At 32.3% G+C, this 72,089-nt stretch overlaps 1 protein-coding gene and 1 long non-coding RNA gene across 4 annotated transcripts; both read right to left on the bottom strand.

Moving 5' to 3' along the window:
* Positions 1–16,152: 16,152 nt before the first annotated feature.
* Positions 16,153–20,708, bottom strand: LOC134713941 (uncharacterized). Its single transcript, XR_010106436.1, has 3 exons — positions 20,581–20,708; positions 19,501–19,592; positions 16,153–16,959 (listed from the first exon to the last, which is right to left on the bottom strand). It is a non-coding gene; the product is annotated as an uncharacterized LOC134713941 (long non-coding RNA).
* Positions 20,709–47,139: 26,431 nt separating this feature from the next.
* LOC134715319 (uncharacterized) lies at positions 47,140–53,204 on the bottom strand. 3 transcript variants are annotated; one of them, XM_063577427.1, is made up of 6 exons: positions 52,986–53,204; positions 52,254–52,527; positions 51,293–51,471; positions 49,761–49,889; positions 48,050–48,183; positions 47,140–47,255 (listed from the first exon to the last, which is right to left on the bottom strand). In XM_063577427.1, exons 3-6 carry the CDS (start codon positions 51,395–51,397, stop codon positions 47,216–47,218), a joined length of 408 nt encoding a protein of 135 aa, XP_063433497.1. In that variant the 5' UTR covers positions 51,398–51,471; positions 52,254–52,527; positions 52,986–53,204; the 3' UTR covers positions 47,140–47,215. The 3 variants fall into 3 exon arrangements, with proteins under 3 accessions (XP_063433497.1, XP_063433498.1, XP_063433499.1); XM_063577428.1 differs by having other exon boundaries at positions 52,376–52,527; XM_063577429.1 differs by lacking the exon at positions 52,986–53,204 and having other exon boundaries at positions 52,254–52,782.
* Positions 53,205–72,089: the final 18,885 nt, after the last annotated feature.

Here is a 72,089-nt window from a genome sequence, read left to right as displayed (position 1 = left end):
TATTTTTGGGGGCATTTCAGAGACTTGTTTCATCGCCATTTGCTGACGTACAGATGTGGTTAATGGCTCAAATTAATCCTCAGATAATCAGCAATGTGATTTACTGTGCATCAAACTTCTATCATTATCGGTTTAGAGTCTAATGACATGTATTTTTTCTGTTAAAACCATTTATTTTTCTTGGAATTTTGAAGAATATTTTCAAAAAGAAGGGCGTAGAAAACTGTGCTTTTTAGGGGAATAATGACTTTTTTCAATAATTGTGCATTGAGATTTTGAAGAATAGTATCAAATTAATAGGTAAAACATGTACACTAGTTAAAAATATAATTTTTTAGTGTACCAGCGCAATCGCAACCTTGAAATGCGCTAAAACTCCGAAGTCATTTCTTAAAGATGTAGTATGGTAAAAGAGACAAAAAGTCACTAAAATATCCTGAATATTTTTTTGACAAAGTTGAAATAGATGTAACAAAACATGATTTCGTCAGTGTTGGGGTATAAATAATACAGTTCAGTCAGTTGAAAACACTTTGTTTGTTCAGATAAAGGAACATGTATGACCATGTATATTTCACTGAATTGGAAAATGACAGACTAAGTTGATTCCTCCTATATTTGCGAAAAAATCATGCATTTAGCAACAAAAATATATCATCTGAACACATTTTTCTTAAAGAAATCAAACTGGAATGGAATCTTCTTAATTTTTTTTTTTCGATTTTGAGTTGTAGACTTAAGTACTTAAATTTCGAAGTTTTCGAGTCGGTGCCAGTGGTACAGGGGTATGCTGAACTATCCCAAGGAAAAGGGTTGCGGGTTCGAATCTCGCTGCTGGGGTTGCAAAAATCATCTCCTATAGTAAATGTAACTTTTCTTTCGGAGATATCCATTATCACTCAACTATAGTACACAGTTCTTCAGAAAATAACCAATGAAGCAAATTTTAAGATATTTTTGGGGGCATTTCAGAGACTTGTTTCATCGCCATTTGCTGACGTACAGATGTGGTTAATGGCTCAAATTAATCCTCAGATAATCAGCAATGTGATTTACTGTGCATCAAACTTCTATCATTATCGGTTTAGAGTCTAATGACATGTATTTTTTCTGTTAAAACCATTTATTTTTCTTGGAATTTTGAAGAATATTTTCAAAAAGAAGGGCGTAGAAAACTGTGCTTTATAGGGGAATAATGACTTTTTTCAATAATTGTGCATTGAGATTTTGAAGAATAGTATCAAATTAATAGGTAAAACATGTACACTAGTTAAAAATATAATTTTTTAGTGTACCAGCGCAATCGCAACCTTGAAATGCGCTAAAACTCCGAAGTCATTTCTTAAAGATGTAGTATGGTAAAAGAGACAAAAAGTCACTAAAATATCCTGAATATTTTTTTGGCAAAGTTGAAATAGATGTAACAAAACATGATTTCGTCAGTGTTGGGGTATAAATAATACAGTTCAGTCAGTTGAAAACACTTTGTTTGTTCAGATAAAGGAACATGTATGACCATGTATATTTCACTGAATTGGAAAATGACAGACTAAGTTGATTCCTCCTATATTTGCGAAAAAATCATGCATTTAGCAACAAAAATATATCATCTGAACACATAATTTCTTAAAGAAATCAAACTGGAATGGGATCTTCTTAATTTTTTTTTTTCGATTTTGAGTTGTAGACTTAAGTACTTAAATTTCGAAGTTTTCGAGTCGGTGCCAGTGGTACAGGGGTATGCTGAACTATCCCAAGGAAAAAGGTTGCGGGTTCGAATCTCGCTGCTGGGGTTGCAAAAATCATCTCCTATAGTAAATGTAACTTTTCTTTCGGAGATATCCATTATCACTCAACTATAGTACACAGTTCTTCAGAAAATAACCAATGAAGCAAATTTTAAGATATTTTTGGGGGCATTTCAGAGACTTGTTTCATCGCCATTTGCTGACGTACAGATGTGGTTAATGGCTCAAATTAATCCTCAGATAATCAGCAATGTGATTTACTGTGCATCAAACTTCTATCATTATCGGTTTAGAGTCTAATGACATGTATTTTTTCTGTTAAAACCATTTATTTTTCTTGGAATTTTGAAGAATATTTTCAAAAAGAAGGGCGTAGAAAACTGTGCTTTTTAGGGGAATAATGACTTTTTTCAATAATTGTGCATTGAGATTTTGAAGAATAGTATCAAATTAATAGGTAAAACATGTACACTAGTTAAAAATATAATTTTTTAGTGTACCAGCGCAATCGCAACCTTGAAATGCGCTAAAACTCCGAAGTCATTTCTTAAAGATGTAGTATGGTAAAAGAGACAAAAAGTCACTAAAATATCCTGAATATTTTTTTGGCAAAGTTGAAATAGATGTAACAAAACATGATTTCGTCAGTGTTGGGGTATAAATAATACAGTTCAGTCAGTTGAAAACACTTTGTTTGTTCAGATAAAGGAACATGTATGACCATGTATATTTCACTGAATTGGAAAATGACAGACTAAGTTGATTCCTCCTATATTTGCGAAAAAATCATGCATTTAGCAACAAAAATATATCATCTGAACACATAATTTCTTAAAGAAATCAAACTGGAATGGGATCTTCTTAATTTTTTTTTTTCGATTTTGAGTTGTAGACTTAAGTACTTAAATTTCGAAGTTTTCGAGTCGGTGCCAGTGGTACAGGGGTATGCTGAACTATCCCAAGGAAAAAGGTTGCGGGTTCGAATCTCGCTGCTGGGGTTGCAAAAATCATCTCCTATAGTAAATGTAACTTTTCTTTCGGAGATATCCATTATCACTCAACTATAGTACACAGTTCTTCAGAAAATAACCAATGAAGCAAATTTTAAGATATTTTTGGGGGCATTTCAGAGACTTGTTTCATCGCCATTTGCTGACGTACAGATGTGGTTAATGGCTCAAATTAATCCTCAGATAATCAGCAATGTGATTTACTGTGCATCAAACTTCTATCATTATCGGTTTAGAGTCTAATGACATGTATTTTTTCTGTTAAAACCATTTATTTTTCTTGGAATTTTGAAGAATATTTTCAAAAAGAAGGGCGTAGAAAACTGTGCTTTTTAGGGGAATAATGACTTTTTTCAATAATTGTGCATTGAGATTTTGAAGAATAGTATCAAATTAATAGGTAAAACATGTACACTAGTTAAAAATATAATTTTTTAGTGTACCAGCGCAATCGCAACCTTGAAATGCGCTAAAACTCCGAAGTCATTTCTTAAAGATGTAGTATGGTAAAAGAGACAAAAAGTCACTAAAATATCCTGAATATTTTTTTGGCAAAGTTGAAATAGATGTAACAAAACATGATTTCGTCAGTGTTGGGGTATAAATAATACAGTTCAGTCAGTTGAAAACACTTTGTTTGTTCAGATAAAGGAACATGTATGACCATGTATATTTCACTGAATTGGAAAATGACAGACTAAGTTGATTCTTCCTATATTTGCGTAAAAATAATGCACTTAGCAAAAAAAATATATCATCTGAACACATAATTTCTTAAAGAAATCAAACTGGGATGGGATCTTCTTAATTTTTTTTTTTCGATTTTGAGTTGTAGACTTAAGTACTTAAATTTCGAAGTTTTCGAGTCGGTGCCAGTGGTACAGGGGTATGCTGAACTATCACAAGGAAAAAAGGTTGCGTGTTCGAAGCTCGCTGCCGGGGTTGCAAAAATCATCTCCTATAGTAAATGTAACTTTTCTTTCGGAGATATCCATTATCACTCAACTATAGTACACAGTTCTTCAGAAAATAACCAATGAAGCAAATTTTAAGATATTTTTGGGGGCATTTCAGAGACTTGTTTCATCGCCATTTGCTGACGTACAGATGTGGTTAAGGGCTGAAATTAATCCTCAGATAACCAGCAATGTGATTTACTGTGCATCAAACTTCTATCATTATCGGTTTAGAGTCAAGTGTACTCTAATGACATGTATTTTTTCTGTTAAAACCATTTATTTTTCTATATACTTGAAAATTTTATAGTTTTTTTATTTTACTATATGACTTTAAATTATTTGTGTTAATCATAGGAAACACTCTTTGATAACACATATTTACTGTTGAAAAAAGATGTATTAACTGTTATCAAGAAACAATCATTGTATATTATCTATGTGTTTGTGTGCCACTGCAAAGTATTTGTAAAGTTATTGATCAAGTTAAATATAGAGTTATCTCCCATATGAAAAACAGTTTTTCCATAATCACATAGAAAAATCAAAGTAATCATTGGAGTCAAAGTGAAAATGTATTAGTTCAAAGACTCAGTAGGTTAATCTCAAGCCATAGACCATGAGTTTACATGCTAACAATGTTCCCTGAATGAAAACAGGTCAAATAGATCCTTAATAAGGAGACTAGAGGGTACCAAAATGATAGCAACATTTTAAACATTTCTTTTTTTCATTTCAAATTTTAATTATTACACTATAAGTTGTTTCTTTATGTTATTGTACAAAAATCAACCAATAAAACCGATTAGTTTTGGCCCAGATGACTATATGTTTATATCATTGAAAAAGTTCCAAATTATCTCCCTTGTTATTTTTTTTTCAAATAAGCTGTACTTAACAAATCAATTAACTAAACAACTGTAAAATGTAAGCAATTTCTGTAATAATATTTTATTTTGATATTACTCTTTTTTTCTCCTATTATAATAGTTGAACAGAAAAAAGTATCTGAACAAAAATGCAAGCTTCGTTCAAGGCAGATTGTGAGCTTAAATGAATGGTAACCCCATTTTTTTATTTTAATTTTCTATTAAGTAAATGATAAAGTTTATTTATAGAAAAAAAAGCGAAATCTTATATTTAAAAGTTATACCTGTGAGCCCACTTCAAAAGGATGTTCAATGTCACAGTAGATGGAATTGCTACAGGCCTGTGTTTTTGTGTATTTAGCTCTTTTGATTATTCATTGTACTGGTTTACATATTGTCTGTCAGTTTTATTGTCATAATTCATGATACCTAGTTTCACATTAAAGCTATCAAAAGAATTTCTATATTTTATCGTATAAGAATTCAAAATACAGTCAGGCTAAATTTAGCATCAAACTTGAAAGTTCTTATTTGCCTAATTTGGTATATATCAATATCTATTTTATTGAGTAGAGCCAACAATATCTTATCCTTCTATCAGCTTTTCTCTCCCAATATTTCAATATTCAGTTAGTTTTTCCATTATTTTACATATTTCTTCTTTAATGCTAAGATCATTTTACAGATTAGTGACATGATCAAATAATCAATATATTTATATGCATTGTTATATAGATTCATGAATGTTAATTATTTAAATCATCATACTAATATTGCATTGTATTGTTTATTGTATTATACATTATATATGCACTTGCAATAAAGACAGTTTTAATTTCTAATTGTTTGTATTTTCCAGTCAACCAACCATAGGTTATCTGTATTCAAATACAATGATTCAAAGTTGCAAGTCAAACATTGAACCATCATTCCCCCAACCCATCAAACACTACACTCAATAAAAAAAGTGTGTATTATTTGATGTTCCAATACATTTCCATGTGTCAAAAATTATTGGTGGCCAAGCTTGGTCAAACTGATAGATTTAATTTTTTGTGTTATGGTTTGGTTTCCAAATACTATAAATAGCAATATGTAACCTATAGAAAAGAAGATTTGGTATGATTGCCAATGAGACAACTCTCCATAAGAGACCAAATGACACAGAAATTAAAATCAATTGGTCAACATATGGTCTTCAACGATGAACAAAGCCCATACCGCATAGTCCGCTGTAAAAGGTCCTGAAATGATAAATGGAAAACAATTCAAAAGAGAAAACTAATGGCATAATTTATAGGTACAAAAATAGAAAGTAATCTGATGGGAGAGACATTTCAGCATGAGCACTCTTGTTAAGTTTGTTTTTAGCTTGGAACATTGCCAAAGAAGTCCAGTTATGGATATTCAGTAGAAACTACAGGAAACCCTGTGTAAAAAAGGGGGGCAGTTGTATACCACTACATGACTGTGGCATATAAAAGACAGAACTGGTGTACAGGCAAATTTGACAGAAAAAAAGTGATATCAGATGCTGAAAGGGAAGCATTGACTGGTTTTGCCATGTCTGCTATATGGACAAGCGGCCAATGACATATTTAGTTATAAAGGTGGCAAAATATATTATTGTTAAAGCTGAGAACTTAGTGCATGACACACAACTTACAACTGTAGGTCACTGTATGGCCTTCAACAATGAGCCAATCCCATAACGCATAATCGGCTATAAAAGTCCACGAAATGACAATGTTAAAAAAATCAAACAATAAAACTAGTCTAGAACTATTGACTATGATTATTTGTGACAGACTCAACCGTTAAAATTCCATTGACTTTCTGTTTAGACAGTCTTAACATGGCGAAGCTACATGGAGGCACGACAGCACGTGCATCCACGTCGTTTTCACAAAAAAAACAAAAAAAACAAAAAAAAATGAAGAGAGAGAGAGAGAGAGAAATGAGTTGTCAATCGGAATCGGACAGCGACGCGTGATGCATGTATTATCTAAGACTATTATGATTATAATATTTGTTTAACGTTGGAGACTGTTGGTGTCCCGGGTATTAGTTTGACAACCTATAGTTACAAGTGTTGATGAAGCTGTTCGAGTCATGCAGAAAAAGAACGGGCTCCATATACACTTACACGCAGTTGCGTGTACATTGATTCGGCATGCAAAAAAGAAATGGCAAAATCAAAATTTATAAATTGAATGTTAAAGGAAACAACTATGTTGTCACCTTTTTAATTAATGAAATATCATTAAATAACGATATTTGGTTTCAAAATAAAAAAAATATGACAAGATCAGGAGGTAACTTGTATATTTTACAAGATTTGAATTTATATTCAGTCTAAGACATGTAGTTGTAAAATGATCGAGTAATCAATCAACTATTAAAACATCTGCCTTCATCCACAAATTTTGCCAGTACTACATGTACTGTGGATGTCGGAACAGAAAAGTAAATTCATGCATATCATTTGAAAGAGATAAATACGAAAGAGATGCGGGCTTACACAACTAAGTTATCATCACTACATTTCCATGTGCCTGTCTCAAGCCAAAAACATCTTATTGAAGTTTTGTCCGCTATATGGAATGATGCTTTTGGAAGAAATTGAGAAATTTGTTAACTTTTTGGTGTCCGGGATAATTTAAGGTTTACTGACATATTCTACATCAATAATTTTTCATTCCTTCATTGTTGGATTGTTGTCTCATCTATGTTATACAAAATATATTTTTATTTACAGCTAAATGCTTACAATGTCAAATTGGCATTGAATGATTCAGTCACATGTATTATGTTATATTTAAATGCTTTTATCATTTGTGGGTCTGGAGTTTTCCCAGAAGTAATTAATACATTCCCAATTTCCATTCTCAAATTTAAGTACAAGTAAAAACGATTATTTTTCATTTTCATGTTTGATAGTTGACTTACAAGAATATGAAGTAGGGGATATAAAGAGCATGTGTTGATCACCTTGGTCTATGTGCATATTCAACAAAGGACACGTTCTAGCATTGTAAACAAGAACATAAATCGTCAACAAAAATCTCTGTTTTGTTTATCTTGTATTGCTTATTATTTAGTCAGTTCAGTTTCATTCTATGTTGAAGTTCTTTAGTTTTTGCTCAAGCCACAAAAGACGGTAAACAATCCTCATTCCAGTGGCTAGGTAATCTCTCATATAAAGAGTGACAGCCTACTATCAAAGGTTACTAATCAATGTAACTTATAAAATATGAACAAAATAAGAACAAATAATAATATTTACATATTTTATTTTGCTCATAGTAGGTACAATTGAAGTATCATATAATATTAAATGAAGTCTTTTAAAAAAAAAAATTTTGTTTTAGTCAGTACTGCGAGTACTCTCAGATCTGTACTTAGTGTCTTTATTGTGGTGATGTCCCAACCCAGGAGCCTGTCAGTCAGTGGTTGTCGTTTGTTGCCGTGTAACATATTTGTTTTTCGTTCATTATTTTGTACATGATTATGCCATTAGTTTTCTCGTTTTACATTAGTCGTTTTGGGGCCTTTTGAAGCTATGTGGTATGGGATTTGCTCATTGCTGAAGGCCGTATGGTGACCTATAGTTGTTAATTGCTGTGTCATTTGGTCTCTTTGGGAGAGTTGTCTCATTGACAATCATACCACATCTTCTTATTTCTTATGGAAGTTTGGCTCTTCTTTATAATTGGTGAAGAGTCCTGTTGACTGCAAAAACAATGGGAAAATTGGAAAAACAACCTTTAATAGTGATTCTTGGAAAGGCTGATCTGGAAAAATTCTAGACAGCAGCAAAGGAGTAGGTCCGGTAAGGACCATTTTTGGCCTCAAATTTCAGTTTCATCTGACGAAAGATTTTGACCACTTTTTAAACACTTAAGTGTCTATTTCATATGATTCAATTAATTTATGTGCAAGATTTTAACTTATTAAGTCATTAAAAACGATCCGATTCAAGCTCAAATATGAAAAATCTACCAAATATCCGAAAAAATGTCACTTTTCAGATGGTTTTTGTAAAAAACGAAAGTGGCCGCATCCTCAATCTTTACATATGTTATGTATTATCATCAAATACAACTTCCATTTCAATATTTTGGATGAACACGAATGCGGCCACTTTCGTTTTACCCGGAAACCGTCTAAAATTTAACTAAAATGCTGGAATTGTGAAGATTTCAGTAATTTAGCACGACTTCATGGTGCTAGTACCCAATATATGTGCATTGTATTGTCAAAAACAGCCCATATTTATGTAGCAGAACCATTCTACTATCCAATAACTAAGTAAAAGTTTACATTTTAACAATTTTGTAAAACCGCTATATTTTGGGGCCAAAAAGAGGTCTTACCGGACCTACTCCTTTAGAGAAAGTAGATGGGGGTACAAGAAATGGTTTTACCAGAAGCATGTGCATCCCATATACAAAAAAAATCTTTAAAAAAATTATAACAAAGAGGTTGAAATAATTAGATTTGTGTTCTAAAAAAAAGAGAAAATTCCAAAATTGACAAATTGTCAGAATGGTCAATTTGACACAAAAAAGCAATAAAATTTTATAAAACTTTCTTAAATTAACACCTACTTCTAGTGTTTTTTTTAAAGTTAGATCTATTCAGATTGGTCCACTCTATCTTTATTGAAAGTATGAACAAAAGTAAAGTTTAATTGTGAAACTGTGATTTTTTTTCATGATAATAGCCCAAAAATGGATAACATTTGATGAAAACTGAGAAATTTTTCAGAATTGGGTACTTTCAAATGGCTGTAGCAAAAATAAGTGCACCACCATCTCATTTTCGTCACCAATTATTTTTCTAGAGTCATATATAAACCCCAAATCAGGTTCAGAAAAAAGTTTAATTCAAGACCTTAAAAGATCTTTTTCATCAATCAGAAATATCATATTTTTTTAATCAAAAGTGTATCAATCTAATGATTTAAAAAACATTTATTTTTATACTTTTATAAAATTAATGTTAAATGTGCAATAATTAATTCTTGTTTATTTAGCAAAACAAACAACAGTTACCTTGTTTATCGAAAAACATTTTACTACATAAAATAATGTGGGACAATCAGAACTTTTCATGTGGGACAATCAGAACTCTAAAATTTTAAAAAGTGGGACAATCGGGAATAAACCTATTTTTCACCATGGCTGCAATGTTTGTTGACAGGCCAGGTTGTCGGACTCACTTTTAATCTAGATACCCTAATTATGAATGTAGCCAAGTTTACTGATATTGATTTCTTGATTGACAACAAACCTGATACGTTTGGAGGACGTGTTTTTCAACAGACAGTCGGCATATCCATGGGAACCAATTGTGCCCCTCTTCTTGCCGATTTGTTTTTAATTATCATGAAACTGACTTCATACAGGAACTTCTTAGGAAGAAAGATATGAAGTTAGCAATATCCTTTAACTTTACTTTTCGATAAATAGAGAATGTTCTCTCACTAAAAGATTCAAATTTGGTGACTATTTTGAACGCATCTATCTCATCGATCGCGAACTAGAGATAAAGGATACAACAGATACAGTGAAGTAGGCCTTATATCTTGACTTACATCTATAAATTGACAATGAGGGTCAGTGGAAACAAAACTTTACAACAAAAGAGATGAGTTTCAGCTTTCCAATTGTGACTGACTTTCCATTTCTAAGTAGAAACATTTGGTATCTCTCGCCCCTCTTTTAGTTAAAGTTGGTCCGATAGTTTCAGAGGAGATGATTTTTTTAAAAAGTTAATGAAAGAAAAAGTTGGTCCATTGGACCCGGTGAGCTAAAAATGTCAATCATAAACCATGTCGATGAAAGGAACCATTTATACCGGAAGAAAAAGAAGTACAGTTCACAAACACTACACAGGATTGGGAAACAAATACCAGAACAATAACCTGGGTTAAACTTTGGTGCTTCAGACGGATAACCATGTCCTGATCCACTATAGTTACCTATCATAGCAAGCAAAACTTGTGTGATTTTTATTCCATATGGAAGGACTCACTAATACTTTGAGATGTAGAACAGCAAAAAAAGTTATGTTCCTTTTCTGTTTGTGTGTTTGCTGTGCATGTACTGATGTCGTGTAATGAATGGATATCCCACATTCTTTGGTTTTCTATTATAAACTACATGCAGGAATGTCGTAAACAAGGATTGGATAACGAGACCCCCCTAAACCTAGGACAGATGTATAACAGTACAACATAAGAACGAAAAACAAAAAACAGGGGTCCTACTAAAAAGCGCCCGGGAGCGCCCGGGTGAAGAAAAAGCGCCCGGGGAAGAGAAAAAGCGCCCGGAGAAGAAAATTTAGCGCCCGGGGAACATAAAAAGCGCCCGGGGAAAATATATAGATATTTTATTGGTATAAGACAACTTTGTTAAGTTATGAACATTATTTTTTTTTATTATTTTAGACAAGTAATTTGCAAATTCAGATAATAGACATTTGTAATAAAGCACAATAACAAGTATGAATATTTCAATTTTAACAATAATATATATATGAATTATACTATTCAAAATACATGTTTTTCAAAAACGATATGAAAATGAAAAATGTATAAGACAACTCAAATTTCACAGATAAATATTAATTTAATCAAAATTAAAAAGAGGTACACATAATAAATCAGCAAAAAAGCAGTACTATACATGTACCGTAGTTAAAACAAGGGGGTAAAAAGCAGGTGTTTGGTTTAAATTTAAATCTAAGCATTAAAACACTGATAACCATAGCCATTGAAACAGTTTTAGTTTTATAAAAAGATATAATAAATATATCTCAGCATCTGTATAAAAAAGTGTTCACATGCATGCAGTTGCGAAAATATTAGACCTCAGGCACCGATTATTTCTAAATAACAAAATATACATTTTGATCGAGGACAATGTCTTTCAAGATTTTTCTATATACTCTTATTTATATTTATTTACTTACTTATATACAATTTTGAAATCTAAAATGTAAAAGTGCAACAACACTTTAGATGTAGCATCGTACATATCCCCATTTATATTAAGGACAAAATAATATTGATTAGCTATTTTTAAAGGAAAAAAAATATTGTTATCAAATTTAATATTTTCTTCTCCCGGGCGCTAACTTTCTTCTCCGGGCGCTAATTTTCCTTCTCCGGGCGCTTTTTCTTTTCCCCGGGCGCTTTTTCTCTTCCCGGGCGCTCCCGGGCGCTTTTTAGTAGGACCGAAAAACAGTTGCAACTGAAAAAGTCTGAACTCATTAAATGGGCAAACATTGAAGTGGACATGTACTTGCATTTTCATCCGTATTATGCTTGAAATATTTGCCAGTGAACCTTCAGAGTGTACAAATTAGTTTTTTAATATGTGCAATATATACAAAAGAACGTAATTGCTGGGCCTTTTATCATAGCTGACTACGTGGTATGGTTTTTTGGTCATTGTTGAAGTCCGTACAGTGACCTTTTATAATAGTTGTTATCTTTTAGGTAAATTGATCTCTGGAGTGAGAGTTGCCTCATAAAGAATGATACTATGAACGATCTTCCTATTTTTCTATAATCATTACATCTTTCTAACCTTTGTAGAGGAAATTTACTTTGATAGCGTTTGCCAAAGACAAATTGAAAATATTAATTTCATGGTGTAAAGTTTCGTTTGAGGGACATGAACACAGTTGTAATTTATCAACAGCGATAGCAGTGAAAAAAAATATTGAAATAAGTTTTCTTTAAAAAATATAATGCTAATACAAGCAAACAGTGTCAACTATCAGGACTTGTTCCAGTACCAGGATAGTCTAGATCCCACTTTTATAAAGTTGTTACAACATATTTCCTAGATACATCTGCATGTTTGGCAGTCACAGCTTTCACCACATATTTTGTGTTAACAAGAGTGCACAAGCTGAAATATCTCGCCTGCTTCACCATTCATGATTGATTTAAAGTTAAGGTTTAAGTTTTACTACAATGACCAGAAAACAAGAGTGCACACGCTGAAATGTCTTGCATTCTTTACTAATCATTGATATTATGTTGATAGACCTAAATATAAAGCTTTATTACAACTGTCACATAAACTCATTGACAACATTAACCAAAGAAAAGAAACATTGATCAATGAACCATGAAAATGAGGTCAAGGTCAGATGAACCATGCCAGGCAGACATGTACAGCTAACAATTCTTCAATACAACAAATATAGTTGACTTATTGCTTACAAATTAAGAAAAACAGACCAAAACACAAACACTTAACGATTAGCAATGAACCGTGAAAATGAGGTCAAGGTCAAATCAAACCTGTGTAACAGACATATAGATAATAAAATATTTCCATACACCAAATATAGTTGACCAATGCATAAAGTATTAGAAAAATAGACCAAAACTCAAAAATTTAACTTTGACCACTGAAACTTGAAAATGAGGTCAAGGTCGGATGACACCTGTCAGCTAGACATGTACACCTTACAATCATTCCATACACCAAATATAGTAGGCCTATTGCATATAGTATAAAAAAAAGATAGACCAAAACACAAAAACTTAACTATAACCACTGAACCATGAAAATGAGGTCAAGATCAGATGACACCTGCCAGTTGGACATGTACACCTTACCGTCCTTCCTTACACCAAATATACTAGACCTATTGCTTATTGTATCTGAGATATGGACTTGACCACCAAAACTTAACCTTGTTCACTGATCCACTGGTGGAGGTCAAGTGAAAAATCTCTGACGGGCATCAAGACCTTGCAAGGTATGCACATACCAAATATAGTTATCCAATTACTTATAATAAGAGAGAATTTAACATTACAAAAAAATCTTAACTTTTTTGTCAAGTAGTCACTGAAACATGAGAATGAGGTCAAGGACATTGGACATGTGACTGATAGAAAGTTCGTAACATGAGGCATATATATACAAAGTATGAAGCATCCAAGTCTTCTTCCTTCTAAAATATAAAGCTTTTAAGAAGTTAGCTAACCCTGCTGCCGCCGGATCACTATCCCTATGTCAAGCTTTCTGCAACAAAAGTTGCAGGCTCGACAAAAACCATTACATATCAGAAAAAAAAACATTAAATGAGGCCAAAGTCAGATAAATCAATCGGAGCCAGCCTCAAGTACACTGGCGGAACCAGAAATATTCATAAAAGGAGGGTTGTCACGGACTGCCAAAGAGAGGCCGGCTCAAGCTATTCCATATACATGTATAACCAACCAATGAGCCCTCACCCTAAATCCGACTGTTATAATCATCCCATCAACCAAATATTTTTAAACATATTTAGTATTCAAGAAAAAGATAGAACCATGAAAATGAGGTTAAGTTCAGATAAACCCTACAAGACAGGCATATTTGTTTTTCATTCATTATTTTGTACATAAATCATGGCATTAGTTTTTTTACTTGAATTGTTTTAAATTGTTCATTTGTCATTTCAAGGCCTTTTATATCCAACTATGCAGAATAGGTTTTAATCATTGTTGAAGGTCGTATGGTGACCTAAAGTTATTTCTGTGTAATTTGGTCCCAATCATGTCACATTTTCTTATTTAATATTTCAATTTATACATTTAATAATCATTCCATACACCAAATATAGTTCGACATGTTGAATACACATTATAGCATATAAAAAGAGGACTTACTATTGAACAATGGACCATGCAAATGAGGTCAATGACAACTGCCAGACAGACTTGTACTCTTTAAATTTGTAAATCATTGCATTCATATAGTTTATCTACTACACGTACATGTTCTTCTAGTATTTGAAAATCTTTTAAGACTTGACATTGACAAATGACCTATTGCTAATTAAAGTTAAACAACCAAAATCAGGTAACTTTAACATTGATCACTTAATATCTATAAATTTGAAAAAAAGGTTGAGATCTGTGTTGCAATCTGTAGCAATTTCAGTGCATATCTAATTTTACAAAACAATATTTATCTGATTTCATGATAAGTCATCTGAATCATTATCATGATTATGATACTGTAAATTCAGAAATTATTGTGATGTTTTAATGCAACAGGGTGCAATAATAAGAACTCACATTCTGATAACTGAATTAATAAACATCTTAATTTAATGCAAAAAATTTTGTCATCCCAAAAAATGTAGTCCACTCTTGATAAATTGCAATAATAAATGCACGCAATAATTTAAGAATTTACCATTGAGACAAGTTTTTCCAGACAATACATGTGCATAATTCTTTTGTTTGTTCTGTTTGGTTGCTGTCTCATTGAACAAAACTATATTTTATTTCTCCTTATATATCCAGAAAGTATAACTTTTGAAATAGAAACTGAATAGCATATAGATGGACAACAAATGTCAAATGATGTAAATTATGGCCATTTAGGTCAGAGATAATAGATGATGCAAAGGCATGTGTTTATACCAGAACTGCCACTTGGTATTGTGATTTCCAAAATGTACAAATCTCATTTTCTACCTTCTGTATTAAAGACAACTGCATATATTGCAGTTTGCATATATCTTGAATCATGTTGAATCACTACAGGCAGCAAAATAATTAAATTAAAACAGTTCATTAAAAATTATTTGAAACATTCTTTATTTTTATTCCTCATACCTCTATAAGATCAAATTTATAAGACATTTATTAATATAACAATTTTAATTTACTAGTAACTGTTGACATGTATACATTATGTAGTTAAGGTGGTACCTAACACTACAGGGAGATAACTCTGTAGAATCAACTGAACGTTTTAATGACATTGTGTTCTTAAGGGAATATTAAGCTTCTCAATGATCAAAATAAGTGTTTGTCAAACTGCTATACATGTATAACCAGTGTAATTTTTCTGATTAGACGGCTGGATCAAATCTTTTGAAATTTTTATATTTTTGTCAAAGGGTCAAAGTAAATACTTTGTCAAAATTTTAAGAAAATTAAACGAACCAAATTAATTTTAGTTAAAGTGTTATGTACCACCTTAATTTCAATATATGTCCAGTCAAACTAAGATTTAACCCTAAACTAATTGCAACAGAACATGTTTTAGTTCTAATCTATATCATTGAGCTCTAAACATACACAGTAAAAAGTCCCATAAAATCTAACTTGAGAAAAACTCAAAATCAGAACTTTTAATTTCTTAATTTCGGAAATTAACATTGAAAGGGGAGATAACACTGCAAAAAATGAGTCTTTTTTTTGGTTGATTTTCTTCAAATTTATTAAAATTTTGATACTTTGATGGGGTTATAAGTTTGTATTTTACTAAATTATTTAATCTTCTGCTCATGAAATATACAAAACTAAAGTTTTACGGGCATTTTTCATAAAAGAAATTGCAAATTTGTTGCTTTGTAACCATTTTAAAAATATAATTTGAAAATTTGATATTGTTTTTATCTGTATATTATATTTTTTACAGCATCTTGCTTATTTAAAAAAAAACACAAAAAGAAGAATACATGCAGAATTATTTTTTATCAAATTTGAGATTCTTACAATTGACATCTTGAAAAATTCAATAAATGGTCAACGAATGAATTTCGAAATCTAGATTGTAGCTTGATAAAACATATGAAAACACCTTTAGAATGGTTTATTATACTCTAAAGACAGCTAAGATATCAAGAATCAATACATTCTGATGAATAGAAGAATAGCATTTTCTTGTTTATATGAATTCATTTTCTTTTAATGTTAAATACATTATTTGGGTCTTCTTTCTGTGAATATTTAGGGTATAATTCTAAAGATTAAAACTTAAAAATCTTCTGTTGCATTTACTTCAAGGTTAGGGTCAACTAGTAATTGTTTACATGTATACATCATGTACATGTACAATCCTTATTTTTCATTATTTTTATATCAATATTCTTCTTCACTGTTTTTTTTCTTCACAAGAACCAATAATCTGTATCATCATCGGGACAGGTAGATAAAGTAGGTCCTTTAGTGATCTTTGATTTTTTTATGAATTTTGCCAGCACTTATGCATACAGTTCTAAATTATAGTTGATCCTTTGCTTCTTAAGTGGCTGGATTCTGTCAACACATTACATATACATAAAGACACCATGTGTAGATTGATTCTCATATGGAGTCTGACAGTACATGTACTCTGATTATACATGATGATGAAGTTGTCAAGTATTGTTGATCTTGGCTTTTAATGTTGTTCTCAAGTTTCAGCAGTTTACATATAGTTTCCAATTGCAAAACAAGATGATAATTAACTGGCTTCTGGTGTAAATTATGTCCATTCTCATCCAATAGTTTCCAAATAAAGTTGAACATTCCAGGATCTTTCACAATATATAAATCCTTCCTCTTACATATAATTGGAGCCTGAAATTAAATATCAGAATACCGGTAATTCTGTCAGAAAAAGGACATAATATAAATGCTTATTTAAGGTTGTACTTAGGTGATTTAAGGTAAAATTAAATAAATAAAGAAATCAATAGTGATACTTTAAGCTGGAAGAGTATTAGTTAGTTAAGGGTCAAAATAAGCTAAAGATATTGATAGGTCATGGAGCTCCCTTTCAAGATATTTCATTTATAAACATGGCGGGAAAAGGCTGACTCAGACTTTTACCTTATATGTGGATTGGCATGCTTAAATTTTGTCAAATTACCTTTTATGAGCTATCAGTCTTATGTTAAAAGATAAATAGGTGTTATGGGGCAAAATATTATATCTTGTATCGTATGGAAAAACACCAATGAGTCCATACATTTGACACTTATTCGAAAACCTGACCTAACTACATATATATATGCAACCTTAAGTAACAAATGATTGGTCAAGATTATTGAATGCAATTAACTCTAGATCTGTCAAGCAATATTTAGTATAAATTAAGGTAGATCAGAGGAATATATATTTCCTGAGATAATTTTTTTAAATACTTTGCCAAAATAAAGAATTTCTATGTTTTTTCCAAAAAATATAATAAAATTATGAATCACAGTGCTATTTTTCAAGCTACCAGTCATACGAAATAGCCCAGCTTTGCTTAGATTGTTCATGAAAAAACACATGATTTTTGTGCATAACAGAAATTTTTAAGATATAATTTTGAAATAGAATATGAGAAGATTGATTTTATAATATGCTTTGAGAAATCCCAATATGCTTCCAAAGGAGTGGGGGCAATAAGGCCCTTATTTGGCCTAAAAATTACTGCAAATTTAAAAGATATCATACATATTTTTAAATTACTGTACAATATCTAAGGTACAAGGTATTCAGAAAAACAAAACAATATTAGACATTGAACAAGTTACCATGACAACAAATCATGACTTAATTTGCATTTGATGTTGTAATTTTCTTTGTTTTTTATAAAAATTTTAAGTATATTTTAGATTGAAAAAGTATGTGCGCACCCAAGAAACAACTTTATATTTAGTGACACTATGTCAATAGTTATGATCATACCTGTCAACTAACCCGTTTTCTGCGGGTGTGACCCGAGATTTTCACAATTCTAAGAGATCACCTGGGACACCCGCCGGGTCATTGAAATCACCCGGGAATTCCGAAAATGACCCGATTTCACCCGTATTTCTTAGTCTTGAGATTGAATTCTTTTGAAATACCGGCAAATTCGTAATTCTTCCATGAACAGGAACTTCATTTAGCTATGTAAACTGTCAAATTAAGTGACCCATTAAGTGCATGGCTTTACTTGACAGCTTTGGTGTCAAACACACTGTTAATTAACACCAATTACCTTAGCTTTAGGTCGTAAATAAATTGCTCTATTTGTTTACAAACATATTTCAAATAGAGTTAGAGTTACTTCCCCTAATTTGTCACCATTCAAAATTATTCCTTATATTTATGTTTTATGGGTGAAAAAGATAAAATGATAAAAATATAGAATTCAAATACATTTTGAAAAATAACTTTTCATTATTTTAATACCTTTATACAATTTTTTAAAAAAAGTTGAAAATTATTTTTTACATTTATACTGCCTTTAACTGTATTACTATATTTTATCTTAGTTTAATTTTCTACTACGTTGAGAGTTTCTATGTTTAGGAAGACTACAGAGCCAAATGTCTCAGACATTTTAAATTACATATGAAAAAAAATTCTAATATCTAATCATCACAAAAAGTAAAGAACATAAGACTGTATTACACAAATTTATTAAAATCTTTAAAAGTGCAATGAAATAATAATTAATAAGAATAAAATGACTTAACCAAGTGAACATGCATTGATGTTTTGGTATCTTCCATATACATAATAAGAAAATGTACCATAAATACTGAAATTCAGCTTGAAAAAGTTCGTACGCGTTATGACCTGAGATTTGATTCTTCAATGCAGGTCATGACCTGCATTTTCATCGTCACAGGTTGACAGGTATGTATGATAAAGATTCTGTTAAATCCTTTTGTTGTTTCTTGGCTGTGCATGATGTTTCCACAACAGAATTAAAGATAGAAAACTGCATAAATTCTGTATTTTTCATTATTTTTGTAAAAACAGTACATATTATGACGTCATCAAATAAAAATCTTAATGTTTTTCATAGATATTTCTTGACCCTATGCATTTCTTAACATTATGTGCCAATTTTGAGAAAGTTATCAAACATTTTATTTTCTTAGGCCAAAACCAGGCCTTAATGCCCCTAATCTTTTGCAGATTTTTGCAAAGATCTAGACCAATTGTGTACAATCTTAGATGGCGGTAAACCATTAATCTTCCTTAAATCATATCACTATTACCAATTAAGTTAAGTTATAATGGTTCTGTATAATGACATGTTAACAGCTTTTATCAATTTTTTTATAAGTCTGTCACAAAATGATTAAATGATATTTTTTTCATGTCATTTTTTTGGAAAAAAAGTATTTTTATTACCTCTGGGCCAACGGTCTGCTAGCATAAACCAAAGTTGAACTACTTCCGGCTCATATTCAGCCCCTTTTCCCTAAAAATGGAGCAAGCTGAAACTGACAAACAAAGCATATCATGATTATAAATTGCAAAAAAAAAAACACAAGAAAATATGTCCACAGTACACTGATGACCCACTACCATTCAAAATAACCTTAACCTTAAATTTAAACTGAGATTGACTGCTTTAATTTATCTATCACATTTTTTATAGTCTATGTTCAGTGAAAGGAGAGTAACTTATCATAAGAACCGGCAACATATCACTTTTGTAAATGATTTTAAAACAACATTTGTGTTCTACAATAAGAAGGCTTTTTGTTGTTAATATAATGAGTAATTTGAAAAAATGGTAAAACTTAATACTTATAAATAGTATAGTAGATAAATTGTAAAGTTCCATGCGGTCAAGAAACATTTTTTCAAACTGGTACCGAAGACCTTGACAAAAATTAATTTGGCTCGTTCAATTTTCATAAAATTTTGACAAAATATTTACTTTGAGCCTTCAATAAAAATATTTAAATCTCAAAAAACTTTTTCCAATCACTTTCTCCAAAAAAAAATCATAGGATATGTAGCAGTTTGACAAACATCAATTTTGACCATTGAGATGGGTAATATTTCTTTAATAATACAAGCTGATTAAAATGTTTAGATGATTTTACAGAGTTATCTCCCTGTTGTGTTAGTTACCACCTTAAATAAACATTAATGTAATTTTGTCAATGCTATTTGACGGACCTCGGTGGCCAAGTGGTTAAAGTTGTTCTACTATTGTAATCACAAGCCACCAGTCAACACATGAGTTGAAAACTTTTATGTGCTAGTGCACTTGACCTTAATTGAGTAGAATTGTCAGTTTCCCAATCGAAGTTTAATGCTTTTTTTTCAGGCACTCTGGTTTCCTTCAACATTAAAGGCTGGCCACCACACTATAGTCCAAAAGTGGCCCTAAAAAGTGGTGTAAAACACCGACAATCAATCAATCAATATAATCTTTTGATTGTAAATTATTTAATTTTTATAAAAAGATTTACTTACAAAAGCTTTAAAATCCTTCCCTTGACTAGATCTATGGTAGCGGATAAAAGAACTTCCACATTTGTGATGAAAACCATTCCACTCAGCACTATTGATGGCTAGTTGTATGTTTTCCTGTTATGACATGCAAATTATTAGAACAAGATAATATAGACATATTCCATGAAATTCTAAATACATGTACACTAAAAGACTTACTAAGACTTTCAACACTATGTATCATTATAAAAGTAGGGAGATTATTTTTCCAAATTAAAAATTCATAATCAAGAACATAATGCTGCTTCTCGGTACATGTAAAATGAAATTTGACATAATGCTCTTAGTTCATGTTGCTTAGTCTAAATAAGAGAAATAAGACAATAAAACATATTTATTAAGGGCTTCAATTTTCTTAAATTATACACAAGTCTTTCACAAAATACTATAAATATAAATCTATTATACTTTGTCCTGCTTTCTTTTTAGTTGTATTCTTTCTCTTTTAAAACTCAAAACTCTTGTCCTGATTTTTTTTTAATTTCATCATAGCCTAGCTCCACCCCACCTCAAACTAAATCAAAATTAGTATCAAACGCTACAATTGTTTGGACATAAAAAGTTAAGTCTTTAAATCAAATATTAAATTATTACTAGTATATTAAATAACTTCTGTAAAACTGTGGAGTAACTGAGCATGGAGGATAGCAAGTTCGAAATATCACCCAAATATCGGCAGTGCAGTAAATCTGATGGTAGATCCCTTTCAAATAAAAACAAAGGAAGGCATAATTAATTTTTTTGATAAGCTGATTTAATTTAATTCCAAAAAAAATGTTTTATATCTTATGTTTCATTGTTATATTGGTTTAATACATATACAAAACAAGAATGTGTCCACAATACACGGATGCCCCACTCACACTATCATTTTCTATGTTTAGTGGACTGTGAAATTGGAATAAATTCTCTAATTTGGCATTAAAATTAGAATGATCTTATAAAAGGGAACATGTATCATAAGTTTGAAGTTGATTGGACTTCAACTTCATCAAAAACTACTTTGACCAAAAACTTTAACCTGAAGCGGGACAGACGGACGAACGAACGAATGGACAGAAGAATGAACGAATGGACGGATGGACGGACGGACAGACAGACGAACGAACAGATAGACAAACGGACGCACAGACCAGAAAACATAATGCCCCTCTACTATTGCTTCACATTATTTATAGTGTATAATGTTTTTCAATCCTTTTCATACTCATACCATTACTGAGGAAATGCAAAATATTGCAAGGCATGCTGGTTATTACAACTTTTGTGAATACAAGTAATGTATAAAAAATAAACCAACTTTTAAAACCAGATGCTCTGCAGGGCGTAGCTTTATACGACCGCAGAGGTTGAACCCTGAACGGTTGGGGCAAGTATGGACACAACATTCAATCTGGATTCCGCTCTAAATTTGGATTGTGATTAAATAGTTGACACAGCATAGGTTTCTGACACAGAATGAATGTATTCAAATGAACTTAAAAATTTTTGTTTTCTCTTAGAGCAATTCACTATGCTGTTGAATATTAATCCTCTCAAAAAAAATGTTTGAAGAAATTTTCTTTTTATATATGAAATTTCAAATGAGAAAAATTGAACCCAATTTTTTAATCACATCCCTGTTTCCCTTATTCCAAAACTAATTTCAATTAAAATATTCTGATGGAGTTTGCAACAATAACTACTCATTTAAATACATCATAAAATATTAAGATGTAAAAAAACTGCTTGTTATCACTGAATGGTAAAGATTATTTAAATTTATCAGTTGGTAGTAAAAAGTGAATATACATTGTATATTGTATATAACAAAGATTTAAGTTGATTCTGGACAAAGAAAGATAACTCCAATTAAAAAAAATTCTTGCAGATATTTTTTGCTTACTATACTGGACAAAGAAAGATAACTCTTAATTAAAAAAAAATTTGCTATTTCACAATATTGTGAAATTAGATATTTCTTGCCATTGCACAATACTGTGCAATTGAAAAGACTTGCTATTGCACAATACTTAATTTAATAATTTTAGATCCTGATTTGGACCAACTTGAAAACTGGGCCCATAATCAAAAATCTAAGTACATGTTTAGATTGAGCATATCAAAGAGGCCCAAGAATTTAATTTTTGTTAAAATCAAACTTAGTTTAATTTTGGACCCTTTGCACTTTAATTTAGACCAATTTTAAAACTGGACCAAAAATTAAGAATCTACATACACAGTTAGATTTGGCATATCAAAGAACCCCAATTATTCAATTTTTGATGAAATCAAACAATGTTGAATTTTGGACCTCGATTTGGGCCAACTTGAAAACTGGGCCAATAATCAAAAATCTAAGTACATTTTTAGATTCAGCATATCAAAGAACTCCAAGGATTAAATTTTTGTTAAAATCAAACTAAGTTTAATTTTGGACCCTTTGGACCTTAATGTAGACCAATTTGAAAACGGGACCAAAAATTAAGAATCTACATACACAGTTAGATTCGAAATATTCAAGAACCCCAATTATTCAATTTTGATGAAATCAAACAAAGTTTAATTTTGGACCCTTTGGGCCCCTTTTTCCTTAACTGTTGGGACCTCAACTCCCAAAATCAATACCAACCTTCCTTTTATAGTCATAAACCTTGTGTTTAAATTTCATAAATTTCTATTTACTTATACTAACGCTATGGTGCGAAAACCAAGAAAAATGCTTATTTGGGTCCCTTTTTGGCCCCTAATTCCTAAACTGTTGGGACCGAAACTCCCAAAATCAATACCAACCTTCCTTTTGTGGTCATAAACATTGTGTTTAAATTTCATTGATTTCTATTTACTTTAACTAAAGTTATTGTGCGAAAACCAAGAATAATGCTTATTTGGGCCCTTTTTTGGCCCTTAATTCCTAAACTGTTGAAACCAAAACTCCCAAAATCAATCCCAACTTTTCTTTTGTGGTCATAAACCTTGTGTCAAAATTTCATAGATTACTATTAACTTAAACTAAAGTTATAGTGCGAAAACCAAGAAAATGCTTATTTGGGCCCTTTTTGGCCCCTAATTCCTAAAATGTTGGGACCAAAACTCCCAAAATCAATACCAACCTTCCTTTTGTGGTCATAAACCTTGTGTTAAAATTTCATAGATTTCTATTCACTTTTACTAAAGTTAGAGTGCGAAAACTAAAAGTATTCGGACGACGACGACGATGACGATGACGACGACGACGACGACGACGACGCCAACGTGATAGCAATATACGACGAAAATTTTTTCAAAATTTGCGGTCGTATAAAAACTCATCAACTTTCAAACTTTCACCATTGACTCCATTGTGCACATGGTAACCAACAAATAATCTTTGTCTTTTGGTTTGTTGGCCATAAGAGACTTGATGTCTTTTCCCCGCTTTATCCCTTTGTTCTGGTGTGATATGAAATTTGATTCTTTAGGATACCTGTATCAGAAACGTTAAAGCAAAAGAGATTATTTTTAAAAATTGTGGGGGTGGGGAGGGGGAGAGAAGGATCACTGCTACACGGTAAACAAAATTAAAAGAATTTGTCAGAGAACACAAATATTCATTGCTTTTGCAAGTTATAAAGGGACTTAAACAGTTAATAATAATTATTCCATGATTGTGTACTGCAACTGTAAAAAGTTTGATCAATTTCATTCAAGCCATTAAAGAGGTTTGTCACATAATGATCTTTCATTAAGACCTGTTGCAACATTTCAGTTAATTCAATTATCTCCCTTGAAATATTTTAAACCACAATTATTTTCCATTGTGTACATTCTCAATGGCTAATTGTAACATTATAAGTAATGTTTCATCCATAACGATCATGCAATTTATGAGGAGTTGTGTTTACAAGTCCAGTGTTGACACATATTGCAATATTAAACTTAGAATAGTTCAATTATCTCCATTAAAATATTTTGGACTATCCTCCTTTATGCCCTTACAAGACATATGGAGGGTTTGACAGACAGATAAAAATATATCATTGCATTTGTTCAGCAATTTTAACTTTTGATAGCTGCAAATTGATTATATCAGATGGCCTTATATAAAAGATATCTTCATCCTCAATTGTAATCTGAGTATATACCAATGTGTAAATTTAACTAAAGCAAAAGCAACTTACTTCAGTGATCATGTAATTAACCTGTACAGAAACTGTAAACATGCACATGTGAATACCATGCAGGTATATAAGATACAAATTGCTACAAATTGCTATAATTTTTTTAAATATGATTTTAGTGTATTCTAGAAATAAGTAAATCATATAACATGAAAACACAACATTTCAAAACGTTGGTCAACAAACAATTATCACAAAAATTGAGTTATCTCCCATATATCAAAGCTTGTAGAAATAAACTTGTTTCATAATTTTATTGTATGAATGATATTTTATATAAGTCTTTGCTCATTGTTGAAGGTTGTTAGGTGACCTATAGTGGTTAATGTTTGTGTCATTTTGGTCTTTTTGTGGGTAGTTGTCTCATTGGCAATCATACCACATCTTCTTTTTTATATTTACAGTTTACAAGTATTTCTATTAAATATTTCAAAAACCAAGCAGGATATAATAATAATAAAGACTGACTATCTTGTAATGCACAGTTTCTACTGTACTGAGAATGACTATCTTGACATGTAATGCACAGTTTCTACTGTACTGAGAATGACTATCTTGACATGTAATGCACAGTTTCTACTGTACTGAGAATGACTATCTTGACATAAAATGCACAGTTTCTACTATACTGAGACTGACTATCTTGTAAGGCACTGTTTCTACTGTACTGAGACTGACTATCTTGTAAGGCACAGTTTCTACTGTACTGAGACTGACTATCTTGTAAGGCACAGTTTCTACTGTACTGAGAATGACTATCTTGTAAGGCACTGTTTCTACTGTACTGAGACTGACTATCTTGTAAGGCACAGTTTCTACTGTACTGAGACTGACTATCTTGTAAGGCACAGTTTCTACTGTACTGAGACTGACTATCTTGTAAGGTTCAGTTTCTACTGTACTGAGAATGACTATCTTGTAAGGCACTGTTTCTACTGTACTTAGACTGACTTTCTTGTAAGGCACTGTTTCTACTGTACTGAGAATGACCAGCTTGACATGTAATGCACAGTTTCTACTGTACTGAGAATGACTATCTTGAAAGGCACTGTTTCTACTGTACTGAGACTGACTATCTTGACATGTAAGGCACTGTTTCTACTGTACTGAGACTGACTATCTTGTAAGGCACTGTTTCTACTGTACTGAGACTGACTATCTTGTAAAGCACTGTTTCTACTGTACTGAGACTGACTATCTTGTAAAGCACTGTTTCTACTGTACTGAGACTAACTATCTTGTAAAGCACTGTTTCTACTGTACTGAGACTGACTATCTTGTAAGGCACTGTTTCTACTGCACTGAGACTGACTATCTTGACATGTAAGGCACTGTTTCTACTGTACTGAGACTGACTATCTTGACATGTAAGGCACTGTTTCTACTGTACTAAGACTGACTATCTTGACATGTGAAGCACTGTTTCTACTGTATTGAGACTGACTATCTTATAAGGCACAGTTTCTACTGTACTGAGACTGACTATCTTGTAAGGCACTGTTTCTACTGTTCTGAGACTGACTATCTTGTAAGGCACAGTTTCTACTGTACTGAGACTGACTATCTTGTAAGACACTGCTTCTACTGTACTGAGACTGACTATCTTGTAAGGCACAGTTTCTACTGTACTGAGACTGACTATCTTGACATGTAATGCACTGTTTCTACTGTACTAAGACTGACTATCTTATAAGGCACAGTTTCTACTGTACTGTGACTGACTATCTTGTAAAGCACTGTTTCTACTGTACTGAGACTGACTATCTTGTAAAGCACTGTTTCTACTGTACTGAGATTAACTATCTTGTAAAGCACTGTTTCTACTGTACTTAGACTGACTATCTTGTAAGGCACAGTTTCTACTGTACTGAGACTGACTATCTTTTAAGGCACTGTTTCTACTGTACTGAGACTGACTATCTTGTAAAGCACTGTTTCTACTGTACTGAGAATGACTATCTTGAAAGGCACTGTTTCTACTGTACTGAGACTGACTATCTTGACATGTAAGGCACTGTTTCTACTGTACTGAGACTGACTATCTTGTAAGGCACTGTTTCTACTGTACTGAGACTGACTATCTTGTAAAGCACTGTTTCTACTGTACTGAGACTGACTATCTTGTAAAGCACTGTTTCTACTGTACTGAGACTAACTATCTTGTAAAGCACTGTTTCTACTGTACTGAGACTGACTATCTTGTAAGGCACTGTTTCTACTGCACTGAGACTGACTATCTTGACATGTAAGGCACTGTTTCTACTGTACTGAGACTGACTATCTTATAAGGCACAGTTTCTACTGTACTGAGACTGACTATCTTGTAAGGCACTGTTTCTACTGTTCTGAGACTGACTATCTTGTAAGGCACAGTTTCTACTGTACTGAGACTGACTATCTTGTAAGACACTGCTTCTACTGTACTGAGACTGACTATCTTGTAAGGCACAGTTTCTACTGTACAGAGACTGACTATCTTGACTGTAGTATCTTGACATGTAAGGCACTGTTTCTACTGTACTAAGACTGACTATCTTGACATGTGAAGCACTGTTTCTACTGTATTGAGACTGACTATCTTATAAGGCACAGTTTCTACTGTACTGAGACTGACTATCTTGTAAGGCACTGTTTCTACTGTTCTGAGACTGACTATCTTGTAAGGCACAGTTTCTACTGTACTGAGACTGACTATCTTGTAAGACACTGCTTCTACTGTACTGAGACTGACTATCTTGTAAGGCACAGTTTCTACTGTACTGAGACTGACTATCTTGACATGTAATGCACTGTTTCTACTGTACTAAGACTGACTATCTTATAAGGCACAGTTTCTACTGTACTGAGACTGACTATCTTGTAAAGCACTGTTTTTACTGTACTGAGACTAGCTATCTTGACATGTAATGCACAGTTTATACTGTACTGAGACTGACTATCTTGACATGTAATGCACTGTTTCTACTGTACTAAGACTGACTATCTTGACATGTAAAGCACTGTTTCTACTGTATTGAGACTGACTATCTTATAAGGCACAGTTTCTACTGTACTGAGACTGACTCTCTTGTAAGACACTGTTTCTACTGTACTGAGACTGACTATATTGTAAGGCACTGTTTCTACTGTACTGAGACTGACTCTCTTGTAAGACACTGTTTCTACTGTACTGAGACTGACTATATTGTAAGGCACTGTTTCTACTGTACTTAGACTGACTATATTATAAGGCACTGTTTCTACTGTACTGAGACTGACTATCTTTTAAAGCACTGTTTCTACTGTACTGAGACTGACTATCTTGTAAGGCATTGTTTCTACTGTACTGAGACTGACTATCTTGTAAGGCACAGTTTCTACTGTACTGAGACTGACTATCTTGTAAGGCACTGTTTCTACTGTACTGAGACAGACTATCTTGTAAGGCACTGTTTCTACTGTACTGAGACTGAATTTCTTGTAAGGCATTGTTTCTACTGTACTGAGACTGACTATCTTGTAAAGCACTGTTTCTACTGTACTGAGACTGACTATCTTGTAAAGCACTGTTTCTACTGTACTGAGACTGACTATCTTGTAAAGCACTGTTTCTACTGTACTGAGACTAACTATCTTGTAAAGCACTGTTTCTACTGTACTGAGACTGACTATCTTGTAAGGCACTGTTTCTACTGCACTGAGACTGACTATCTTGACATGTAAGGCACTGTTTCTACTGTACTGAGACTGACTATCTTGACATGTAAGGCACTGCTTCTACTGTACTGAGACTGACTAACTTGACATGTAATGCACAGTTTCTACTGTACTGAGACTGACTAACTTGACATGTAATGCACAGTTTCTACTGTACTGAGACTGACTAACTTGACATGTAATGCACAATTTCTACTGCACTGAGACTGACTATCTTGACATGTAAGGCACTGCTTCTACTGTACTGAGACTGACTAACTTGACATGTAATACACAGTTTCTACTGTACTGAGACTGACTATCTTGTAAGGCTATGTTTCTACTGTACTGAGACTGACTAACTTGACATGTAATGCACAGTTTATACTGTACTGAGACTGACTATCTTGTAAAGCACTGTTTCTACTGTACTTAGACTGACTGTCTGGTAAGGCACTGTTTCTACTGCACTGACTATTTTGTAAATAAGGAGATAGACCAGTCTGTTTATACAAATATTCTGCCCACAGCGGTAACAGGTCATTTATGGTCAATCCTTGATCTCCTTGCCAAGTTTCAAATTAGAAATCTGTAAGGAATTGAAAAGGTAAGTGGTAAAAAAAATATGTCCACTTTTACTGTAACAATCTGAAGCTGTTATTAGCTAGTGGAAGTTGAAGTTAAATAATACTGATTTGAATAACACTTTATACTGTGGATCCATTTATTTTCACAGGTATCAATTTTTGTGGATTGCTAAAAACTTGCTTTTCCTTGGATATTTGATTTTTTGGTTAAGCCAATCTCTGTATACAGACCTTATTGAAAATACTTTATTTGTTGAACAATTGAATTGGTGGTTCACCTGTATCCACAAAACACACGAAAATTGGTATCCAACGAATAATAATGAACTAGTACTTCATGTAAACAATTTACCCAATATTTCCTAGGATCATAAGAAACGTTGATTTGAAAGAAATATTTGGCATGTGGACCTTTTAATAATCTTAACCAATTATTAATGTTTTGATACCTTAGTCTGAAAACTTAACTTACTAAATGGAATATGGTAGTCCGTTTTCCATTCACACAGATCTTTAGGTAAAAACTTGTATTGTCAAACACTGTAGTGACCATATAACACGGCTGTCCATCCTCATAACAGTACGATATATGCATACTGACCAAGTACATACTCTCTCCTGGTATATCTTCTAATACATATAGCTGGAAATATGAAATGAGATGTCAAGAATAAAATTGAGAAAAGAAATGGGGAATGTGTCAAAGAGACAACAACCCAACCATAATAGAATAGACAACAGCAGAAGGTCACCAAAAGGTTTTTAGTAAAAATTTTGCACCCGGGGGCTTCCTTCAGCTGGCTTCAAAAGAAATATATATACTAGTTCAGAGATAATGAAAGTCATACAAAACTCCAATTTATACACAAGAAACTAAAATTAAAATCAAACAGGACTAACAAAGTTCAGAGGCTCCTGACTTGAGACAGGTGCAAAAATGCAATGGGTTTAAACATGTTTATGAGATCTCAACCCTCCCCTATACCTCTAGCCAATGTAGAAAAGTAAATGCATAACCATTAGCACATTAAAATTCAGTTCAAGGGAAGTTCGAGTCTGACGTCAGAAGATGTAACAAAAGAAAATAAACAAAACGACAATAATACATAAATTACAACAGACTACTAGCAGTTAACTGACATGCCAGCTCCAGACATGTATGCTAACGATAAAGCACAATTTAAGGCAAAGGTTACTTTGGATGATTTCTGAAGGTCACTTTTGATTTTTCTATAATATGAATCCCGAAAAAATTAAATTGTTTAAGATTCACTAAAGAAAAAGAAGAAAGTATTTAGATACAATTAAGATATGGATGCTTTAACTACAACAGTGAAATATAAAAAAAAATGTTTTAAAGTAGTGAAAACCAATAATTGTTATAATTTAGAGCAATACTCACTTAATCATAACTAATCCAACCAGTGCAAACTGTTGTTTGGAGCTGTCAGTTGTTGCAATGTTACATATTGTTTTTCACTTATTTTTTACATTACTTTGGCCTTTAGTTTTCTTGTTTACATTGTGTTGAATGTTGTACTTTGACATATGTATAATTGGTTTCTTTTTACAAATTGTGACTTGGATGGAAGAGGTGTCTCATTGGCACTACTACCACATCTTCTTATATATATGACGCCCATCAAGCAAAAACCACCCTTATCGCATTTGACGTCGTTATCGGTAGTCAACGCTAGAATGTAACGTAGAACAAACCGATAAATTGCACGTTGAAATTGAGATATTTTTTCTAAACATAGCGTTATCCATGTGAACTGAACAGTATATTCTTATATTAATACATTTAAATACTTCTGTAAAATAATGCCGCATTTACGATTTGAAATTTAATTTTGTGATAAATGCTTGTTTTGACACGCTGTAAAGTCTTACTGTCTTGAGAGGAATGATTTATAAACAATATGATAAAATCCCACACATCAGAAAGTCTCATTATGACATAGTACCACGATATATGATTTACGTATTAACCTTCTACAATATATAAACAATATCAATGTTGTCTGAAAAAAAATTCACTTGAATATTTTCTAAAAAACACTAAACGTTTTTTTTTTCCGCAGCTAGATTTCTTTCATACTTTTAATACGGCAAGTTATTGTATGAAGAACCCAAGAAAATAATCTAATATTTGGCACAACATCATTATGCATGCCAAATGCGGAAAACCGTATTTGGTTAATCAAACGAGAGAGTATGCTTACAAGAAATTTAGTACGACAGAGAAGAAAGTCTGTCTGAAATTTTTCGTCTTTTATTTTGCCACGCTTTAATCCGCAATATTAACTACTGTACATAAAACAATAAACCATTTGTTCAAATGAAAACATTCTATGAGTATTTTATCAGAAAATATACCAAACAAGAATGTGTCCCAAGGTAACACGGATGCCCCACTCGCACAATAATTTTCGATGTTCAGTGGACCGTGAAAATGGGCTAAAAACTCTAATTTGGCATTGAAATTAGAAAGATCATATCATAGGGAACATGACTGTGTACTAAGTTTCAAGTTGACAGGACTTCCAACTTCATCAAAACCTACCTTGACCAAAAACTTTAACCTGAACTGGGACGAACGAACGGTACGACGAACGAAACGAACGACGGACTCACAGACCAGACAACATAATGACCCTCTACTATTGTAAGTGAGGCATAAAAAAATTGCAATGCGTTTAAACTGTAAGTATGAAACAAATATCAGTTCATAATTATATCACTCACTTTTAAAAAAAAAGTTGGGGTATACTGTTTTACCTCTGTCTGTCCTTTAGTCAATTCCTCCTTCAGTCCGTCCGTTTGTCCCATGAATATTTCTATAATTTGGTTTCAGGGTTTATATAATTCAGTTATATCGTGCGATGCGTTTTCAGATTCATCACCCAACAACTTCCTGTTTACCGAAATCTCTCGGCGGGGGTATCATCCGTAAGTAGTAACTCAAAAGTTTCACTTGTTTTAAATGCTTTAAAGTTTACTTAAATCTCCTACTAGAATCGCCAAAATCGGCTTTAGAGGTCCCAGCCACTCATCTTCTAAGTGGAAAGGGGATGGAATTAGCTCGGCTCATATGGCACAAACACTATAATAAACGTACAATTCGATTCTTTGGCTAGGATGTTGTCTTTTTGACAGATTACGCATTAATTTTCCTTTCTCAATTTTATTCAGTTTTATCGTAATAATTGTTTTACATTTTCTAAAAGTGGACAAAATATAGGTGCCCTGCTTCCATTAAAAAAAAAATGTTTTTAATCTTTTATTCTTAAATGGTCTGTGTGATAGGCCATGAAGAAACAAAACAACAAACAAAGGAAGAAAAAACAACGAAAATAAAAGATGCTAGAGGCTTGAGCTTATTCGAAAAATGATTAACAATGTTGAATGCATACACGAGATTGCTTAAGCTGGTTAATCATTGTTACACTATTGTCAAATATATGTATATTATTTAATGGTCGCAGTTCAATTTCATGTGTCTTAATTTTCTTTGATTGTGAATAAAACGAGATGCGGGATATTGTTTGACTTAAACTGAGTTGTTAACTTTGTTGAAATAAATATGCAACTCCAGTACGAAAGGTTATACAACGACGAGAAGACTATTTTTAAATTGATGCTTTTGACTTAATGATCAGAAGTCACTGACTGTATCACCCGTCGTGTAAATCTCTAAATTCACGGATAGATAAGGTTAACAATCCGATAATAAACTTTCAATGGAATTTTTAAACGCCATGTAAAAATCAGAAACAGTAACAGAAACAAATGCAATTTTGCAATGTTGCATTAATTTACAAAAAGATGATGCTGGACATATTTTTTCAAAATGTTGAAATGTCATACTTTAGATGTTAAAAAACGATCTATTTTACTTTTGCATAATATAGAAATTTTCAAGTTCACTCCGAATCGATATCCAGCGAAACTTATTATAATTATAGTAATACATAAAAATAGTTAATATTTATTACGAAGACGGACAGATTGAAATTTCGCACTCGAGATATATTTAAGTTTTTAAATGTTATCTTTCGTTTAAATCACTTTTAGTTTAACGTGCGTTATAGTTTGTTTTGTAAACATTTACATGCGTATATATTTGTTGCAATAAATATATCTGAAACGGACGAAATTGCACACGCAGCTGCAGTTCTCATTTAACGATAACATTGAAGATAATACATGTAGAAATGAACTATCCAAAGAAGGCAAAGATACGTATTGGGTAAATTAAAATAAAAAGGCGTAGATAAATCCCGTTCTAGATACGGAGAGCGAAAGCGAACAAAATTTTACATAAACTTTTGATAACAGGTAAGTTTGTCGAGATGTATTGCTGTTACCTATAGTATTCGAGAGTCCCATTTAAAATCTTTGATTAAACACATCAACAGTAATAGAAATACAAAGAAAATATTAAAATTTTAATAGACGTTTGAGGGAATTTTCAAATATGGTACAATATTTGAAAAAATAGGCTAGTCTGCATGGTTTACCTCATAACAGACATGACTCTGAACCTCAGATTGTGTTATCTTCTTTTGAATCAAAACAGTCGGTTTTTGACACTTGTGTACCAGCATTTCAGACAAATGGAACTGGGTGTAGATATAAGAAGATGAGTATGAGTGTCAATGAAACAACTCACCATTCATGTCAAAATTTAAAAAGGTAAACCCTTATAGGTCAAAGTACGGTCTTCAACACGGAGCATTTATTGACAAGATATGTCCACTGAACAGATTGGACAAATGTCTGGTCGCCTTGCTGTCCGCACATAATATTTGCATCTATATATTCTAATGTCGTAGGTGGAACTCTTATACTAGTATAATAGTCCCATGTCGTACGTATATGCCTTCAACATTGAGATAAAACATACCGTATTGTCCGAATTTGTCGGCTATAAAAGACCCCGATATGAAAAATCTGAAACAATTAATTTAATTACAGCCGATTCCATTGAGTGTTTAGGCAAGGGTAATAACTTTGGTTAACTAAGGTATACGACAATCCTTTCGGAGTAGCCTGGTCTTATAACAGACAGATAGATTGGTTATCTGTCGAATGAGTTTACATTTAAAGGAGTGTAGTTCACCTGAACTAAAAATGACTTCATGCACGGTTAAGCTATTCGCGAATCAAGCTAACTAAAGATATTACCTTTGCCTTCACACTGAATAGAATCGGCTGTAAATAAATACCAGTATTAAACGCCCTACATGTATTTGCAAAATACATTCCATTCCTTTATATTAAATGTTCAAAACACTGACCTTCCACATTGAGCTCCTTTAATCTATATTTCATTTCTAATTTATTGTCAATTTGATTTTGAATGGCCAAAGTGTTTTAACTGGCAATATGAATTGATTCAATCTGAACCTGAGAACGTTTAAATAAGAGTAAAAATGAGTCAAGTTGATCCTTAAAAATAAACAAACACCACTCGTGCAATCATAAATCATAAACAGAAAACTCAGATGACCATGTCTTAAAATCAAACGAGTGATACAAAAATAACACAGAAATTTAAGGTTTGAGCAACACGAACCCCATGAAAAACAGATAGTGCCCTGTAAGAATCAGGAGTTCACACTTCAGTGTTGTTGTTTTTTTTATTACATTTTAGACAACACTGACATTTCTACCAAAATAAAAAGAATTCTTTATATTTGAAATCCAACAAATGAAAGTCTTTATTGTTCTGTTATTGTAGGAGAAAAAAATCGGTATATGACTGACTATCTTGCTTTGTGTGTGCTACAAGTAACTGGACAATATTAGAAAAAATAAGCCTTTGGTCATACTTAACCTTTGGTAGATTTTGTCAAGCTAAAAACAATATTGACGATCAAACTGTGATACTCTATCGCATGTGACAGAATTCTTCCAAAAATCATCATCAATAAGTTAAAGTCGGTTAACATTGTAAGCAAGAAAACGATGATACTACTTAGAAAATGGATAGATTAGAAACCAATTTTATCTGTTTAGATTGACCTATTCTATGGTATCAGAAAGTACCATTATTTCATCGATGCTCAACGATAAATCAGAAATTAATTTTGCAAAAAAAAAAAATGCACAAAATAAAAGAAATAGATACTCTGCATCGTCCTTGATAATAGTTCGATAAGTTGGCTCGTCCTGTAGATATTCATGCAGCCAGAACTGCACGTGTTAGGTAGGAACATCTATACATGTATTAAAGAAATCGTCCATATGCTAGGAAGGGATATCAGGTTACATTTTGTGAAGCACCAGGAGAAGAGTAAAGTACTAGTAAATTGCAGCAAACTTAAATCGACGTCAAAGTGTATAATTTCAACGTTACGTTGAATTTTACATTAGAACACATTTCATGTGTTATTAAAATTGAAATTTCTAAACTAAATTTTCACCGATCGTTTTCAAATTTTTTACATTGTGTTGGCATAAGTCTTTTCTGTTTAATTAATTAAAAATCTGATAATTCATAATTTTTGCCATAAGGGTCGTTTTTGCTTGTCGGGCGTCATATACATAAATTTGTGAATTGGGACCTTTTATAGCTAACTATGTCGGTGAGAATTGCTCATTGTTAAAGGCCTTACTGTGACCCATAGCTGTTAATTTCTGTGTTATTTGGTCTCTTGTATAGAACAACATATTTTTTTAAACTTATATTCATATTGTTGCTTAAGTGGGTTTGCGGGTCTAAATCATTTATATAGGATTTCCTCTATATTTTTCTATAAATGAATTTTATCTTATAGTTAATATGGAAATTAAAAAAAGAGATTTATTACAGAAATCGCTCAAATTTTACAATAATTTAGTTTAAGTACAGCTTATATGGAAATTATATTAAAAAATATAGGTCACCGATGAGTTGAAAAAGATATTTCATTTTTTAAAGCCAAAAAATGGCATTTTTCCACCAAAGGGAGATAATTTGGATTTTTTTTCAATGATGTATACATTTTAAAAGTCATCTGGGGCCAACACAAACTGATTATTTTGAATGCTTTTTGTACCATATGATAAAGTAACAACTACAAAAGATAACAAATAAAATTTGTAATGAAAAACAAATGTTTAAATTTTCTGAAATTGTTATACCCTCGAGCCTCCTTAAGAATGTGGACTGACATGCAAATACCACATATACATTACCTTGATTTAGGTGCCTTTACAGATACAAGCTTGTTAAAGCTTTCATTTGACTGTGTTCGTAGATCCAAGATCATTTAAAGAATTACTCATACCCATCATTTTTTGCACTAAATTATTCAATTCAACCTTTAATCCTTCAGACTTGATCGGTTTCCCATTTGATAAACTTTCATACCTGAAATGGAAATTAATAAAATGAAAATAAAGGTTACATTTCAAATTTTCATTTGCACAAAATCTTAGCCTGAAACTTTAGTGTTAGTATATATGCTTAATATTTCTGTAAATGGGCGGATCAAGAAAATTTAAAATAGGGACAGGAGGTGTTAAGAAAAAAGGGGAGTTCTTAGAAAAAAAGAGCTTGATACTACCGCAGAGGTCTGACCTTAAATCAAAAATTTAAATACATGGTTAAATTCAGCATATCAAGGAACCCCATATATTCAATTTTTGTTGAAGTTAAACAAAGTTTAATTTTGAACCAACTTAAAAACTATGGGCCCATAATCAAAAATTTAAAAACATGCTTAGATTTGGCATATCAAAGAACCCCAAGATTTCAATTTTTGTTAAAAACAGACAAAGTTTAGTTTTTGCCCCTTTGGACCTTAATGTAGATCAATTTAAAAACAGGACCTAAAATTAGGAATCTTAATACCCAGTTAGTTTCAGCATATCAAATAATCCCTATAATTCAATTTTCAATGAAATCAAATAAAGTTAAATGTTTGACCTGCTGACCGAGATCTATACCAGTGCCAATACAGAAACAGTCAGTTCATAACACTTTTATTAAGTGATTATAAGAAAATTAAAAACTGTTATTAACCAACTTACTACAATATGTATAGAAATGCCCATGCTTTATGAAAGGAAAATTTCGGCATCTGGTCATTATGAAAGGAGAAATTGCTACAGCCAGTCATTATGAGATCTCAGTCATGCATTACGAAATCTCAGTCATGCATTACGAAATCACACCCGTGCATTACGAAATCACAGTCATGCATTATGAACAGATGAAACGGGACATCGATTAAATCAAAATGTCGTTTATTTCTTTAAATAAGTGTGACATTTTTTTTATTCTTTTTTAAACTTAATATCGTAAAAACAAGTTTGAATGATGTTCATTGACATCGTTTTGTAACGACTTGAAACGGAAATATTTCACAGCCTTTTTTCGAGTACGACTTTCGATTATTATCACTGTTTCATTTCCGTTGTTCATTCCTCAGAATGCAGACTTTAGAATAGTTAAACTGTCTGATTTATTCTTCCCAGCTACTTTTTATTTGCTAGATGAAATAAATTTTAATAGCATAAAATTAAGTACTTGGATGAGAAATCAGAAATTACATCTGACAGTCACAATGTTGACTAAAATTCCATGCGAAATCGAAATTATGCGAAAAGACAAGTTGAAGTTCAGCTATGAAATTCCTGTATCTTCTTCACGGTAAGTTTCTTACTCTTTGTTTAATCGAAGAATTAAAACCATTAAATAAAAATGTTATGCAACGGGCTTTTCTGTATTGGTCCTATTGTAGTAACTGTTTGTGGATAGCTGTATAATTTTGGATCCGAGACTCGAAGACTGTTCTTGAATGAAGTTGCCTTTATAGTTGGTTAATAAAAGTATCAATATATGGACTTTTTCATATTGGCCCTGTAACATGCCCTTGATATAAATAATGGCCTCGGACAGTTGTAATAGCCCTCGGCGTTGCCTCAGGGCCATTACAACCATCCTTGGCCATTATTAACACCTCGGGCATGTTACAGGGCCAATATGAAAAAGTCCATACATTAATACTATATTATTAACCAACTTACTACAATATGTATAGAAATGCCCATGCTTTAAAAAAGGAAAATTTCGACATCTCGTCATTATGAACGGAGAAATTGCTACAGCCAGTCATTACGAGATCTCAGTCATGCATTACGAAATCACACCCGTGCATTACGAAATCACAGTCATGCATTATGAACAGATGAAACAGGACATCGATTAAATCAAAATGTCGTTTTATTTCTTTAAATAAGTGTGACATTTTTTTATTCTTTTTTAAACTTAATATCATAAAAACAAGTTTAAATGATGTGCATTGACATTGTTTTGTTACGACTTGACGCGGAATTAATTTCACAGCCTTTTTCCAGTATGACTTTCGATTATTATTACAGTTTCATTTCCGTTGTTCAATCCTCAGAATGCAGACTTTGAATAGTTAAACTGTCTGATTTATTCTTCCCAGCTACTTTTTATTTGCTAGATGAAATGAAATTAAATAGCATAAAATTAAGTACTTGGATGAGAAATCAGAAATTACATCTGAAAGTCACAATGTTGACTAAAATTCCATGCGAAAAGACAATAGATATAGGAAGATGTGGTGTGAGTGCCAATGAGACAACTCTCCATCCAAATAACAATTTAAAAATTAAACCATTATAGGTTAAAGTACGGCCTTCAACACGGAGCCTTGGCTCACACCGAACAACAAGCTATAAAGGGCCCCAAAATTACTAGTGTAAAACCATTCAAACGGGAAAACCAACGGTCTAATCTATCTAGGAAATTCCTGAATCTTCTTCACGGTAGGTTTCTTACTCTTTGTTTAATCGAAGAATTAAAACCATTTTAAAAATAGAAATGTTATGAAACGGGCTTTTCTGTATTGGTCCTGTTGTAGTGTGTGGATAGCGGTATAATTTTGGATCCGAGACTCGAAGACTGTACTTGAATGAAGTTGCCTTTATTATAGTTGGTTAATAAAAGTATCAATATATGGACTTTTTTATATTGGCCCTGTAACATGCCCTTGATATTAATAATGGCCTCGGACAGTTGTAATGGCCCTCGGCGTTGCCTCAGGGCCATTACAACCATCCTTGGCCATTATTAACACCTCGGGCATGTTACAGGGCCAATATGAAAAAGTCCATACATTAATACTATATTATTAATACAGGGCAAATACAGCTTTTTTCCCATTTTTTTCCCTGTTATTTCCGTATGGGCCTTTTCAAAGAGCAATATCAAATCTTGATTTATATTGACCGTAAAACATCTTCAGTATTGCACATGCTGATTTATCCGTATTAGGGCTTAATTGCTCATACTGTTTAATAAACGGTTAGATTCAGCATGTTAAAGAATCAATTTTTAGGATTTTAGGATTGACATATATATAATTGTTGTTTTTTTTTACAAATTGTGACTTGGATGGAAGAAGTGTGTCATTGGCACTCATGCCACATCTTCTTATATCTATCAATTCTTTGAGAAATAAGACAATACAGAAAATAATATGTTGTCAGTACCAGTATAAAAGATCTTACATACATTTTTCCAGATCTTGATGATTATCTCCACCAGTCAGCATCTTTACAATTTTCTTGTGATCCAAAAAAATGTGGTACAATTCTTTGCAGCCCAATCTTAATGTCATCTTCATTGTCACCTCCCTTAATGGCATACATAAAGCACCTCAATATATATTGTTTTGTTTCATCCTTTGGCAATTCTTTGTAACTACAAAATAAGAAACAAATAGTTAATGTAACAAATTTAAAAAAAAGCCTTCCAACTTTTATGGGCCATGTATGAAATCTTCAATCATGGATTCATGCATCTACCTTTCAATTTAAAAACTAGAGGCTCTGAAGAGCCTGTGTCGCTCACCTAGGTATATGTGAATTAAACCAAGGACGAAAAATGGTTAAAAATTGACTATAAAGGGCAATAACTCCTAAAGGGGTCAACTGACCATTTTGGTCATGTTGACTTATTTGTAAATCTTACTTTGCTGAACATTATTGCTGTTTACAGTTTATCTCCATCTATAATAAAATTCAAGATAATAACCAAAAACAGTAAGTTTTCCTTAAAATTACCAATTTAGGGGCAGCAACCCAACAATGGGTTGTCTGATTCATCTGAAAATTTCAGGGCAGATAGATTTTGACCTGATAAACAACTTTACCCCATGTCAGATTTGCTCTAAATGCTTTGGTTTTTGAGTTATAAGCCAAAAACTGCAATTTCCCCCTATGTTCTATTTTTAGCCATGGTGGCCATCTAGGATGGTTGGCCGGGTAAAAAAACACAAACTTCAAACTAGATACATCAATGATGATTGTGGCAAAGTTTGGTTTAATTTGGCCAAGTAGTTTCAGAGAAGAAGTTTTTTGTAAAAGTTAACGCCAGACGACGGACGACAGACGACGGACGACGACGGACGCCAAGTGATGAGAAAAGCTCACTAGGCCCTTCGGGCCCAGTGAGCTAAAAAAGGGTCCTTAAGTTTGTATTTTTTCATTGTCTGCCTTTTATTCTAAGAGGGTGGTAAAGGGGGGTACTGAACACGGAAACACGTGAAATAAAAATTGCAAAAACGTTGCATGAAAAATAAAAATCGGGAAAAACGAAGCACGAGGAATGAAATCGTTAATTTTAAGGAAAAAAGTACCAGAAATTGCTCAGTCGTTCTTTAAGATTATGTAGCCTTTATTAATGAACATAGAGACCCTGCAGTCATCTTTACGCATGCCGCGGTGCTACTTGCATCTTATTTGGAAAAAAATAGTATTCATAGTAGTTTGATGGGCTTCATTGATACCATACATAATTGCAAATGTAGAATGGTAACAAAATACATCAATTACTATTAGATTACCCAAATTTCAGAAGGTATTCAGTCGGAAACCAGGATGAAATAGAACAAAAGAATCGAAGCTCTTTGTTAGAGAAGGCAGAGACATGTATACACATATATGTGTATAAAGGAGAAGGCGATAAATGTTTACAGTATTGTTTACTTTAGTGACAATTTGTTTAAAAGTTAATAGAAACAAACAAAAGTGCAATTATCTTCTCAATTACCAAGTGTTTTATTCTAAAATCACCATTTGCAAAAGTTTTCAATTTATCTAGTACATAGTTAAGCAGAACAATTAGATATCAAGTCCACGACATGGGTATCTTCCAAGTTTGATGAAAAAAATGCATAACCTCCGACTTAAAAAAAAAATTACCACGGAAGGAAAACATATCAATCTATTAGTTCAGTAATTTTCGTGTCTGCCCTTCCATTATGTGACTAAAGAAAAAATTCCAAAAAATAGTTAACAATTGTATCGAAAAGAGAAAATCGAGAGCACCTTTTTATGTTAGGGCGTGTTTGAGTTGAGTATTTTGTCTTGATATCGTACAAAGTAAGAATATTTCATACATCATCTCGCTTCCTATTCTATCATTTTTATACAGTAAAGCTACACTTTTTAACACACGAAAATAACAGTACTAAAAGATGAAATATATGGGTCAAGTGAAATACCTATCTAATGAGTCACAAAAACAGAGAAAGTGTGTTCGAATAGCTATTTTTTTACTGAAAGTACTTGACGACAGTCTTTCAAGTTGGATGATGAAAATGCATATCTTCGAAAAATTCTATTTTTTTGTGTGTGATAACTAGGGTTTATAGTCTTCATACACTAAAAAAATCTAGTCTGCCCTTCCACGAAATATTTAATTAGAATTTTTTTAAATCTTTATGAATTTTCGAAATTCAACCTGACAACCAATCAGACAATAGTTTTAAGTTGAATCAATGCAGACAAGATCATTAACTGATGCTCATTCGCTAGTTAATACATTTGTCTTTTAATATGTAGCTGACATCGAAGGATCGCAATGGTGCAATGTGGATAAATTTATTGGTTTCCAAGAGCAGTATTGGCAGCGCTTCATCCCTACAATGGCTTCCATTTCTACGATTGTGAAAATGAACTGGCGTAATGGGGAGATAATTTTGACGAAGTAGGATCCTGACTGTTATAGAATAGCTAGAATACTAAAATTTCTATTTTTCTCACTTTTTTATTTAAAACTATGCAGAATAAAAACATGTTTATAAATTAGTGTATGTTACGTCAACTTCAACATAAATTCCCATACACAAAAACTTTAACCTGGTACATGTACAGGACAGATGTAGGAATAAACAAATACATCAACAGGTGGATGGAAGCAGAGACCACCATGACCAGAAAACATAACTGCTATCAGAATCTGTCCATTTATATAAATATTAAAAACAGAATGAGTTAACTTAATTACTGGTAAAGTGTGTTCAAGTCTTCTACAACTAAGGTGTTGCTAGAGATTTAGCATCTTCTGATGTAACACAAAGAAAATGATGAGAATTGTTTGCCATTTTTCTTTAGCAGGAATACCACCATGCAAGGTGCACACATTTATTGGATTCCATTTCTTGGATCTGAAAAAAGAGTCCAAACGTGATAGTAGAAATCCTATAATGGTGCAAATGCAATTCATGTAAAGTGGCAGGATATTTTAAACAAGAGTAAACACAGACCATTGTGGATACTCTGGATAGTACCCAGAATTCTTAAGTATTGCAAAGCAATATATAGTCCCTTAAGTACTTGTTGACAATTTCTTGTACTAAAACAAATTTGAATTTTATTTGTAACTTGCCAACTATAAACCTGGTATCAATTCAATATCTTTAATAGATATAGGAAGATGTGATGTGAGTGCCAATGAGACAATTCTCCATCCAAATAACAATTTAAAAAAAAGTAAACCATTATAGGTCAATGTACAGCCTTCAACAAGGAGCCTTGGCCTACACCCACCAACAAGCTATAAAGGGCCCCAAAATTATTAGTGTAAAACCTTTCAAACGGGAAAACCAACGGTATAATCTATATAAAAAAAACGAGAAACGAGAAACACGCATATATTACATAAACAAACGACAACTACTGTACATCAGATTCCTGACTAAGGACAGCTTGATTACAAAAGTGTTGAAAAACTGATTTTTTAAATCTGCGTTATTTTCAAAGTGATGTAACTCTGAAGACGAAAATCATCAGACTGTCATATTTAAACAATGTTCCAAAAATCAAATCCAAGCATGCCTATATTCATAAAAATGAAGACTTATGGAATTAATAAGTTTGCTCAGATCGGTGCCTAGGAATTAGATAAGGCCAAATGAAATATATAAATATGTAGAGTTGTTGAGAAATCTTTTAATGTTTGTTGAGATGAATAAACTTCACCTACACTATGCTGGTCCTGAATATGCATCTGACTTAAATTAACAGCTTGCCACTGGATGTTCATACACCAGCCGTCTAGCCATATATTTATCCATCTTAAAAAGGGTCGTAATGGGGTACTTTCATGAAGATTAACAGTAAAAACTAGATACCATTGCGATGGGAGCCATCTCTGTGGGCCCCACTGTCAATAACGTGGGGTAAATAAGTTGTATGGATAATCTGATATGAAGCATTATTTGAAGTTATTACATAGTCTCATGTGTGATTTTATTCTAAGATTTTAAGTTAAAACTGATAAATATTCTCAACTTACTTTCATAGTATAATAGTGATATGACTGCATGATGTGATCTCATTGTTGACTACTCTAAGGTGACTCCTGGATATATGGATTGATGTTTGAACAATATGTTTAAAGGTGCTGCCCAATTGATATTTGTCACATATTTTTAGAATTATGCCTTCAATATATTATGACCAACCAAAAAAGAATGCCAATTAAATGTTAAAAAATGAATAATTGCTGAGGGGCTTCAACTTTTTGAAAAATATGGATTTTACTTTAAGAAAAATATAACACAAAGAGCGGACACGATCTTCACCACAGGACACAGGGTTGTCAACTGAAACCAAAGTTTTTTTGACCTTGACCTTTGACCTAGGAAGTTGTTCATACATCATGACACGCACTCTGGTGGTGGTTAAAATGGATGTAAAGTATAAACTTTGAAAATATAACGGTTATCTAGATATACGGTTATCTAGATATAGAGCGGACACGATCTTCACCATAGGACGTGGGGGTGTCAACTGAAACCAAAGTTTTTGACCTTGACCTTTGACCTAGGAAGTTGTACATACATCATGACATGTTCTCTAGATATAGAGCGGACACAAAGTTAAAGTGTTACGGACGGACAGACTGATCACTATAGGGCGACCCCCCTAAATTATTGCCAATTGACATTAACAGTAAATTTTGGGAGTATGACTATAACATTTACACTTTCTTATAGATGATATAAACATCAATTGATTTTGACAAATCCGGTTAATTTTTCCCCAAAATGATTGTTACAATAATTGTTTGAGACCAGAGTCTGACAAATCATGATAAAAATATTTTGCTAGATAATCTTGCACAAAGATCATGCATGGAGTTGAAAAACAGTATCCAAAAATCATCATGTCTAAATGTTAGCTTGCTGGTGGAGTTTAGCAAAAATATATCATTATCATTATATATCCTGCTATAAATTTTGCATGTACCTACACACTTGTCATGCTGGTTACTGAAAACTGTCTGAGTGTCGAGTCATCAGTCATCACAGTGACATGTATAGTTACTACTACTCTCTAGCCTAGACTAGGTTGATATGGTATGAAAAGTTCAGATAAATTTTAGTCATATAAATGTTATCGAGTCACAGGAAATTTTAACCAATTTGACCCTTACGGTAGCCGAAAATGACTGTTTGACGCCTGACGTACACTTAAGGGCATTACTACCCTCTTAAAAGGTAACATGAACCACTTGGTTAATCACTGTTTGACACCTGACATACACTAAAGGGCATTACTACCCTCTTAAGGTAACATGATCCACTTGGTTAATCATTGTTTGACACCTGACATACACTAAAGGGCATTACTACCCTCTTCAGGTAACATGATCCACTTGGTTAATCACTGTTTGACACCTGACATACACTAAAGGGCATTACTACCCTCTTAAGGTAACATGAACCACTTGGTTAATCACTGTTTGACACCTGACATACACTAAAGGGCATTACTACCCTCTTAAGGTAACATGATCCACTTGGTTAATCACTGTTTGACACCTGACGTACACTAAAGGGCATTACTACCCTCTTCAGGTAACATGATCCACTTGGTTAATCACTGTTTGACACCTGACATACACTAAAGGGCATTACTACCCTCTTCAGGTAACATGATCTACTTGGTTAATCACTGTTTGACACCTGACATACACTAAAGGGCATTACTACCCTCTTAAGGTAACATGATCCACTTGGTTAATCACTGTTTGACACCTGACGTACACTAAAGGGCATTACTACCCTCTTAAGGTAACATGATCCACTTGTTTAATCACTGTTTGACACCTGACATACACTAAAGGGCATTACTACCCTCTTCAGGTAACATGATCCACTTGGTTAATCACTGTTTGACACCTGACATACACTAAAGGGCATTACTACCCTCTTAAGGTAACATGATCCACTTGGTTAATCACTGTTTGACACCTGACGTACACTAAAGGGCATTACTACCCTCTTCAGGTAACATGATCCACTTGGTTAATCATTGTTTGACACCTGACGTACACTAAAGGGCATTACTACCCTCTTCAGGTAACATGATCCACTTGGTTAATCACTGTTTGACACCTGACATACACTAAAGGGCATTACTACCCTCTTCAGGTAACATGATCCACTTGGTTAATCACTGTTTGACACCTGACATACACTAAAGGGCATTACTACATTCTTCAGGTAACATGATCCACTTGGTTAATCACTGTTTGACACCTGACATACACTAAAGGGCATTACTACCCTCTTAAGGTAACATGATCCACTTGGTTAATCACTGTTTGACACCTGACGTACACTAAAGGGCATTACTACCCTCTTCAGGTAACATGATCCACTTGGTTAATCACTGTTTGACACCTGACGTACACTAAAGGGCATTACTACCCTCTTCAGGTAACATGATCCACTTGGTTAATCACTGTTTGACACCTGACGTACACTAAAGGGCATTACTACCCTCTTCAGGTAACATGATCCACTTGGTTAATCACTGTTTGACACCTGACGTACACTAAAGGGCATTACTACCCTCTTCAGGTAACATGATCCACTTGGTTAATCACTGTTTGACACCTGACGTACACTAAAGGGCATTACTACATTCTTCAGGTAACATGATCCACTTGGTTAATCACTGTTTGACACCTGACATACACTAAAGGGCATTACTACATTCTTCAGGTAACATGATCCACTTGGTTAATCATTGTTTGACGCCTGACGTACACTAAAGGGCATTACTACCCTCTTAAGGTAACATGATCCACTTGGTTAATCATTGTTTGACGCCTGACGTACACTAAAGGGCATTACTACCCTCTTCAGGTAACATGATCCACTTGGTTAATCATTGTTTGACGCCTGACGTACACTAAAGGGCATTACTACCCTCTTAAGGTAACATGATCCACTTGGTTAATCACTGTTTGACACCTGACATACACTAAAGGGCATTACTACCCTCTTAAGGTAACATGATCCACTTGGTTAATCACTGTTTGACGCCTGACGTACACTAAAGGGCATTACTACCCTCTTCAGGTAACATGAACCACTTGGTTAATCACTGTTTGACACCTGACATACACTAAAGGGCATTACTACCCTCTTCAGGTAACATGATCCACTTGGTTAATCACTGTTTGACACCTGACGTACACTAAAGGGCATTACTACCCTCTTCAGGTAACATGATCCACTTGGTTAATCACTGTTTGACGCCTGACGTACACTAAAGGGCATTACTACCCTCTTAAAAGGTAACATGATCCACTTGGTTAATCACTGTTTGACGCCTGATGTACACTAAAGGGCATTACTACCCTCTTCAGGTAACATGATCCACTTGGTTAATCATCAATTCAAAAAACATAAATAAACTTATGAAGATTTTTTAAAAGCCTAAATCAATGTAGCAGATGTCAATTATTTTTCCAGTCACAGTTGAGTTGAAAACAAATTTTGATAAGATTTTACCTATTTGCACTAGTATCATCATCAAATACATTCACTGGGACATCTACTTCCATACTTTTCTCAGTTGATAATTGTATCAGATTTTTAATTCTAGCATGATCATTTCCTTCATATACCTGGAAAATTAATAAACACATTAACCAAAAGACTCACATTAACTAAAAGACTCTTAGAAAGAACCAGGTCTAAGCCTTTGTGTAAGGTGAGCTAAAATTAATGTACTCATCTGATTTTATCATCTATGTAATTGTATCACTCTTTCATCCTCACCAAAATACATATTAACTTGCAAGAAAATTACTAGTGCCAGTCTTTGTAAAGATCAGACAATATTTTCTAATAAAAACTCAAAATCTCTGAAGATAAGTTTTGGTAAGAAGGAAGTACACCACTAATTCATGATCCCATTGCTCTCTATGTCAAATTCCTCCATTTCAAGCAGACACACCTCTTTTATTTTTTAAAAGTTCAAATAAAGTGGCAATCATTGCATGTCAAAGTAACACTTTATGGTGTCTTAAATTGTACTGAAAAAAATGAACCTACTTTTAATGCTATATAAGAAAGAACTGGTTCCCGGAACTTTGGATGTACCAAAACAGGTACTTCAGATCTGACAAACAGATCAAACTTTAAAATTTAGTGCAGATTTTTTAATATTCAAAATTAGTCCAAAAGTAATCTATAATGATCACCAGTCCTTCAGCTTTCCTAAATATTCTACAGATTTTGAAAGTTACACTCACTGATCCTTGAAATGACTGACAGAAAGTTAATAAATTAAGTAATAATTAAGTTTTCAACCCCCCCTCCTTTTCCCAAAACCCTTCAAAAAATTTCATAGGTGTGGCATACAAATTCAATGTATTGTTTAATTATATATAGGACAAACATTGATGTATATACTCACATTATGTTTATGGAGGATTTGACAGATAGACAAATATATCTTTGAATTTGTTCGGCAATTTTAACTTTTGATAGCTGCAAATTGATCATATCAGATGGCCTTATATAAAAGATATCTTCATCCTCAATTGTAATCTGAAAGAAATATGCCAATGTGTAAATTTAACTAAAGCAGAAGCAATTTACTTACTTTAGTAATAAAATAATTAACCTGTACAGAAACTGCAAACATGCACATGTGAATACCAAACCAGTATATAAGATGCAAATTACTATAATTTTTTAATATGATTTTAATGTATTCTAAAAATAAGTAAATCATATAACATGAAAACACAATATTTCAAAACTTTTTTTTTTTTTCTGAAGAAAATTCTTTAATTTGCATACCTGCCAACTTTTCAAAATGCCCATGGGGGTTTTGCGTGCAAAATAACTGTCATAGTTCTAAAAAAAAACTTCAAGAGGTCCTGCATATACATATATATATGAAAATGTTATTTTTTTGCCTTTTATAAGCCTAAAGTCATTGTAAAATAATTGTTTTGTTTAAATTGTGGACAAAATTGCTCTTTCAAAATTTCAATTTGGGAGCCTCCATGGGGTAAATCCCCTGCAAATAGTGACCGTTGGCATGTATGAAATTTTGTTCATATTTAGAAGAAGTTTACTTTATTTTAATTGCTTCCTTCCCCGACATATGTTCTGCATGCAAAGTCACCTCAGGGTGACCCATCTCGTAAAAATCCGGTGATCGCAATCCGCATGGATTTCCTTAAAATAAACTATTATCTGATTGTACAAGTTAAACACGTGCTCAATATCCATGCCTTTTTTGTTGAAAGTTGACAAACAGTTGACAATTGTTTAACTTTGGCTTCAAAACACAATCTTTTATTACCTGCCATATTTTCACAACAACAGTGACCAATTGAAAAAAAATTGAGGATTATACCAAATTTATGCAAACAAAATGATAAAATTGTGCACTGAAGACTAAGTTTATGATGTTTGTATGCATTGGCTTAAGAATTAGAATTGCATTATTTTTCACCATTTGACTTTAAAGAAAAATATGGGATAAATACATATAGCAATATTGTGTTCCAAAAATATTTTCTAACACCAGTCTTACAGTTTACAAGTGTTTCTATTATATATTTCAAGACCAAAGTAGGATACAATTAAGGTATAAATGTAATAAAGAACAATACCAAAAGTTTAAGTGAATGAGTTTGTGGTGCAATTAAAATATTTGCAGATAATGTATACCTCCCATATTTTAAATGGGCATGAGTAAAAATGTAAGGGGTCTGAAATCAATACAAAACTGTTAGAAAGGGGATATAATTTACTGATTAGAAATATAATTTACTCTCAGATCATTGATGAGTTTTACATGCCAATAAATAAATATAAATTCTACTTTTGTCAATTGTTATCCAACAATTGCAAAAAAACAAACCAACACTATTATAAAAGATGATATTCTAAAATAGTTTCTGATTTTACTTGATAAACATAAGGACATTTTGTTTTTGTATTCTAAAGGATTGTAAGCAATCTTTATATAAAAACAGTAATGGTGCAATGAAAATGAGCAATACACAAAATAGATATGTGAATCAATCTTAATAAGGAGATTAAACATAATTTAAACATTTTGAATTGCTTTATGATTATTTTTTTTCTATTTAATAAATCTTACTTACATGAGATGGCTTTAACTCTAACCCATCAATGTCCAAATTCCATATTCTGTGGAATGGTGGTATATGTGTAATTTTGTCTTCAATAACAACTTGAAGGATGTACAAAATATATCTAAATAGTTCTTGATCCTGTATAATATACAATAATTACATAGCTATGAGGCCTACAAATCTTTTACAGTGATATTTTATATATAATTCTCTAATTCTATGGAAATTTATATCCCTTTCCGAACCCATTGTATAGATGTCATACCACCAATTACTCCCTCAAATTTAGAATGTATGTGAAAGAAGGCCTACTCGGACAAAAAATAGTGCAATTGATGTAATTGTTAACCTAAACAAACCAACAAATTTGCAGAAATTATACTTCTGTTGAAAGAGAAATATATTAAGACCATTATGAGCCCAATTTTACCTGTCTTAGAGTTTGCATTTAAATTTGAGAATTAATGTGCTCCATGGTATACTAATTTGAGATTTCGAGAAAACCAGGAGTTATTTTTAGTGGTACCTCCTTTCCGGAGCTCTCTTCTTTCTTATATGATTTTGAAAGTATGTTGAAAATTGGCATGCAGAAAGGTGACACCTGTACAATTCAGGATATACCTAGTTTCTATGAAGTTAAAGTCATAAGAAACCTCATATCAAAAAAAATAATGCATATGTTTTTTATAACTCAATGGATAGTTTTCATTATAAAACTTATGTACATATACTTTTTTCTGAAGAAAATTCTTTAATTTATTCATATTTAGAGGAAGTTTACTTTATTTAATTGCTTGCTTCCAGCAACCAATTCCCCCGACATATTTTCCGTATGCAAAGTGACCTCAGTGTGACCCATCTCGTTAAAATCCGGTGATCACAATACGCATGGATGTCCTTAAAATAAACTATTATCTGAATTCACATGTTAAACACGTGCTCTCTTTCCATGCTTTTTTGTTTATTTTTTGTCGATTGTGACAAACAGGTGACCAACGTTAAACTTCGGCTTCAAAACACGAACTTAAATTACCTGCCATATTTTCACAACAACACTGACCGATTGAAAAAAAATTGACGATTATACGAAATTTACACGAAAAAAATTATAAATTCGTGCACAGAAGACTAAGTTTATGATGTGTGTATGCATTAGTTCAAGAATTGGAAGAACATAATTTTTCACCGGTCACTCGTTTCTTATGACTTTAAACTTAAGGTAAAATATTAAGAAAGCTGTGAAAATTGCAAAATTTGGTTGAACATGCAGGCTTTTAATTGGTGGTATGACACCTTGTATAAACAAATTTAATCACTTGGGACAGGCACATGCATAAAAAGTTGCAGGAAGTTTCTATAGAGCCTCAAAATAAACATTGAAATGTACTGTTACTTAAAATTAAGCATCCACATACACAATGTTATTACTGTGAACCACCTGGCATTACTTTTCAGCAAATTGAAGAAAACATAAATCTATAATATTAAACATGTGTCCTACATTTGTGGGATTTAAATAATCAAAGTGTAACATATGCTACCTGACAACCAACAACACTTGACCCTTCATCAATAGTAACTTTCATATCTTTGTCAGTTATCATGTTTTTTCCTGAAGCCACAACAGTTTTCATCTTTGTTCTCATGTGGGCAATTTTAGATTCACAACAAGATTTTCCAGTCTGTGGTTAACTTTAACTGTATTCTTTAATGTTAATACCTGTAAAAGAAATAATATTGGCATTAAATATCATGCATGCAGTTGTTTTCTTATTTTGGCCTTCTGAAGTAAAAATAAGGGGGATAAATGATTAAAATCTGACAATATAAGAAATAATTAAGATCGGAAGATGCAGCAACTATAAATTTGCTTTACTTTAAACTATGCATGTACATGTAATACATGTAAGATAAAAATGTCTTAAAGATTGTTATTAATGCAATTAATGCGACTTAGTGAGTATGGCAATAATTAGAAATTGTATTCTGATATCTGATACAAAAATCAGTATGAATTGCAATAATAAATCTTGCATTTTTGTCCATTCTTCAAAAATCACAATAATGAATACATGCGATAATATCTGAATTAACAGTATCTAGCTATATCAAAACTAGTCTATCAGTTGAAATAAAGATTCCTAATAAATCTGGAAAAATCAATCAATTTAATGTTTATCCCACAAAAATAAGAATAAACATTATGTGGTCAGAGTTATCTCCCATTGACTAATTGTAAACTTGCAAATACCAGCCAAATTTGGAAGTTTCAGATATTGAACTCAACCTCGAAACTCAAAAAAAGAAAATATGTCAGGAAATTGATTCCTGGAAGCAAGCAGTTAAAATAAAATAAACTGTGACCCATAGATGTTAATTCCTGTGTCATTTGGTCTCTTGTATAGAGTTGTCTTATTGGTAATCATACAACATATTTTTTATACTTATATTTATTGTTGCTTAAGAATGTGGACTGACATGCAAATACCACATACAAATTACCTTGATTTAGGTGCCTTTACAGATACAAGCTGGTTAAAGCTTTCATTTGACTGTCTAGATCCAAGATCATTTAAAGAATTAATTCTACCAATCATTTTTTGCACTAAATTATTCAATTTAACCTTTAAACCTTCAATCATGTGATCCCAAAATATGTGGTACAATTCTTTGCAGCCCAATCTTAATGTCATCTTCTTTGTCACATCCCTTAATGGCATACATAAAGCACCTCAATATATATTGTTTTGTTTCATTCTTTTGCAATTCTTTGTAACTACAAAATAAGAAACAAATAATTAATGTAACAAATTTAAAAAAAGTCTTCAGACTTGTATGGGGCATGGATAAAGTCTTCAATCATGGATTCATGCATCTGACTTTCAATTTTCAAAAAAAAGGGTCCTAGTTTCTATTTCTATTCTAAACTTTATATAGCCTCTCTAAAACTATTTGATTGTTCCATAAGCCATGAAGATTACTCATAACTATATACTAATAGTTCTTTCAATTTTCAATGTACATGTAATGTTTGTGAATTCAGTAAACACAAAGATCTTTATATCTCTTTAAACAACACAAAATTGAAATTTCATTGTAAAGTTTTTTTTAGAGTTAGTAGTCTTCACAGATCAATATAATAAGATCTATATGTATGATTTGATTTAGTAAAAGATTGGGCTTAAGCCTTGTCATAGTCATACTTGTAAAACTAAAATTAATTTGTACAAATACCTCTTTGAAATATTACACAAGCTTGTTGATTTGTCTTCACATGGTTCTGGCCATCTTTTTTCTGAAGGTTTCCAAACTCAACTTCAAGTCTGGCTCAGATGTTGCTGCATCATTATCAGTATTTATCGCTATTTTGTACATTTTTACTTTGATCTTTTTTTTGTGATTATTTTCATATCATGCTTATTGCTTGAGATGGAAACATTATCGCTAGAAACTAAGGAGGTCATGCGGCGTTGCTAACGAAATTGACATTGAAACTGACAACGTCGTCATAGGTAAAATAGCGATAAACAGATTATCATTGCATGGTCATCTCAACTGTACCAGCTCAAGCGAGAAAATCAATCTTGTTGAGATAATCAATGATAATCTATAAATATGACTGAAAAGAAGATTGAATAATAATTATCAATCTACAAAAAAGACAACACAAGAGCGGTCAAGATATACAACGGCAAGCATATTTCTTTATTTGGAAAATAGTGATAGCTGTTATATTCTGCCCTATTTAATTACATGTAGCTAATGTAAATAAAGCAACTTAGATAAATATAAACTGGACTTGTACATGATATTGGTATATGTCATAAAAGTGTAAGAATAAAATCCAAGTTTCCTGTAAAAATCACAAAATGATCACCTTTCAAATTTGAGAGTATATTTGAAATAAGAATTATTTCCCTTTATATGATATTTTCAATTCATTTTTGGGAACTCATTTAATGAAATTGTATTTCAAAATTCTTTTATTGAATATGAAGCATACCATTCATTTCACATACATCATCTTTTAATCTGTGGGCCATGAACACTGCCACATCTGCCTCCATGAATTTACTAGACCCATGCCAAATCAAATGACACTGATGCTCCAGAACTGTCTCTTTTCTGTTTTGATGGAACTCACAAATCTTACATGTCTTGCTTCTTAAATCGAATGACAGCACATTTTCTGTCTCCTTTCCAATAAAAGTTGCATGTCCTGAAAGAATTAATATAAAAGGTATTACATGATGCAATGATAAATTAACAGTTAAGTAAATATTGTTATTAAGTTTAGTTTCAATTTGAATAGGGGTGTGAGTTAATGGATATTTTAATGAAATGTTAACAGATATAATATGACAAACAGATACTGATAATAAAGAGCCTGTAGTTCAGTGGTTGTTCGTTTATATCTGTCATATTTTCTTAATAAATTGTTTTATTATTAATTATGTCTTTGGTGTCTTTATTTGAATTGTTTGGTATTTTTCATGTTGGATATAAGTTTTTCTCATTGTTGAAGGTTTTATAGTTGTGTAGCTATAATTGCCAACTTCCAATTCATGTGAGCTCTGGTGGACAGTTGAGTCACTGGCAATTATGTACAATGTAACACATCTTACTTCTATAATGTATACAAAATGATGGCAAAAGTTCACCTTTTTGCTATACATGTAATTGAACCAGGTAAGTTAAAGAGATCTAGCCTAGGGAATGAATAAAAATAAGTATGGGGAGACATTTCTTTAACTACAACTTCTTTATATATCAAACTAAATTCTAAAATTAATTCTTTGTCCAATCAAGTTACTTTAATTAATAATTGATTCAGCAAAATTTAACAAAATACAGTAATTAAATCATAAATGTCAGACACTAAATTATATAATAATGTCTGAAAGAAAAATAAAGAGTATGAATTAGTAAAATTGTTTAAATGACAGGGTAGGGGGCCTATGTAAAGTAAACTATACTCAACTTTCAATTTTCTTCTTCTGTACGCTTTCTCTACAGCATCTGAAAGAAAAATAAAGTGTATGAATTAGTAAAATTGTTTAAATGACAATATAGGGGGCCTATGTAAAGTAAACTATACTCAACTTTCAATTTTCTTCTTCTGTACGCTTTCTCTACAGCATCTGAAAGAAAAATAAAGAGTATGAATTAGTAAAATTGTTTAAATGACAGGGTAGGGGGCCTATGTAAAGTAAACTATACTCAACTTTCAATTTTCTTCTTCTGTACGCTTTCTCTACAGCATCTGAAAGAAAAATAAAGAGTATGAATTAGTAAAATTGTTTAAATGACAGGGTAGGGGGCCTATGTAAAGTAAACTATACTCAACTTTCAATTTTCTTCTTCTGTACGCTTTCTCTACAGCATCTGAAAGAAAAATAAAGAGTATGAATTAGTAAAATTGTTTAAATGACAGGGTAGGGGGCCTATGTAAAGTAAACTATACTCAACTTTCAATTTTCTTCTTCTGTACGCTTTCCCTACAGCATCTGAAAGAAAAATAAAGAGTATGAATTAGTAAAATTGTTTAAATGACAGGGTAGGGGCCTATGTAAAGTAAACTATACTCAACTTTCAATTTTCTTCTTCTGTACGCTTTCTCTACAGCATCTGAAAGAAAAATAAAGAGTATGAATTAGTAAAATTGTTTAAATGACAGTATAGGGGGCCTATGTAAAGTAAACTATACTCAACTTTCAATTTTCTTCTTCTGTACGCTTTCTCTACAGCAACTGAAAGAAAAATAAAGAGTATGAATTAGTAAAATTGTTTAAATGACAGTATAGGGGGCCTATGTAAAGTAAACTATACTCAACTTTCAATTTTCTTCTTCTGTACGCTTTCTCTACAGCATCTGAAAGAAAAATAAAGAGTATGAATTAGTAAAATTGTTTAAATGACAGTATAGGGGCCCTATGTAAAGTAAACTATACCCAACTTTCAATTTTCTTCTTCTGTACGCTTTCTCTACAGCATCTGAAAGAAAAATAAAGAGTATGAATTAGTAAAATTGTTTAAATGACAGGGTAGGGGGCCTATGTAAAGTAAACTATACTCAACTTTCAATTTTCTTCTTCTGTACGCTTTCTCTACAGCATCTGAAAGAAAAATAAAGAGTATAAATTAGTAAAATTGTTTAAATGACAGGGTAGGGGCCTATGTAAAGTAAACTATACTCAACTTTCAATTTTCTTCTTCTGTACGCTTTCCCTACAGCATCTGAAAGAAAAATAAAGAGTATGAATTAGTAAAATTGTTTAAGGGGGCTCGCGGTTCTAAATGATTTTTTTAATTTAATATAGGATTTTTCTTTATTTTTCTATAAATGAACTTTATCTTATACTTAATAGAAAAATGAAATAAAAAAATGGGGTCACCGTTCATTTACGCTCACAATCTGCCTTCGAAAGAAGCATACATTTACGTCAATGTCCTTTTTTTCTGTTGAACTAATAGGAGTAAAAACGGTAATATCGAAATAAAAAAAGAACTAAATTACAGAAATCGCTCAAATTTTACAATTATTTAGTTTATGTACTGCTTATTTGAAAACAACATTAAAAAATATAGGTCACCGATAAGTTAAAAAAGATATTTCAATTTTAATGCCAAAAAATGGCATTTTTGCACCAAAGGGAGATAATTTGGAGCTTTTTACATGATATCTACATTTTAAAAGTCACCTGGGGTCAACACAAATTGATTTTTTGGAACGATTTTTGTACCAAATGATAAAGTTACAACTATTAAAGGTTATAAATAAAATTTGTATTGAAAAATTAATGTTTATTTTTTTTCTGAAAATCTTATACCCGCGAGCCTCCTTAAATGACAGGGTAGGGGCCTATGTAAAGTAAACTATACTCAACTTTCAATTTTCTTTTTCTGTACGCTTTCTCTACAGCATCTGAAAGAAAAATAAAGAGTATGAATTAGTAAAATTGTTTAAATGACAGTATAGGGGGCCTATGTAAAGTAAACTATACTCAACTTTCAATTTTCTTCTTCTGTACGCTTTCTCTACAGCATCTGAAAGAAAAATAAAGAGTATGAATTAGTAAAATTGATTAAATGACAGTATAGGGGGCCTATGTAAAGTAAACTATACTCAACTTTCAATTTTCTTCTTCTGTACGCTTTCTCTACAGCATCTGAAAGAAAAATAAAGAGTATGAATTAGTAAAATTGTTTAAATGACAGGGTAGGGGCCTATGTAAAGTAAACTATACTCAACTTTCAATTTTCTTCTTCTGTACGCTTTCTCTACAGCATCTGAAAGAAAAATAAAGAGTATGAATTAGTAAAATTGTTTAAATGACAGGGTAGGGGCCTATGTAAAGTAAACTATACTCAACTTTCAATTTTCTTCTTCTGTACGCTTTCTCTACAGCATCTGAAAGAAAAATAAAGAGTATGAATTAGTAAAATTGTTTAAATGACAGGGTAGGGGGCCTATGTAAAGTAAACTATACTCAACTTTCAATTTTCTTCTTCTGTACGCTTTCCCTACAGCATCTGAAAGAAAATTAAAGAGTATGAATTAGTAAAATTGTTTAAATGACAGGGTAGGGGCCTATGTAAAGTAAACTATACTCAACTTTCAATTTTCTTTTTCTGTACGCTTTCTCTACAGCATCTGAAAGAAAAATAAAGAGTATGAATTAGTAAAATTGTTTAAATGACAGTATAGGGGGCCTATGTAAAGTAAACTATACTCAACTTTCAATTTTCTTCTTCTGTACGCTTTCTCTACAGCATCTGAAAGAAAAATAAAGAGTATGAATTAGTAAAATTGATTAAATGACAATATAGGGGGCCTATGTAAAGTAAACTATACTCAACTTTCAATTTTCTTCTTCTGTACGCTTTCTCTACAGCATCTGAAAGAAAAATAAAGAGTATGAATTAGTAAAATTGTTTAAATGACAGTATAGGGGGCCTATGTAAAGTAAACTATACTCAACTTTCAATTTTCTTCTTCTGTACGCTTTCTCTACAGCATCTGAAAGAAAAATAAAGAGTATGAATTAGTTAAATTGTTTAAATGACAGGGTAGGGGCCTATGTAAAGTAATTATACTCAACTTTCAATTTTCTTCTTCTGTACGCTTTCTCTACAGCATCTGAAAGAAAAATAAAGAGTATGAATTAGTAAAATTGTTTAAATGACAGGGTAGGGGCCTATGTAAAGTAAACTATACTCAACTTTCAATTTTATTCTTCTGTACGCTTTCTCTACAGCATCTGAAAGAAAAATAAAGAGTATGAATTAGTAAAATTGATTAAATGACAGTATAGGGGGCCTATGTAAAGTAAACTATACTCAACTTTCAATTTTCTTCTTCTGTACGCTTTCTCTACAGCATCTGAAAGAAAAATAAAGAGTATGAATTAGTTAAATTGTTTAAATGACAGGGTAGGGGCCTATGTAAAGTAAACTATACTCAACTTTCAATTTTCTTCTTCTGTACGCTTTCTCTACAGCATCTGAAAGAAAAATAAAGAGTATGAATTAGTAAAATTGTTTAAATGACAGGGTAGGGGCCTATGTAAAGTAAACTATACTCAACTTTCAATTTTCTTCTTCTGTACGTTTTCTCCACAGCATCTGAAAGAAAAATAAAGAGTATGAATTAGTAAAATTGTTTAAATGACAGTATAGGGGGCCTATGTAAAGTAAACTATACTCAACTTTCAATTTTCTTCTTCTGTACGCTTTCTCTACAGCATCTGAAAGAAAAATAAAGAGTATGAATTAGTAAAATTTGTTAAATGACAGGGTAGGGGGCCTATGTAAAGTAAACTTTACTCAACTTTCAATTTTCTTCTTCTGAACGCTTTCCCTACAGCATCTGAAAGAAAAATAAAGAGTATGAATTAGTAAAATTGTTTAAATGACAGGGTAGGGGCCTATGTAAAGTAAACTATACTCAACTTTCAATTTTCTTCTTCTGTACGCTTTCTCTACAGCATCTGAAAGAAAAATAAAGAGTATGAATTAGTAAAATTGTTTAAATGACAGGGTAGGGGGCCTATGTAAAGTAAACTATACTCAACTTTCAATTTTCTTCTTCTGTACGCTTTCCCTACAGCATCTGAAAGAAAATTAAAGAGTATGAATTAGTAAAATTGTTTAAATGACAGGGTAGGGGCCTATGTAAAGTAAACTATACTCAACTTTCAATTTTCTTTTTCTGTACGCTTTCTCTACAGCATCTGAAAGAAAAATAAAGAGTATGAATTAGTAAAATTGTTTAAATGACAGTATAGGGGGCCTATGTAAAGTAAACTATACTCAACTTTCAATTTTCTTCTTCTGTACGCTTTCTCTACAGCATCTGAAAGAAAAATAAAGAGTATGAATTAGTAAAATTGATTAAATGACAATATAGGGGGCCTATGTAAAGTAAACTATACTCAACTTTCAATTTTCTTCTTCTGTACGCTTTCTCTACAGCATCTGAAAGAAAAATAAAGAGTATGAATTAGTAAAATTGTTTAAATGACAGTATAGGGGGCCTATGTAAAGTAAACTATACTCAACTTTCAATTTTCTTCTTCTGTACGCTTTCTCTACAGCATCTGAAAGAAAAATAAAGAGTATGAATTAGTTAAATTGTTTAAATGACAGGGTAGGGGCCTATGTAAAGTTATTATACTCAACTTTCAATTTTCTTCTTCTGTACGCTTTCTCTACAGCATCTGAAAGAAAAATAAAGAGTATGAATTAGTAAAATTGTTTAAATGACAGGGTAGGGGCCTATGTAAAGTAAACTATACTCAACTTTCAATTTTATTCTTCTGTACGCTTTCTCTACAGCATCTGAAAGAAAAATAAAGAGTATGAATTAGTAAAATTGATTAAATGACAGTATAGGGGGCCTATGTAAAGTAAACTATACTCAACTTTCAATTTTCTTCTTCTGTACGCTTTCTCTACAGCATCTGAAAGAAAAATAAAGAGTATGAATTAGTTAAATTGTTTAAATGACAGGGTAGGGGCCTATGTAAAGTAAACTATACTCAACTTTCAATTTTCTTCTTCTGTACGCTTTCTCTACAGCATCTGAAAGAAAAATAAAGAGTATGAATTAGTAAAATTGTTTAAATGACAGGGTAGGGGCCTATGTAAAGTAAACTATACTCAACTTTCAATGTTCTTCTTCTGTATGCTTTCTCTACAGCATCTGAAAGAAAAATAAAGAGTATGAATTAGTAAAATTGTTTAAATGACAGGGTAGGGGCCTATGTAAAGTAAACTATACTCAACTTTCAATTGTCTTCTTCTGTACGCTTTCTCTACAGCATCTGAAAGAAAAATAAAGAGTATGAATTAGTAAAATTGTTTAAATGACAGTATAGGGGGCCTATGTAAAGTAAACTATACTCAACTTTCAATTTTCTTCTTCTGTACGCTTTCTCTATAGCATCTGAAAGAAAAATTAAGAGTATGAATTAGTAAAATTGTTTGAATGACAGGGTAGGGGGCCTATGTAAAGTAAACTATACTCAACTTTCAATTTTCTTCTTCTGTACGCTTTCCCTACAGCATCTGAAAGAAAAATAAAGAGTATGAATTAGTAAAATTGTTTAAATGACAGTATAGGGGGCCTATGAAAAGTAAACTATACTCAACTTTCAATTTTCTTCTTCTGTACGCTTTCCCTACAGCATCTGAAAGAAAAATAAAGAGTATGAATTAGTAAAATTGTTAAAATGACAGTATAGGGGCCCTATGTAAAGTAAACTATACTCAACTTTCAATTTTCTTCTTCTGTACGCTTTCTCTACAGCATCTGAAAGAAAAATAAAGAGTATGGATTAGTAAAATTGTTTAAATGACAGGGTAGGGGCCTATGTAAAGTAAACTATACTCAACTTTCAATTTTCTTCTTCTGTACGCTTTCTCTACAGCATCTGAAAGAAAAAGAAAAAGTATGAAATAGTAAAATTGTTTAAATTGTTAGGTATTTTTATCCCTGGGTTTGTACCAGTTTCCTGGGATCTGAAGAGCAATTCAAAATTTATAAAGTCAATAAAAAGTTTACATTATCACTATCAAATATGAAACAAATACTATACTACATAAAACGAAATTCAACACCTATCAACCTAACCTGAACTTGTTGAACTATAAAACTGTTTAAAACCCCTTTCTGTCCGACACTGTTTAAACCAACTGTTGGAAACTATAGTCTGAAACCTAAATGTATAGAACTGGTTTGACCTAAATGTATGGAACGGGTCTAAAACCTAAATGTATGAAACTGGTCAGACGGTTTGGAACTATTGTCTGACACCTAAATGTTTGGAACTGGTCTGAAACCTAAATGTTTGGAACGGGTTTGAAACCTAAATGTTTGGAACTGGTCTGAAACTTGTCTGAAACCTAAATGTTTGGAACTGGTCTGAAACCTAAATGTATGGAACGGTCTGAAACCTAAATGTATCAAACGGACTGAAACCGAAATGTATCAAACGGACTGAAACCTAAAAGGTATAAAACTTTATTTAATAAAAATGTCTATAACTATCTGAACAACAGGGCAGCACTAAGGCATGGTAATTGTCAGCAAACACTCACTGCAATAGTGAGAGATGTGAGACGCAAAACCTTAGCACCAGCCCTGTTTGGACAATCTGTACCGAACCAACAGTCTCAGCCCTTCCAATATTCTTTCCGCAACCGTCTGCCTGCTATTCACTACTTTCTTTCCAACCTATCCGATGTTAACTGTATGCTGTCTTCGGTACAAATGACGATTTGAACTGAATAGCTACCATTTATTTATACTTCTAACGCGGACCTCGAAGAGAGCACCCTAGCAACAATTATACAGGTTAAGCGTCTGATAGCAACCACGGATAAAGGGATGATTTTTAATGCCGTTTTCAATGATAAAGAGATCAAATGGAAAATTAAAAGAGGTTTCGAAAAATATACAACTGTAGAAATATTATAACCTTCTTAAACTGCAAATTCGTAACACTAAGATAATTGATAGAGTGATCTCTTTATGGTTTTTGAGTAAATTTTTGTAGGCCTCATCTTTTTTTTTTTTTCCGTCTTTGTTCTTCTGACAAATGTCTAACTTAAGTGTGCACCAATTTTTTTCGTTCAAAAGTGCGACTTTTTAACACGATATTGTTGGATCAATTCAGGTTTCATGTTATTCTATTGATATCAATAGAAAAAGAACTATCACATTTGTTTGTAATTTTGTTGTGCATGAGGCGTTTTTACTTTCTGTTGATATAAAAAATCTCGAAATGCCTTCTCCTACGTGTGCCATATAAAATAAAAACAGATTTCTAACTGGAGTAATTCAGGTATCCTCTATGAGACATGCTTTCTGGATTCTGTCTGATGATGATGATAGACCGCACAAAGTAGTTTCTCTTTCGTGTGTCCATTTTCCTTTCTTGGAGTAAGGGAGATAACTGACATAACTAATGAATAACATTTTTAATCCCGTATTATGCTAGAGGCGTGCAATTAGGCTCACTTAGCCTTAAACAAAAATTCAAAACAAAATCTTTATGTCTACTAAAGAATTTAGTATTTGGTTTTGAGTAATTTGTGGTAACGAAATCCCTGGCTTAGTAATTTACCAATAATATATATAGATTACATTTGTTAAAATCAAAAACATCACTACAGACACGTGCATTAAGCGAACAAGTAGTGACATATGAACACTGTAAGATGGTGCCAAAGGAACATCACAATCCAAAAAGGTAAAATTAACAATAGGGATTGAAAAATCGACGATAAGGACCGTTGTTACTGTTAAAATTTGGTTTATTTAAAGTAAGTTTGTTTGGGTAAATTTCCACAGTATATTGGGAAAATTCTTGATTATTAAAAGGGAAAATAGCATCAGGATAATTATGAGTAAATGTTTTTGAATTTATCAATAAAATGCAATTTAATCAGGTCTTTACAGAGTTTAGTCATGAACTGTGATTTATGACAGTACAAAATCAAGTCTGCTATAAAAGGGGCGCAATAAGTGCCCAAAGGAATACCTGCAACTTGTTGATGATCGAACTGTGTTGCTGAAACGTTCATAAATATTATCAAGGAAAAAATAATAACAGCTTCAATAATCTCATCAAACCTCCAGTAAAAATATCTAGCATATTTATCGTTCTCATCAGGGAAGAAGGTTTTAAATGAGTTTCATATTTGCATTTAAATTTATCAAAAATGCATTTAATTATAGGAAAACTTTTGTTTGATTCATGCATGTTCTGATTTCCTGACCTCAATATATATGGGTGTGAAAAAAAATTAATTAACAGTTTGAAAGTACCGGTAAATTGATTGTAGCTTTATCCAATCAAATTGTGTAAGATTCAACTCAATTAGTTGAAATGGTTCACAATTCATAAGTTATATCTAGGGCATTACTAGGGGTTAACTTGGTACTAGGGAGAAAGTGACAGTTATTTCAAGTTAATACATGCAGGAAGGAACAACGAGAACAACTGCATAATGATTTATTACTTCATTAGAATGCAAATTGAAATTAAGTCTTTACCAAACTTTTCCAAGATTTTGTCATTCAGAATAGAAAACTAGTTTAACTTGAGAAAGATGAAAAAAAAGGTTTCTTGAGAAAAATTAAATACGGCGTAAACTAACATTCATCAAGCTTTGAGTTGAAGTGCTATTAATGTTTAGTAGCTTTTTAAATGAATATGACCTTTAACTCGTCAACAATGTACGTTAAACAAAAGATGACACTGTAATATGTAAAAAAAAAATGAAATAGGATAACATTGTAATATATACACTGACATACAAGTAGAAAATATCTGACATATTGGTGTTTGAGGTGTATGAAGAAACTATATAATTTAGCAAAAAAAAAAGCGGTGTAGGTCTTCATGAAGGTCTTGACTAGTTAAACACAGCCTTACAAAATCCGCGGATCCACAATAGGATAGGGTAAAAAAACAGCCATCGAAATTCCACAATACAAAATTGGGGGAAAAAGGGAGGGGGGGGGGGGGGGTAATAGCTTATCTCAAGATTTTGATCTTATTCAACTTTATTCTAGTACGACATTCGATTACTGCTAGCAAACTCTTTATCATAATAATGTATCAATGATTTACTTTAGATCCACTTTCGCCTCGTCGTAAATATGTGTGATATATTTGCCACTGGATCAACGGAGCAATCAATTTATCAGTTTTACATAGTAATGCATAATCATTAGTTCGCAACTGATAATTGTCTCAAACAGTTTTTCAGTTTTGGTATTTTGTTTTTATTTATATTTTGTTTTTAAACAAAAATTTTAGAATTTCTTTCCGCATTTTTTCTTTCAATTCATTTGCTTGAATATAATCAATAATAAAATAGAAGCCAACATCAGTAGTTACATTGTATGCAGCCAAACTAAGTGGAGGGCAGTAGAACAGAAAACAATCTCCATTGTGTATATGCAGTAACTCATATATTGAAGCGTAAAACAACGACAGTCATGCTCGATTTTCAGCCCTTTCGTTTATTCTCAAATTAATGTTTTACTGATCTCTTTTGTTAAATAAAGTTTTTTTCCATCTATAACTGCAAAAGGCACAGCATATGTGTTAAAATCAGCATTGTGACTTATTTGAAGATTCATGTAACCTTCGTTGTTGTTAAGAGATTTTATTCGAAGTTCGTATATCCTTCCAACCATTCGTTTAGATGTTTGTTTAACGTATAGATAAGTGAAACTCTCACTGCACTATGCATCAGATATACGGCATTTTTATTTCGCCTAAACAAGGCTGCAAATTAATACATCCGAGCAGCTTAACGGCCGCACCCAATTTTAGCAAAGATATACTGTCGGACAGGAGAAGTAACGAGATGTGAATATATACATAAAAAGATGTGGTATGATTGCCAATGAGACAACTACCCACAAAAAGACCAAAATGACACAAACATTAACAACTAAAGGTCACCGTACAGCCTTCAACAATGAGCAAAGCCCATACCGCGTAGTCAGCTATAAAAGGCCCATGCCGAAATCAATCCTTTTGCTTTGAAAAAAGATTTAAAAGTATACATTAATATGACAGCAACCCAACAACCCATATAACTCAAAACACTAAGAGTCAACATACAGAATTTTGTTATAGCTAGAAGCCTATAAAGAACAAAAAGCCCGAAACTGCAAAATGAATAAATAATACGGAGTCAGTGAGTTTTAAGATAAGTGTTTGGTTGCAAAATTGCACGTGCTCTGTGTTAATTTCGATATACGCAAAACGCTTCATTGTAAAGTAAGGGTAAAATAAATAATTATTATGGATGACGGACGTCAAGTGGCATACTATATAAATATTCAGAACAATAAAATCAAATGGATATATAATATGAAAATTAACCCTCCTTAATGTACTATAGATCGAGACACAGAAACGAATTTCTAACGTGTAATACTTTTGTTTTTAAAAGAGGGATGAAGGATACCAGAGGGACTATTTAAATAGTCTGTAATTCCACGGTTTGTATGTTTCACAACCGCGTTTCACAATTTTGACAAACACAATAGTTAAACTAACTGAATTGTTATCTCGTCCAGATACTGGTTCATTATAAATAAGAAGATGCGATATGAGTGCCATATAGACATATAGACAACTAACCCAACAAAGTCACAGTGTAAATACATTTGTCTGCCACACCGTACGTCGCACTGCCTTTAGAAAATTAGCGGGGAAATATAACGTTATTTTTCGGAAAACGTCTTAATTTTTGGCGCAATTTGTGAGGCTCACGGAAGGGATAGAGTAAACAATATCATATTTCTCAATTTTCCTCAAAAACGAGTATGGTGACAAATATTTTTCAAAACGTTATGACATTTCATTTTTTTCAAAGAATAACATATCTTACTTTGGCCAAATTGACACCGTTAGAAATATTTAAAAAAAATCAAAAATGTGCATTTCAAATGTTCATTTCTTGCCGTTGTTTTAGTTCACCATGACGTTTTTGGCTTTATTTGAGTAAGAATTAATGCTTTAAATGGTAAAGTTAGATTTTTTTTACCATCTTAAATTATTTAGCTTCAATTTGTGCCCAATTATATAAGTTTATGTTGATAAAAAAATCATAATTATTTTTTTTAAATAAAAAACGTTTTTTACTCCACAATTGCAAAAATGTTCAATTTTCAGCAGCATTTTTTGCAAAAACGTAATCGACAGCATATATTTTTTTTTGGCAAAATTTGATTCTCTGTCAATTGAAGAATAAAATATCTTAAAGGGAAAAAAATATCACAGTCAGAAATAAACTATTGGATATGCCCTTAAAACTAAAGGGATAACAAATGTGTCACCTGACGATCCAGATGACAACAACATCATACATGTACGGTACCATTTATATACAAACACAAAAAATTTTGTGGTCTTTTAAAAACATGTCATTCATATTGTATTGGTATAGTTTTTGGAACTTTCTTCTGCATATGTTTAAAAAGCGACAGAAAGTTTGATCATCAAATTGAAATTGAGAATGTCTACATCTTTATTGATTTTAAATTAACAAAACCAAGTATACACCCTTTTAGAAAATTTAAATTTATGCAGTGGTGGATCGAGACGGGAGCATAGAGGGCATATATGCCCCCGCCCTCCCCCTTTTGTTTTTTCAATTAAAACTTTAAAATGACTAATCAGACCATCTGTGTACAAGTTTCATGACATTTTGTTTAGAAATTTAATGTTAAAGAACAGAAACCAACTTTGGGATGTACGGACAGACTTCCAGACGTACAGAAAGACACAGGTAAAACTCAAAGCCCTGAGGTGGATTAGGGGGGAGAGGGGAGCAGGGGCCCGGGCAACCCCTTTTAAGAAAATAATTTGTTTGCATATAATTATAGGGATTCATTGAAGCGTTAAGCAATCAGGCCCCCTATCAGGCAGCCAGTGGGTCCCACTTATGAATATTTCTGGACCTGCCACTGATGCCCCCAATCTTTTTTATAATAGTGTCACATATTACTCCGGTTGGGAACATGAACCCCTGTATGGTGATTATACATGTATAGAGGGCTAATCCTTCTTTAAAGGGATAAAATTGTCCCTCTGTAGAGGGGTATTTTTATTTACAATGGGTTTAAAGCAAATTAGGGCAGAATGGCATTTTCTAGTTATATTGACTATAATCTCTAGCATTATACATGTATGTGCAACATCCTACCCCCCCCCCCCCCCCCATAAAAATCAAATAGTAGCTCCCTTACTAAAAATTGGGATGACCAGTTTTCTGTTGAAGTGACAAAACATGCAATCTATTGTATACCTATCATCAACAACAAAAGGAATAGTTGATCTTTAAATTTCATGTTAAAGCTAACAATAGAAATTCTGTTCAGTGAGGCATAAGTGAGTGGAATTCACCTGATCATAACAGCTTTCAATCATGGTAAACAATAGATTGTATATTTAGTCAGATAAGCAACAAACTGGTCATGTGCATATTAAATTAAGTACATAAATTTGTGTATCAACTGTTGCAAGTTACTGCCATCAATTAGTAAAAAATGTCATTCTGCCCTATTTTGATATGAATCCAGTCTAAACAAAAATACCACTCTATAGAGTACAGAGGGATAATTGTATCCCTCTATAGAAGGATTGTCCCTCTATACAGGTATAATCACCATATAGAGGGTTTGTTCCCAACCGGTTGCTTGGTATACATAGATTAAAACCTTATAGAACCTAATAGACATGTGGTTTACCATCCACACAATCATTAATTTTTGGTACAGGTGTCACCATGTGGGAAGTAAGCCACACATCAGGGGCAGATCCAGACATTTAAAAAAAAAGGGGGGGGGGGGGTTCTTACCCAGGACAAAGGGGGTTCTAACTATATGTCCCCATTCAAATGCATTGATTGTCCATAAAAAACGGGGATCCAACCCCTGGAACCCCCCCCCCCCCCCTTTTTTCCCCTGGATCCGTGCCTGCACATTGACAGAAACAAGTGCCTGTGAATAGAACAATAAAAACCCAGCCATATCTATTTAGCTTATGAGACACATTGTACAAAATATATTATTATATATACTCTTGGAAATTAATTTACACATCACTTTAGATTTTTTGAATTTTTTAGAACTAATAACTGACAAAAATGACTGATTATAACTGTATGCAGGGCTACATTATTTTTAATATAAAATAAAATAAAATTTCAAAATAAAATAAAATTTCAAAATAAAATAACATAAACATATTACATTCTCAACAGAGTGGGTGCAAATTCTGTGATTTTACACAAATTATCGATTTACATTTTAAATAACAGCAGTCATATCGGTGTACTCGATCATAAATTTATGTTTATTTTTTGACAGGAATTTTGACTAACATAAATATCGTGGACTTGTAACAGTAAAAGACAGTAATCTAGCCATAAATAAGAGGGATATGTTTATTCTGCCGAACAAAATACATAATATGAACAATGAAATAATTTGAACAAAAGGCCCAGCAACAGGCGAACAAAATCCGTCCGTGAAAACTGATATTCCCTCAAAGAAAAACAAATTGTCGTACCATAAATATATTTTAAAGGGATCGTACCATGCATAATCTAGTTCTTCTAGAGTTTTTAACTCGTCCTCGGCATTACAGTTAAACATTCATAATGTGTTTATACAGTTAAAAGATACTTACCCCGGCAGTCAGTAGAACGATCGCCATTTGTGTTGTCAATAAGGGAGCTTCCATTTGATTCTTAGGGGTATTATGAAATTTGAAAACAAGACAAAACACAAGTTTCGGGTCATAAAAAGGCAATAAGATTTTTAGTGGTTTAAACAAGTATACACCGAAAAAAAATGAATAATAAAAAGGCATGACAGAGACTACAAGTAAAAAAATGCAGGACATACTTATTTTCATCCTAGCCTCCCTAAGTATGAAATGGTACCTCCTTAAAAAAAAGACTGACCTGATACCAAATTGTATACGTTATATGTCCTATATGGGGGAGGAGGGTTCCGAAATCCTTGGCTTAAAAACTTGAAATTCGATGTCCCGTATTTAAATAAATTTAAATCCCGACATCCCGAGATTCGAAAAAAGAATTCACATATATAGAGAGGCCCAATTTACAACGTTTATTAGATAATTACCTGAACATGTGAGCATAACTGTTCTTCTTCGTAGCGGATCCAGAAATTTTCATAAGCAGGCTCTTAGGACTCTTAAGGGGTGGCGCTTCGGTCATCCTTCAGTGATTCTCTATATGAAACAATATCTGAAAAAGTCTAATTTCCATGTCCCATCTTTCACCAGCAATTATTTTTTATTCGGGCTTCTTTTTGGAAATTTAAAGTTTCAGTATTAACTCGAGTGTAAAATGCAAAAACTGCAAACATTCTTTTTAATATTCGTCTTATAAAATATTTCAATTTAAATGGTCACCCCCTCCCTAAAAACTCAAGTTGTCCCCTGTTATTTTCTGAAAACTAAATCATTCCATATTGTTTCTTGTGCCGGTATCATTGCATACAAAACGTATTGGATTTAGAAGGAACAAAACGTATTGGATTTAGAAGGAACAAAACGTATTGGATTTAGAAGGAACAAAACGTATTGGATTTAGAAGGAACAAAACGTATTGAATTTAGAAGGAACAAAACGTATTGGATTTAGAAGGAACAAAACGTATTGGATTTAGAAGGAACAAAACGTATTGGATTTAGAAGGAACAAAACGTATTGAATTTAGAAGGAACAAAACGTATTGGATTTAGAAGGAACAAAACGTATTGGATATAATAGAAGGAACAAAACGTATTGGATTTAGAAGGAACAAAACGTATTGGATTTAGAAGGAACAAAACGTATTGGATTTAGAAGGAACAAAACGTATTGGATTTAGAAGGAACAAAACGTATTGGATTTAGAAGGAACAAAACGTATTGGATTTAGAAGGAACAAAACGTATTGGATTTAGAAGGAACAAAACGTATTGAATTTAGAAGGAACAAAACGTATTGGATTTAGAAGGAACAAAACGTATTGGATTTAGAAGGAACAAAACGTATTGGATTTAGAAGGAACAAAACGTATTGGATTTAGAAGGAACAAAACGTATTGGATTTAGAAGGAACAAAACGTATTGGATTTAGAAGGAACAAAACGTATTGGATTTAGAAGGAACAAAACGTATTGAATTTAGAAGGAACAAAACGTATTGGATTTAGAAGGAACAAAACGTATTGGATTTAGAAGGAACAAAACGTATTGGATTTAGAAGGAACAAAACGTATTGGATATAATAGGAGGAACAAAACGTATTGGATTTAGAAGGAACAAAACGTATTGGATTTAGAAGGAACAAAACGTATTGGATATAATAGAAGGAACAAAACGTATTGGATTTAGAAGGAACAAAACGTATTGGATTTAGAAGGAACAAAACGTATTGGATATAATAGGAGGAACAAAACGTATTGGATATAATAGGAGGAACAAAACGTATTGGATTTAGAAGGAACAAAACGTATTGGATTTAGAAGGAACAAAACGTATTGGATTTAGAAGGAACAAAACGTATTGGATTTAGAAGGAACAAAACGTATTGGATTTAGAAGGAACAAAACGTATTGGATATAATAGAAGGAACAAAACGTATTGGATTTAGAAGGAACAAAACGTATTGGATTTAGAAGGAACAAAACGTATTGGATTTAGAAGGAACAAAACGTATTGGATTTAGAAGGAACAAAACGTATTGAATTTAGAAGGAACAAAACGTATTGGATTTAGAAGGAACAAAACGTATTGGATTTAGAAGGAACAAAACGTATTGGATATAATAGGAGGAACAAAACGTATTGGATATAATAGGAGGAACAAAACGTATTGGATTTAGAAGGAACAAAACGTATTGGATTTAGAAGGAACAAAACGTATTGGATTTAGAAGGAACAAAACGTATTGGATTTAGAAGGAACAAAACGTATTGGATTTAGAAGGAACAAAACGTATTGGATATAATAGAAGGAACAAAACGTATTGGATTTAGAAGGAACAAAACGTATTGGATTTAGAAGGAACAAAACGTATTGGATTTAGAAGGAACAAAACGTATTGGATTTAGAAGGAACAAAACGTATTGGATTTAGAAGGAACAAAACGTATTGGATTTAGAAGGAACAAAACGTATTGGATTTAGAAGGAACAAAACGTATTGGATTTAGAAGGAACAAAACGTATTGGATTTAGAAGGAACAAAACGTATTGGATTTAGAAGGAACAAAACGTATTGGATTTAGAAGGAACAAAACGTATTGGATTTAGAAGGAACAAAACGTATTGGATTTAGAAGGAACAAAACGTATTGGATATAGAAGGAACAAAACGTATTGGATATAATAGGAGGAACGTACATGGCATCGGATCGGGAATGAAACGCGAAATATATACAACAAGAATGTGTCCATAGTACACGGATGCCCCTCTCGCACTATAACTTTCCATGTTCAGTGGACCATGAAATTGGGGTCAAACTTTGATGTGGAATTAAAAGTAGAAAGATCATATCATAGGGAACATGTGTACTAAGTTTCAAGTTGATGTGACTTTAACTTCATCAAAAACTACCTTGACAAAGAACTTTAACCTAAACTTCGCACTATCATTTTCTATGTACAGTGGACCATGACATTGGGGTCAAAACTATAATTTGGCATTAAAATTAGAAAGATCATATAATGGGGAACATGTGTAATAAGTTTCAAGATAATTGGACTTCAACTTCATCAAACACTACCTTGACCAAAATCTTTAACCTGAAGCAGGACGAACGAACGGACGAACGAACGGACGAACGGACGAACGGACGAACGGAGGCACAGACCAGAAAACATAATGCCCCTCTACTATCGTAGGTGGGGCATAAACATTATCGCATTTAGTGAAAACTGATTTCATAGAAGTTTTATATATATTTATACATGGATAAGTGACCAAATTGGCCATTTTTCTCAGTAAATAAATATTCTTAACGGAAGTAAGAATGCTAAAATAAAGCATTTCTAGAAATGTACATGTCGCTTATAAATTTTACAATAATTCTTATTATATCAGTCTCAACACATGTATACAAAAATTTAAATCTTGCTTCATTAGTCATACATGTATTTAAAAAAAAGAGGGAACTATTTCCCTATTTTTTTTTTAAAACAGTTGGTCTCTGAATATATTTAGTTTTGTACATTTTATAGTGAAATGAAATTCATCTTCTACTTCTAAGAGACACAAATGACAAATTCTTT

This window comes from Mytilus trossulus, chromosome 4, assembly GCF_036588685.1.
Source record: "Mytilus trossulus isolate FHL-02 chromosome 4, PNRI_Mtr1.1.1.hap1, whole genome shotgun sequence".
Taxonomy (NCBI): Eukaryota; Metazoa; Mollusca; class Bivalvia; order Mytilida; family Mytilidae; genus Mytilus; species Mytilus trossulus.
This window is presented reverse-complemented; position numbering and strand designations above follow the sequence as displayed.

Bases quoted from the DNA above. Each gene is read 5' to 3' on its own strand.
- LOC134715319 (XM_063577427.1), bottom strand. From the start codon at position 51,397: ATGAGAACAAAGATGAAAACTGTTGTGGCTTCAGGAAAAAACATGATA. The intron at 48,184-49,760 runs GTAAGTAAGATT...TATTTCTTTCAG, and splicing joins TAGAGTTAAAGCCATCTCAT to ATTACAATTGAGGATGAAGA. The intron at 47,256-48,049 runs GTGAGTATATAC...TTAATTTTCCAG, and splicing joins AAATCCTCCATAAACATAAT to GTATATGAAGGAAATGATCA.